Below are 60,948 nucleotides of genomic sequence, written 5' to 3'. Positions count from 1 at the left end.
GTGCTACAAATCCAGCGAGCAATAGTCTGCTTTGAAGCAGGAGCACCCATCTTGTTTGGTGCATACAGGATAAATAGCGAGTCAGTCTTCCTGACTCCAGCCGTCCTGGAAACATAAATTTTCAAGGCCCTGACTACGTCCAGTAACTTGGAGTCCTCCAAGTCCCTAGTAGCCGCAGGCACCACGATAGGTTGGTTCAAGTGAAAAGCTGATACCACCTTAGGAAGAAACTGGGGACGAGTCCTCAATTCTGCCCTATCCATATGGAAAATCAAATAGGGGCTTTTACATGACAAAGCCGCCAATTCTGACACACGCCTTGCCGAAGCCAAGGCCAAAAGCATGACCACTTTCCACGTGAGATATTTTAAATCCACGGTTTTGAGTGGCTCAAACCAATGTGACTTTAGGAAACCCAACACCACGTTGAGGTCCCACGGTGCCACTGGAGGCACAAAAGGAGGCTGAATATGTAGCACTCCCTTGACAAATGTCTGAACTTCAGGCAGTGAAGCCAGTTCTTTTTGGAAGAAAATCGACAGAGCCGAAATCTGGACCTTAATGGAACCCAGTTTTAGGCCCATAGTCACCCCTGACTGTAGGAAGTGCAGAAATCGACCTAGCTGGAATTCCTCCGTTGGGGCCTTCCTGGCCTCACACCACGCAACATATTTTCGCCATATGCGGTGATAATGTTGTACGGTTACATGTTTTCTAGCTTTAATAAGCGTAGGAATGACTTCCTCCGGAATACCCTTTTCTTTTAGGATCCGGTGTTCAACCGCCATGCCGTTAAACGCAGCTGCGGTAAGTCTTGGAACAGACAGGGCCCCTGCAGCAGCAGGTCCTGTCTGAGCGGCAGAGGCCATGGGTCCTCTGAGATTAATTCTTGAAGTTCCGGGTACCAAGACCTTCTTGGCCAATCTGGAACAATGAGAATAGTTCTTACTCCTCTTTTCTTTATTATCCTCAGTACCTTGGGTATGAGAGGAAGAGGAGGGAACACATAAACCGACCGGTACACCCACGGTGTCACTAGAGCGTCCACAGCTATCGCCTGAGGGTCTCTTGACCTGGCGCAATATTTTTCTAGCTTTTTGTTTAAGCGGGACGCCATCATGTCCACCTGTGGCTTTTCCCAACGGTTTACAATCAGTTGGAAGACTTCTGGATGAAGTCCCCACTCTCCCGGGTGGAGGTCGTGCCTGCTGAGGAAGTCTGCTTCCCAGTTGTCCACTCCCGGAATGAACACTGCTGACAGTGCTAACACGTGATTTTCCGCCCATCGGAGAATCCTTGTGGCTTCTGCCATCGCCGTCCTGCTTCTTGTGCCGCCCTGTCGATTTACAAGGGCGACTGCCATGATGTTGTCTGACTGGATCAGAACCGGCTGGTTTTGAAGCAGGGGCTTTGCTTGACTTAGGGCATTGTAAATGGCCCTCAGTTCCAGAACATTTATGTGTAGGGAAGTCTCCTGACTTGACCAAAGTCCTTGGAAGTTTCTTCCCCGTGTGACTGCACCCCAGCCCCGAAGGCTGGCATCCGTGGTCACCAGGACCCAGTCCTGTATGCCGAATCTGCTGCCCTCTCTGAGATGAGCACTCAGCAGCCACCACAGCAGAGACACCCTGGTCCTTGGAGACAGGGATATCAACCGATGCATTTGAAGATGCGATCCGGACCATTGGTCCAACAGGTCCCACTGAAAGGTTCTGGCATGGAACCTGCCAAATGGAATCGCTTCGTAGGAAGCTACCATCTTTCCCAGGACTCGCGTGCAATGATGCACCGACACCTGTTTTGGTTTCAGGAGGCCTCTCACTAGAGATGACAGCTCCTTGGCTTTCTCCTCTGGGAGAAACACTTTTTTCTGGACTGTGTCCAGAATCATCCCCAGGAACAGTAGACGTGTCGCCGGAACCAGCTGAGACTTTGGAATATTCAGAATCCAACCGTGCTGGTATAGCACCTCCTGAGATAATGATACACCGACCAACAACTGCTCTCTGGACCTCGCCCTTATCAGGAGATTGTCCAAGTATGGGATAATTAAAACTCCCTTTTTCCAAAGGAGTATCATCATTTCGGCCATTACCTTGGTAAATACCCTCGGTGCCGTGGACAGGCCGAACGGCAACGTCTGGTTTGAGGAAACGGCGGGGGGGGGGATGTCTCGAATTCCAGCCTGTACCCCTGAGATACCACTTGAAGGATCCAGGGATCTACCTGTGAGCGAGCCCACTGATTGCTGAAGTTTTTGAGACGGCCCCCCACCGTACCTGGCTCCGCCTGCTGAGCCCCAGCGTCATGCGGCGGACTTAGCAGAAAAAGCGGGGGAGGACTTTTGTTCCTGGGAAGTGGCTGTATGCTGCAGCTTTTTTCCCCTACCTCTGCCTCTGGGCAGAAAGGATGCGCCTCTACCCCGTCTGCTCTTTTGGGGGCGAAAGGACTGCACCTGATAATACGGTGCTCTCTTTGGTTGTGAGGGGACATGTGGCAAAAATGCTGACTTCCCAGCTGTTGCTGTGGACACTAAGTCTGAAAGACCATCCCCGAACAACTCCTCACCCTTATAAGGCAAAACTTCCATGTGCCTTTTAGAATCTGCATCACCTGACCACTGCCGGGTCCATAACCCTCTCCTGGCACAAATGGACAGTGCACTTATTTTTGATGCCAGCCGGCAAATATCCCTCTGTGCATCTCTTATGTAAAAGACAGCGTCTTTAATATGCTCTACGTTTAGCAATATAGTGTCCCTGTCTAGGGTGTCAATGTTTTCTGACAGGGAGTCTGACCATGCAGCTGCAGCACTGCACATCCATGCTGAGGCAATAGCTGGTCTCAGTATAATACCAGTGTGTGTATATATATATATATAGCTTTCTGGAGAGCCTCCTGCTTTCTGTCAGCAGGTTCCTTTAGGGCGGCCGTATCCTGGGATGGCAGTGCCACCTTTTTTGATAAGCGCGTAAGTGCTTTATCCACCCTAGGGGGTGTTTCCCAACGTGACCTATCCTCTGGCGGGAAAGGGTACGCCATTAGTAATTTTTTTGAAATTACCAATTTTTTATCGGGGGAAGCCCACGCTAGTTCACACACTTCATTCAATTCTTCAGAAGGGGGAAAAACTACTGGTAGTTTATTCTCCCCAAACATAATACCCTTTTTTGTGGTACCTGGGGTCACCTCAGAAATGTGTAAAACATTTTTCATTGCCTCAATCATATAACGAGTGGCCCTATTGGACATTACATTAGTCTCTTCGTCGTCGACACTGGTATCCGTGTCGACATCTGTGTCTGCCATCTGAGGTAGCGGGCGTTTTAGAGACCTGATGACTTTTGAGACGTCTGGGCATGCACGGGCTGAGAAGCCGGCTGCCCCGCATTTGGCATGTCGTCAAATTTTTTATGTAAGGAGTCGACACTTTCGCGTAATTCCTTCCACAAGTCCATCCACTCCGGTGTCTGCCCCGCAGGGGGTGACAACACATTTATAGGCACCTGCTCCTCCTCCACATAAGTCTCCTCATCAAACATGTCGACACAGCCATACCGACACACCGCACACACACAGGGAATGCTCTGACAGAAGACAGGACCCCACCAAGCCCTTTGGGGAGACAGAGAGAGAGTATGCCAGCACACACCAGAGCGCTATATAAATCAGGGATTAACTAAATTATATCCCCTTATAGCTGCTATATGTATATTGCGCCTAAATTTAGTGCCCCCCCCCCTCTCTTTTTTACCCTTTTCTGTAGTGTAGACTGCAGGGGAGAGCCAGGGAGCTTCCTTCCAGCGGAGCTGTGAGGGAGAAATGGCGCCAGTGTGCTGAAGGAGATAGCTCCGCCCCTTTTTCGGCTGACTTTTCGCCCGCTTTTTTATGGATTCTGGCAGGGGTATTTATCACATATATAGCCTCTGGGGATATATATTGTGATATATTTGCCAGCCAAGGTGTATTTATTGCTTCTCAGGGCGCCCCCCCCAGCGCCCTGCACCCTCAGTGACCGGAGTGTGAAGTGTGTATGAGGAGCAATGGCGCACAGCTGCAGTGCTGTGCGCTACCTTGGTGAAGACTGATGTCTTCTGCCGCCGATTTTCCGGATTCTTCTTGCTTCTGGCTCTGTAAGGGGGCCGGCGGCGCTGCTCCGGGACCGAACACCAATGGCCGGTTCCATGCGGTCGATCCCTCTGGAGCTAATGTTGTCCAATAGCCTAAGAAGCCCAAGCTACCACCAGTTAGGTAGGTTCGCTTCTTCTCCCCTTAGTCCCTCGCTGCAGTGAGTCTGTTGCCAGCAGATCTCACTGTAAAATAAAAAACCTAAAATATACTTTCTCTCTAGGAGCTCAGGAGAGCCCCTAGTGTGCATCCAGCTCAGCCGGGCACAGGATTCTAACTGAAGTCTGGAGGAGGGTCATAGTGGGAGGAGCCAGTGCACACGAGGTAGTCCTAAATCTTTCTTAGCTGTGCCCAGTCTCCTGCAGAGCCGCTATTCCCCATGGTCCTTACGGAGTCCCCAGCATCCACTAGGACGTCAGAGAAATTCTGTATTTACATTCACAATGTGCATGCTTCAATTCGTGGACAGCTGAATAGCGCTGGGAATTAGCTCCCGGGCTATTCAATATAGGACCCTGTGACACTCAATGATAGGATTTCTTCTCACACTCCAGGAGGGGTACGAGCATAAATCTGACAAAAGTGCAGGCGCCATGCTGATTTCTGCCCTTAGCGCAGCGGAAACAGTGGTGCGTCGGCACTTAAGTCAGAGAATGCCGGTTCTCCCAACAAAACACCTTGTTTAGTCTGGGAGAACGGGCATTCTGACTTACAACTGCGCTGTACTCAATAGTGCCGGGAGCCAATTCCCAGCACTATTCAACAGTCATGTTGTCTATGTCTAGGTTTTTCAGGAGAATGTCACCATTTACCATCTGTAACCAAGCATGAAAGGAAGACAAATTGAGCAGTAGACACATAAATGTATTGCATTTTTTATTTAATAACTAGTACCCATCTTTTTTAAACTCCATAATCCATAGCAGCAAAATGAAGGGACATAAAGGTTTCCATTCACATTTTATTACTCAATGTCGATCAAATGTGACAGTTCTGTCCCCAGTGTTAGAAACAAATTATCAGCCATTTTGCTGTCCTCTGAAGGATCTGACCCAGGACTATCGACCAAAATTGTTCTGGACAAATGAAGTCATCGTCTTACTCTTCTTGCTCATACTGATGCTTGATGTGTTTCCACATTTTCTAGAAGAAAAGCAAATAGAAAATTAAGGTGTGCAAAGTTTCAGTTTAGCATAACCCAGTTTTCTAATGATTATTCTATATTACAACATTAATCTCTATGTTCTGACACCACTAACTACAATCCTTCAACTAATACATGTGTTTGTTACTAGCATTTAGGACTCTGACAACAGGTGACACGTACCCCTGCTTTATGGTTAGATGTGTATGTTACAACTTGAAACACCTGTTTAATATGCCTGACATGTTACTGCAGATAGGAGTCTCTTTCTTTGATTAAATGTATCCCTTATTTAAATTATTACTGAACTTAAGGTTAATGCGGAGCACTTGTGAAGGTTAAAGGGCCACCCCTGCAGACCCTGATGTATATTAGGCAACCCCTCACTGACGCTGCGCAATACAGATAAATGCAGTAGTTTAGGCATCCTGGAGAAAAGCAAGACAGCAGCAGCGCACATATGCAGATACACAGTACACACAAGAATACACCGGGGCAGTGGGCAGAGGAGATGTGCACATCACGGCTGGGAAGGAAATGCATGACAAGTAGATGATACCGGGTCTGACACCTCGAAACTAGACGCTACCCTGACACCTTCGTAGCCGGCCCCGCAACACACACCGCCCCGTGCCCTTGACATTCCCCGGTCACCCCGCTGTCCTCACCCCTCGGTTCAGGTGCTCAAATAACGCGTCCGCTCCTTGGTCAAATGCCCGCTCGAACAGCACCACGCCGAGCACGATGGTGAGGGTGAAGGTAGAGGTGCGGCGGAACAGCGAGCGGTATACGGTATTCAGCATGGTGACCCTGCCTGTACCCAGCAGCAGCTGTAGCTAATATTCTCGACCGGAAGTGACGTTAATCAGGGGCCTTCCCGTCATGTGACTGCTGGTCTCCGTGGAACGAAGATGCTGTTTGTAAATACGTTGCATAGGGTCACGCACAGCGCCGCGTATCTTACCTGCATATGCATGGCCGCCCGGTAACGTGTAACTGTGTGCTACTGCTGCACGTAACTCTGTGTCACTGCTGGTGCCCGGTAAGGGGCGGTGTGCGTGTGTAGTACAGGTGCGGAATCTGCGGAGGACCAGGGTAGAGCGGCCGGTGTTGCGGGCAGAGGGAGACAATGGGCCGCCGGTATATGTGCGACTACTGTGACCGCTCGTTCCACGACAACCTGCACAACCGAAAGAAGCACCTGAACGGGGTGCAGCACCAGAGGAGCAAGAAAGCCTGGTATGATCTGTTCAGAGGTGAGACCCCGCCGCCCCCTGCCCTGGCCCCGAATGGGTCCCGGTGATGTGCCCGTAGTGCCGGAGGCTGCAGCAGCTGTTGGTGTGTGCTCCTTGACAGATCTGTGCTTAAATTCTAATGGTGCCCATACACTTGTGAGATATCCGGTACAATCCTTCGATTTTAACCCCATCTGTGAAAGAAATCGAAGGATTGTATTCACATTTAGGGTACCATGAGACGCGATGCACGGGCATGCCGCTCGAATGATGCGTCTCATGATAGTATGTGCTGCACATAATATTTCTTGCAGTGCGATCGCATGTTTTTGTTTTTTTTAATACATGCTATATATCGCACTGCGATGTGTGATGGGCATCCACTCTGGCCGCTCCCAGTCGGTGGTGACGCGCCCATCATGTGATTACCATGCGATCTATCGCATGGTAATCACTTTGGCAGTTCAGGTGCGATTTCATCGCACCTGAACTGACATCGCGGGGCATCGCACAAGTGCATGGGGGCCTTAACAATCTGGCTAGATTACTTAGAAGTTAAGCACAGATCTCTCCATGTGTATACCCCCCCCCCCCAGCCGGCGCTTGATTGGCCTAATTGCGGACTCAATCTAGCACATCGCTCATTTCAGCCGCTGGGTGAAATGAGCGCCCTCGTCCGCCCCATTGCTCAGCACACATCGCGCTGTTCTGAGCGGGGGGAGAGATGTGTGCTCTGTGCTATGCGTCTGTGACAGATCGCTCAGCACACATCTCTGCCAGTATGTACTGGCCTTTGCCGCATGTGCACTAGAGATGGCTGCTGACTCTAACTCAACACAGTGACTCGAATCATCACTCACAGTTTAATGAGTCAAGACAGCTGCAGCAGTAGCCTCTCTCAGCCAGAGAGAAGAGACTCTGTGTGTCGTCCAGTCAGTGTGTAACTTGTCTTCCGCTCTGAGTGTCATTTCTCTCACACTGAGTGCGGGATGTACTATCACTAATCACATATGTACTAACATATGCGATTAGTATCGCAAAGCGATGCCAGGTGTGTCCTGCGATCAGTGATGGTCCGAAGGACAGGGTTTGTGGCGGCTTCCGTCACCTCCCAGCCCCGGGAGGTGACGTGTGCAGGGAGTCCCCGTGCTCCTCCTCCCCCCTGCAGCCGGAAGGAGACAAGGCTGTACTGCGGGAGAGAAGGAATAGGGGGGCCGGGGGGGAGAGACTCATTCATCGTTGGTGCCGGGTCACTTATACATGCAGGCCAATGTGGACAATTTTGTCCATATTAGCATGCACTGCTATGGAGCCGGGTGACAGGGGGACCAGTTCTAATAAACCATTCTAATAAACTCTACAATTTAATGTGGAGCAAAATAGCTGATGGGGGAGTTTGTGTCTGGTGCAGTAAAGGTATAGATAGAAGCTAGTGAAATGCAGAGTGGAAATTGAGACTACGGGGTATATTCAATTACAGTCTGATCCTTTCCGACGGAGAGGATCCGACACTTCAGTATTCAATAGCGGGCCGTTTCCGCCTGTTTCCCCTCTCATCCCGACCATTAATTTCCACCCTCTCTTATGGGCGAAAAGGAATGGTCGAAAACGGACTGTTTTCGACCGCGGCGGGGTCGAAAATACATGCATGAGCAGAGATTCCGCTCATCCATCTGTTTTTCGACTTGTCGGAATTTCCGACGGTGGAGAAACGGCAATCCAATTGAATTTTGAAGTGTCGGGAAGTTCCGACTATTGGTGGAAAGTGACGTATTTCCGCCCCGTCGGAACTTCCGACTGTAATTGAACATCCCCCTACATCTGATGGTACACACTGAGGAAGTATTATGTGAGGTTAGGCTTAGTAAAGAGATGGGTTTATTGAAAGCACTTGTCAGATTTGAAGCTTAGTGAGAGTCTGGTCAGGCTGAGTGGGAGCAGCATGGGAGAAGTCTTAGAGATGGCATGATAGATGTATATTTCATGGTGTGTTAAAGGCAGGAGCGAGGCAGATTTAAGAAGGCAAGAAAAGGAGAGAGTCTTGTTGAGAGATCAGGAGATGAAGGGAAGGTGTGGGTGTGACTGGGTAGACTGACTGGCATGTCTTTCATGGCTGATTTCTAGAGTATAGGAGGATAAGCTTCACATTACAAAATAATTGAAGCAAAACTCATTTAATTTTAAAAATTAAATGACATTGATATGCAATGACATTGATTAAATATTTGTTTAATCAATGTCATTGCATATCTGAAATGCCTGAACATTTTATGGGGTCGATTCTATTCGGCAACTTAAGAATAGTGCCGGGAATTAGCTCCCGACGCTATTCAATTCGGCTGCTAGTGACCCGCAATTGTCGGGAATTCTTCTCTCATCCCCGGGGGATGAGAGAAGTAACCCGACAAAAGTGCTGCCTCGCGGCCGGCGCAAGGCTGATTCTGTCGGGAATCAGCATCGCCGCGGGTAGTTAAGTCGGAGAATGCCCGTTCTCCCGACAAAACTACCTGTTAAGTCGGCGAGAACGGGACATCGCCGACTTAACTGGAGCTGAATTGAATAGCGTCGGGAGCTAATTCCCGGCGCTATTCTTAAGTTGCCGAATAGAATCGACCCCTATGATATCAACTTTTATTCATATGGTGTGACAAAATGCATGCTATACGGTACAGAAAAAACATAAACATTTCACAGTACCAGGAATTAGAGCTTAAGTTCAGTACACAATAGAAGTCATGCGTAAGTAACTGGGGCATGGGTAGGGAAACGCACTGCAGGTAGCAGAAGTCACGGGTGGGAATCATTTCAGTACTGTGATCCTGTATCCAACGCAAGCAGAGTCAGTGTGTTAGAGGGTGGAGGGCTTACTGTTTCTACGTTGTACATTGTCCTTTCCAGGATATTACAGTTATGGAATTGATGTAGGTTCTGTATAATATACATTTTGCTTCTCCACTTATTCTTGGTTAGATTCATCGGAGATCCTTGCTGAAGAAGAATGTAAGAAACTATGCAGACGCTTCCTACAGACGGGTGGGTATCTGCTTTATAAAGCTTGTCTTCAAACATAATTTTGCTTCTTGCATCCACCACGTGGGCTTAGCTGGAATTCCTGACATTTATATATACATACAGTACATGTTTCATGCTCAATGAAATGTTGCACTAAGGGGGGATTTAATTGGGCGTTTGGCATCGCTCCCGATACCTCCGGTAACTAACTTAAACCCCAAAATGTGGGATATATATTTCTCTAACGTCCTAAGTGGATGCTTGGGACTCCGTAAGGACCATGGGGAATAGCGACTCCGCAGGAGTCTGGGCACATCCAAAGAAAGCTTTAGGATCACCTGGTGTGCACTGGCTCCTCCCCCCATGACCCCCCTCCAAGCCTCAGTTAGATCTCTGTGCCCGAACGAGAAGGGTGCACACTAGGGGCTCTCCTGAGCTTCTTGGTGAAAGTTTTAGATTAGGTTTGTTATTTTCAGTGAGACCTGCTGGCAACAGGCTCACTGCATCGAGGGACTAAGGGGAGAAGAAGCGAACTCACCTGCGTGCAGAGTGGATTGGGCTTCTTGGCTACTGGACATTAGCTCCAGAGAGACGATCACAGATTCAGCCTGGATGGGTCCCGGAGCCGCGCCGCCGGCCCCCTTACAGAGCCAGAAGAGCGAAGAGGTCCGGAAAAATTGGCGGCAGAAGACGTTCCTGTCTTCAATAAGGTAGCGCACAGCACCGCAGCTGTGCGCCATTGCTCTCAGCACACTTCATACTCCGGTCACTGAGGGTGCAGGGCGCTGGGGGGGGCGCCCTGAGACGCAATAAAACACAATAAAAATACCTTACATGGCAAAAAATACATCACATATAGCTCCTGGGCTATATGGATGCATTTAACCCCTGCCAGAATATACAGAAAAACGGGAGATAAGGCCGCCGGAAAAGGGGCGGAGCCTATCTCCTCAGCACACTGGCGCCATTTTCCCTCACAGCTCAGTTGGAGGGAAGCTCCCTGGCTCTCCCCTGCAGTCACTACACTACAGAAAGGGTTAAAAAAAGAGAGGGGGGCACTAATTAGGCGCAGTATTAAAACATACAGCAGCTATAAAGGGAAAAACACTTATATAAGGTTATCCCTGTGTGTATATGTATGTATATATATATATACAAATCCACAAAAGCAGCCGCTTCTCACTTATATATAGACAGAATGCTGGTGCACGGTTAGTGTGATCATATAGAAAAAATTCCAAGGATAACCACCAAAGCGATTAAACCCAGAAGAACCAGCACACGGCTTGAATGCAAAAAGGTGTTTTACTTGTTCAGAAATTTCTTTAAAAAAGGCAGCAAGCATATAGCACACATAATGGTAGCAGCATGAAAAAATCAATGAATACTTAACATTCCGACAGCTGTTTCGACTATCTTCTTCATAGGAATGGATAAAGTGACATAGTGCTGCACACTGCCAACCGCAGTGTCAGTTTCCAAAGTGACATGTGCCTGTGTGCAGCCCAAAGGGCTAGTGGGGTCCTGTCCTCTATCAGAGCATTCCCTGTGTGTGTGCTGTGTGTCGGTACGTTTGTGTCGACATGTATGAGGAGAAAAATGATGTGGAGACGGAGCAGATTGTCTGTAATAGTGATGTCACCCCCTAGGGGGTCGACACCTGAGTGAATGTACTGTTGAAAAATTACGTGACAGTGTCAGCTCTGTATAAAAGACAGTGGTTGACATGAGACAGCCGGCTACTCAGCTTGTGCATGTCCAGACGTCTCATAGGCCGTCAGGGGCTCTAAAGCGCCCGTTACCTCAGATGGCAGATACAGACGCCGATACGGATACTGACTCCTGTGTCGACGGTGAAGAGACAACCGTGATTTCCAATAGGGCCACACGTTACATGATTGAGGCAATGGAAAATGTTTACACATTTCTGATGAGTACCACCAAAAAGGGGTATTATGTTTGGTGAGGAAAAACTACCTGTAGTTTTCCTGAATCTGAGAAATAAAATGAGGTGTGTGATGATGCGTGGGTTTCCCCCGATAATAATTTCTAAAAAGTTATTGGCAGTATACCTTTTCCCGCCAGAGGTTAGGGTGCGTTGGGAAACACCCCCTAGGGGGGTTAAGGCGCTCACACGCTTGTAAGAACAAGGGCTCTACCCTCTCCTGAGATGGCCGCCCTTAAGGATCCTGCTGATAAAAGCAGGAGGGTATCCTAAAATGTATTTACACACATAATGGTGTTATACTGCGACCAGCAATCGCCTCAGCCTGGATGTGCAGTGCTGGGTTGGCGTGGTCGGATTCCCTGACTGGAAATATTGATATCCTAGATAAGGACAGTATATTATTGCCTATAGAGCATTTAAAAGATGCATTTCTATATATGCATGATGCACAGCGGAATATTTGCCGACTGGCATCAAGTATAAGTGCGTTGTCCAATTCCACCAGTAAAGTGGTCAGGTGATGCGGATTCCAAACGGCATTTGGAAGTATTGCCTTAAAAAGGGGACATTTGGGGTCGGTCTTTCAGACCTGGTGGCCACGGCAACAGCTGGGATATCCACGTTTGTACCCCAGGTCGCCTCTCAAAATAAGATGCCGTATTATCAGGCGCAGTCCTTTGTTGGCAAGCGGACAAAAGGTGCCTCTTTTCTGCTCGTGACAGAGGGAGAGGAAAAAGGCTGCTGAGATCAGCCAGTTCACAGGAACAGAAACCCTTTCCCGCCTCTGCCAAGCCCTCAGTATGACGCTAGGGCTTTACAAGCTCAGGCACGGTGGAGGCCCGTTCTCAATACATTTCAGTGCGCAGTGGGCTCACTCGCAAGTAGACCCCTGGATCCTTCAGGTAATATCTCAGGGGTACAAATTGGAATTCGAGACGTCTCCCCCTCGCCGTTTCCAAAAGTCGGTTTTACCGACGTCTCCCTCTGACAGGGAGGCAGTTTTGGAAGCCATTCACAAGCTGTATTCCCAGCAGGTGATAATCAAGGTACCCCTCCTGCAACAGGGAACGGGGTATTATCCCACACTATTGTGGTACCGAAGCCAGACGGCTCGGTGAGACCGTTTCTAAATCTAAAATCTAAAATCTTTGAACACTTACATACAGAGGTTCAAGTTCAAGATTGAGTCACTCAGAGCAGTGATTGCGAACCTGGAAGAAGGGGACTACATGATGTCTCGGGACACCAAGGATGCTTACCTTCATGTCAAAATTTACCCTTCTCACCAAGGGTACCTCAGGTTATGGTACAGAACTGTCACTATCAGTTAAGACGCTGCCGTAGGGATGGTCCACGGCACCCCGGGTCTTTACCAAGGTATTGGCCGAAATGATGATATTCCTTCGAAGGAAGGGAATTTTAGTTATCCCTTACTTGGACGATTCCCTGATAAGGGTAAGATCCAGGGAACAGTTGGAGGTCGGTGTAGCACTATCTCAGGTAGTGTTGCGGCAGCACGATTGGATTCTCAATATTCCAAAATCGCACCTGGTTCCGACGACGTGTCTTCTGTTCCTAGGGATGATCCTGGACACAGTCCAGAAAAAGGTGTTTCTCCCGGAGGAGAAAGCCAGGGAGTTATCCGAGCTAGTCAGGAACCTCCTAAAACCGAGCCAAGTCTCAGTGCATCAATGCACAAGGGTTCTGGGTAAAATGGTGGCTTCCTACGAAGCAATCCCATTCGGCAGATTCCACGCAAGAAGTTTCCAGTGGGACCTGCTGGACAAATGGTCCGGATCGCATCTTCAGATGCATCAGCGGATAACCCTGTCACCAAGGACAAGGGTGTCCCTCCTGTGGTGGTTGCAGAGTGCTCATCTTCTAGAGGGCCGCAGATTAGGCATTCAGGACTGGGTCCTGGTGACCACGGATGCCAGCCTGCGAGGCTGGGGAGCAGTCACACAGGGAAGGAATATCCAGGGCTTATGGTCAAGCCTGGAGACATCACTTCACATAAATATCCTGAAGCTAAGGGACATTTACAATGCTCTAAGCTTAGCAAGACCTCTGCTTCAAGGTCAGCCGGTGTTGATCCAGTCGGACAACATCACGGCAGTCACCCACGTAAACAGACAGGGTGGCAGAAGCTGCAAGGATTCTTCGCTGGGCGGAAAATCATGTGATAGCACTGTCAGCAGTATTCATTCCGGGAGTGGACAACTGGGAAGCAGACTTCCTCAGCACGACCTCCACCCGGGAGAGTGGGGACTTCACCCAGAAGTCTTCCACATGATTAAAAACTCGACAGGTATTGCGCCAGGTCCAGGGACCCTCAGGCAATAAGCTGTAGACGCTCTGGTAACACCGTGGGTGTACCAGTCAGGGTATGTGTTCCCTCCTCTGCCTCTCATACCCAAGGTACTGAGATTGATAAGATGGAGAGGAGTAAGCACTATATTCGTGGTTCCGGATTGGCCAAGAAGGACTTGGTAACCGGAATTTCAAGAGATGCTCACGGAGGATCCGTGGCCTCTATCTCTAAGAAGGGACCTGCTCCAGCAAGGACCCTGTCTGTTCCAAGACTTACCGCGGCTGCGTTTGACGGCATGGCGGTTGAACGCCGGATCCTGAAGGAAAAAAGGCATTCCGGATGAAGTCATCCCTATCCTGATCAAAGCCAGGAAGGATGTAACCGCAAAAACATTATCACCGCAATTGGCGAAAATATGTTGCGTGGTGCGAGGCCAGTAAGGCCCGACGGAGGAAATTCAACTGGGTCGATTCCTACATTTCCTGCAAACAGGACTGTCTATGGGCCTGAAATTGGGGTCCATTAAGGTTCAAATTTCGGCCCTGTCAATTTTCTTCCAAAAAGAACTAGCTTCAGTCCCTGAAGTTCAGACGTTTGTAAAAGGGGTACTGCATATACAGCCTCCTTTTGTGCCTCCAGTGGCACTTTGGGATCTCAATGTAGTTTTGGGTTCCAAAAGTCACATTGGTTTGAACCACTTAAATCTGTGGAGTTAAAATATCTCACATGGAAAGTGGTCATGCTGTTGGCCCTGGCCTGGGCCAGGCGCGTGTCAGAATTGGCGGCTTTATCCTGAAAAAGCCCTTATCTGATTTTCCATTCGGACAGGGCGGAATTGAGGACTCGTCCTCAGTTTCTCCCCAAGGTGGTTTCAGCGTCTCACCTGAACCAACCTATTGGTGGTGCCTGCGGCTACTAGGGACTTGGAGGCCTCCAAGTTGCTAGACGTTGTCAGTGCCCTGAAAATATATGTTTCCAGGACGGCTGGAGTCAGGAAATCTGACTCGCTGTTTATCCTGTGTGCACCCAACAAGCTGGGTGCTCCTGCTTCTAAGCAGACTATTGCTCGTTGGATTTGTAGTACAATTCAGCTTGCACATTCTGTGGCAGGCCTGCCACAGCCAAAAATCTGTAAATGCCCACTCCACAAGGAAGGTGGGCTCATCTTGGGCGGCTGCCCGAGGGGTCTCGGCTTTACAACTTTGCCGAGCAGCTACTTGGTCAGGAGCAAATACGTTTGTAAAATTCTACAAAATTGATATCCTGGCTGAGGAGGACCTGGAGTTCTCTCATTTGGTGCTGCAGAGTCATCCGCACTCTCCCGCCCGTTTGGGAGCTTTGGTATAATCCCCATGGTCCTTACGGAGTCCCCAGCATCCACTTAGGACGTTAGAGAAAATAAGAATTTACTTACCGATAATTCTATTTCTCATAGTCCGTAGTGGATGCTGGGCGCCCATCCCAAGTGCGGATTGTCTGCAATACTTGTACATAGTTATTGTTACAAAAATCGGGTTATTATTGTTGTGAGCCATCTTTCAGAGGCTCCTCTGTTATCATGCTGTTAACTGGGTTCAGATCACAGGTTATACGGTGTGATTGGTGTGGCTGGTATGAGTCTTACCCGGGATTCAAAATCCTTCCTTATTGTGTACGCTCGTCCGGGCACAGTATCCTAACTGAGGCTTGGAGGGGGGTCATGGGGGGAGGAGCCAGTGCACACCAGGTGATCCTAAAGCTTTCTTTGGATGTGCCCAGACTCCTGCGGAGCCGCTATTCCCCATGGTCCTTACGGAGTCCCCAGCATCCACTACGGACTATGAGAAATAGAATTATCGGTAAGTAAATTCTTATTTTATATATATATATATATATATATATATATATATATAGATATAGATATAGATATAGATATAGATATAGATATAGATATAGATATATATATATATAGATATATATATATATATATATATATATATATAGATATAGATATATATATATATATATATATATATATATATATAGATATATAGAGAGAGAGAAAATGTCCACAAAGTGGGGATGCACTCTCGCTGTGTAGAAACCAATCAATCAGAACAGTCACATGTCACCGTAGTTTTTAATGTCGACGTTTCGTCCTGTTGACAGGCCTTTCTCAAGACCGGTGAAACAGCAGATCAAATATTCAATAGTAGTAGCAGAGAAAAGATAAATATCTGTAAGGACAATAATAACAATCAAAATCACAAGCCTCACCGGTCCCTGGGAAACCACACACCACAATATTAAAACAATTTAAAAATTGTCACCAATTAAAATAGGTGTACACTATATTAGATTGTCACCCATGTGAATATCCTCCACCTAATAAATTGCTGATTTTTACATATCATCCGACCTCATAAAACATCAATGTGTGACCCCCCCCCCCCCCCGCCCCCCATCCCCCAATGCAGCAGCTGGGAACACTACATCTCCCAGCAGCCCTTGCGCCTCCCAGCAGCACCCTCCCTGGTGTAAAGATTGAGGGCAGACCACCAGACAGGTATCTTTTTTTATATATATATATATATATATATATATATATATAAGAAATAAGGATGCACTCACCAGACTTCTTCAAAAGTACAATACGAGCCTTCAAGGTCATGGTCAGTTGGTTTACGATACAAAGTAAACTCCAGATGGGGGGGCTTAATAAAAACAGTGACATCCAAAAAATTAATCATGCTGTTACTAATGCTAGCAGTGAATCTAATGGGGGTGTTCAAACCATTGAGTGCGTCAACCATAGCATAGAACGAAGTTGTTGTACCCTTCCAAATCATGAAAAGATCATCTATAAATCTTTTGTAATATACCAGCTGATCAGCGTAAACTGGAACAATAAATTCATTCTCATACTTTGCCATATATAAATTAGCGAACCCCGGGGCCAAATTTGACCCCATTGCTGTCCCAGTACGCTGCATGAAATATCTGCCCTGATATTGAAAATGGTTAAGAGATATTTATATTTTGAGTATGCTGTCAATACATAAAGTGACATCTTTAATGCCTATTGCCGGCCGGACCGTTACCTAGCAACGCTGACTAGATAGTGTATTACACAAAGGAAGTGACGCAGGCTGGACAGGAAGCGCGATGCGCTTCACAGCCCGCATGTGCGTCCCACCGGGTCCACACGATTAGATACAGGAAGAGACGCGCACTAAACCGGAAGTCAAGTGCGTTCGAGGATTCCGGCGTGCGTTCCACCGGCAGACTTTGGGTGTTTTAACTTGTAACAAGTTGATCTTTTGAGCCCGCTTTGGTTTTTTAGACATATGCAGAGATCTGTGCTGGCTTGCTCCTAATGTGCTGTTTGTATCTTTAATCCAATATGTTGACAATTTTTGGAGTTAATTGGTGAGTGAGGGGGTGTGAACACAGTGATGGTATATATGGCTCATGCATTTAGATCAGTGCAAGGGAGATGGCATTTGGTAATCTGGTCTTGAAAAAGGCTCTGTGGTGAGCCGAAACGTTGACCATGACCTTGTGAGTATGTGCTGGTGACATTAAAGGCTCGTTTTGTACTTTTGAAGTAGTCTGGTGAGTGCATCCTTATGTCTTGAATATATATTTGGGACTTTGTCTGGATTGGAATTTGCTCTGGAATTGGCACCCCAGCCGATGTATGAAAAGGATTTGTGAGTGCGGCTTCTAATACATATATATATATATATATATATTCCTGCACTCACATCTTAGAGATGAGACATAGACACAGGTGCTTCCAATAGACCATAAGGTCCACTATTTAGAGAAAATGTCCACAAAGTGGGGATGCACTCTCGCTGTGTAGAAACCAATCAATCAGAACAGTCACATGTCACCGTAGTTTTTAATGTCGACGTTTCGGCCTGTTGACAGGCCTTTCTCAAGACCGGTGAAACAGCAGATCAAATATTCAATAGTAGTAGCAGACAAAAGATAAATATCTGTAAGGACAATAATAACAATCAAAATCACAAGCCTCACCGGTCCCTGGGAAACCACACACCACAATATTAAAACAATTTAAAAATTGTCACCAATTAAAATAGGTGTACACTATATTAGATTGTCACCCATGTGAATATCCTCCACCTAATAAATTGCTGATTTTTACATATCATCCAACCTCATAAAATATCAATTTCATATGATATCATATAGGGACGTCTCAGACAAGCGACACAGAACTCACTGTCCATACCGCTGGGATACAAAAGGGGCATAGAACCTAATTAGAATTACCACTCTAACAGCACCAGCTGATGTGTTGTCAACCTTATATGTAAACAATGGAAGAAGGAGATTACCTAATAAACAGTCATCCTCGCATTTGGATGCAGCCAAAGCTGTAAATATTCACAATGCTGCAAAAAAATCAAAGTCAATCTCAGACAAACATGTATAATCAGAGTTAACCATAAAGACAAGCTAAGGGATAATCACCAACTTACTCAGGACTGGAGACGTCATGTATGTGACTGCATGACTCTCCTAACTCCAGAGTGTGCTTAAATACCGCGCCGACCGGAAGTGACGCGGTACCAGGAACTTATTAACAAAACTCCAAACAAATCCTCCAGGGCACATAAGACTATTATCTATAGTCACAGTGCCCATCAGCGGGATCAAATCCACAGCCAGCATGGGTCTCACGATCCCCATAAATCATCTACAGCCGTGGGTAACAAACCCGCGGGTCAGGGACAGGAAGTCGCGTCATCGTGCGTTCCACCAAGGCGGAAGTGATACTCCGGTGCGTTCCACAGCGGCGGAAGCGCCGTCAAACGTTCATTTCTCCAACTAGGGGCAGATCAACAAAGTACCAGCATAACATAAATCAAAGACCATATTGGAGGGTTATCATAGGTGGGCAACATTTCAATCTAGCCATTGTATATCCTACATGAAGATTCTATCCGTATGATTTAATCTTCATGTACTATCTATAGAGGTACCACATTATCCTCTAATAAGTAACCATAAGACCCAATATCTGCCATCACACAAAAAAAACAATAATACCTAACATTCACCACAAAGGGCCGGCCATATAGCTGACCCTATATTGGCGAATAATTGCTCAAGGAACTCCTAAGGGTCATCAAGTAGACCTGACCCCTACTAGTATAGATTTGAAAGTTTCATGGAAGATAATAAATTAGACTTAGTGTGTGGTAAGTGTGTAGTAAACCAAGGACCGGTAAGTTCACCGAAAGAGCGGACCACATATTCACAACATCCCATAATATACTGAATACAAACAATTAAATATACAAATAAAATAAATAATAATGGTCCATAAATAATAAATAAAAAAATAAATAATAATAGTAAATGAACAGATAAATGGAGAGATGTCCAAAACTAACATGTACTCTAAGTGTTATACATAAATACACATGAGAAATCAAGTGGACATACACCCAGAGATATATGTCATATACATATAATAATACACCAACGTAACTGTAACATAGATGTACAGGTCACCTAGTAGTTGTAATCACTAGTAATTGGAACATAACACCTACGAACCACCCTCAACCGAGCGGAACCCCGTACCAGAGCCTATAGGAATATGTTGAGGGGATTACCCTCATTAAGACCTCTCGGGGTCACAGTATCCAATACATGAATCCAATAGCTTTCTCGACGTTTGAGGGCCAATGTTCTATCGCCCCCAGTGGATCTCGGTGGAATCCAATCTATAAGCCTACATTTCAGGCTTGCCACCTGATGCCGTGCCTGCAAAAAATGTCGAGCCACCGGTTTATCGGTCTGCCCGGTCTGCAATGCTGTATGAATGGAGGACCTGTGGTTCGCCATACGGTCTCGAAAGCTCCGTGTGGTTAGCCCAACATAGCATAATCCACACGGACATTTGAGTAAATAAATCACATGATCCAATCTGCAGTGCAAGTGGTACCTGATTTTAATTACCCTTCCCGTATGGGGATGATTGAAAAAAGACCCAGTCTGCATAGATCGACATGTGGTACAACTACCACAGGAGAAACAGCCTGGTTTGGCCTGCATCACTGTATTGGAAGTCAGCTTCCCTGTGGGTTCCCTAGGGAACAGAGTGGGCCGCATCAATAACTGCTTCAAATTCGCCCCCTTTCGATACGCCATCATTGGTGCCTTCGTGTTCTTAAATGGTAAGTCATCATCAGATGACACAGTCGGCCAATGACGATGTACAATTTTGCTAATCATAGAGGAGTTACCATCATACTGAATAGGAAAAATCATCCTATCAGTCGTCTTCTTCTTTTGGATAGTACCGGCATATATGCCTGTAGCTCTTTCCAGACATTTACGTAATGTGTCTACCGAATATCCTCTCTCTAAAAAGCGTGAGGTGATCTCAGCACACTGTTCGTGTCTGAGACCTGCTTCTGAATTAATCCTCATGGCCCTTAAGTACTGGGAATTTGGTAAGCTATCCTTTAATGCTGGCGGGTGAAAGCTGGTAGCCTGTAACATCGAGTTCCGGTCTGTTGTTTTGCGGAACAGTGTGGTTATTAATTTAGAGCCTGATACCATTAGTGTAACATCAAGGAAATTGATTTCAGATACGGAACATGTTGCTGTAAAGCGAATAGGGCTGGATAATACATTAAGTTCCTCAACCATATTCTCAAATTCCCCTTGTGTACCCTGCCATATCATGAAGATATCATCGATAAATCTACGAAAGAACAAGATCTTGTGCCCATATCGCGGTTGTATGTAGGTCTTCTCATACCATGCCATGTATAAGTTAGCATACGATGGGGCCAAATTTGACCCCATCGCAGTGCCCGACAATTGCATAAAATAATCATCCTTGTACAGAAAATTATTATTAGAAAGTACCAGCTCAATAAGTTCGAGTAAGAAATCAGTCGGAAATTCCACACATGGATTTAATTCAAATGCCTGTCCTAATACCCGAAGACCTTCCCCATGGGGTATCATCGTATACAGTGAACACACATCCATCGTTGCTAGGAGCATGTCACTGGTCATACTAATCCCAGTCAGACTCTGTAGAAAATGCCCAGTATCCCGTAGATAACTAGGTATTAGTTGAACCAATGGTTGCAACAAATTATCCAAGAATTTTGCTAGTGGTTGAAGTAAAGAGCCTTCAGCCGATATAATCGGTCGTCCAGGTGGTCGTACTAGTGATTTATGTATTTTAGGCAACAAATAAATCACTGGACATCTCGGGTGATCAACCGTGAGAAATGCCCTAAGGTCATCCGTAATCCAACGATGATCATGGCCATAATTGATGATATTATCAATCTTTTTCTTAATCCTGGGCATGGGATTATGGTCTAATCTCTCATATGTAGATGTATCGGATAATTGTCTGTTAACTTCATAATCATAGTCACTCCAATCTAGAACCACGACCGCACCGCCTTTATCTGCTGGTCTAAAAACTAAATGTTGGGCGTCACGTAACTGACGTAACGCCTTACGTTCAGGGGCTGATAAATTATCAAATACACGTTTAGTGGGCATAGCCTTCGTCTCTTGTTGTACACGACGAAGAAAAGTGCGTATGCTCGAATTAGATGAAGGAGGATCAAAACTGGACCTGGTTCTAAATGGAGTCCTGACTGTGTTAGAGGGTTGATCAGAAAAAAACTCTCGTAAACGGAGGGTTCTCCCAAATTTGTATTGATCAATAGCGTGGCGAAAGGAGTCGGGTTGACATGTCGGGACGAATGATAAGCCCCTAGAAAGCAACTTAAATTGTACTTAGTCTAAGGTGGTACTGGAGAGGTTGAACACCAAATCTAATTGCGCCTGCGTCGTCCCCTTCTTCGGTTTGTACTCTCCTCGCATTTGGTCTGTGCCGCTTCTTAGCAAACGGCTGTGTATCGTATGACGGCCAGCTCCCTGCTCTAAAAAATTATGAGTATCAGATGTACCTTCATAATAATCTGTATCTGATGTAGATGCTGAGGAGCCATAATCCCTAGGTTGTGGGTTGGCTCTCTGTCTTCTCCCTGGGCGCCCTTGCCTGTCATGTGTGGTATTCCCTAGCAACCACCTGTACACTGCATGGTTCTGATAGTCGTTACTGACCGTGGCAGGTTTCTTACGCTTAAAGGATATCCGTTCTTTCCGATATGTGTCAATTTGGGTACTCAGTCGTTCATTCCAATTCTGAGACTTGTCATCCCTCAAAGATGCCGTCAGAACCGTTATAGTAGTTTCGGACTCTACCTCAATTTTTTTAAGTTCCTGTCCTACTTCCTCCACTACCAATGCTATAAGATCTAATGAACATTTGTTGAGGACCCCGCACCACCGACTACAAAACACCGGGTTGTTACGACCCGGTGTTGGTATGTTAGTAATGCGGAATCCCCGAGGAATTTGTTTTTCTTAAATATTCGGATAAAAACTGTCCGTGCAAGGTCAAATCGACTTCCCTCTGCCTATGTTTTAATATTTTATAATAGACATCCGCCGGGGTCTCAGCCGGCAATGACTCAAACTCGAGTTTATCAAATAACAATTTTTCTACCTCGTCGTCCGTGAAGGAGACTATACCTGCCTCAGCCCGGGCCAGTAATCCATCATCCATTAGATATACCCCTCCTTGTGCCATAATGCCTATGTATCACACAATGTGCACTCTAACCAGTACTTTACAGGAAAAAAAAAAACCACACAGATAACACACAAAAAATAAACCAGGAAAACAAAAAAAATATACATATGAGAAAGGATCAGTGCCATACAGTAATATGAAGAGTACTGCATAGGCCGATCCCAATGAAAAATATTACATGAACATTGTTCGCAATAGACCTTTCTGGGACATAAGTAAAAATGACTGCTAATCAAAGTTCGAAAGTTTGATGGGTGTCAGGAAATACTCGCTAAATAAATTAACGTGTACTATATATCCAAGGGTGCTCCTGCACTCACATCTAATACCCCTTTTCCACTAGCTTAAAAAACATGGGTAAATGCACGGGGGCGCGCATTTACCCGTGTTTTTTGCAAGTGGAAAAGGGTAAACCCGGATCAAGTGACCCGTGAATCCTACCCGGCTATTTACCTGGGTAGGACACGGGACTGATCCGGGTAGGGTTGTAGTGTAAACGGGAGCCGTGTCGATGCGACACGGCTCCCATTTACACTGTATGGAAGGGCGGCGCTGGGAGATCATGTGATCTCCCTGCGCCGCCCCTGCCGCGCCACTAGAAGCGTCACCAACCCGGCATATGCCGGGTTGTGACTGCTGATGGGAAAGGGGCCGAGCACGGGTCGCAGCAGGGGGCAGCTCCCGTGTCAGGCTCCCGGCTGCGACCCGTGCTCGTAAGTGGAAAAGGGGTATTAGAGATGAGACATAGACACGGGTGCTTCCAATAGACCATAAGGTCCACTATTTAGAGAAAATGTCCACAAAGTGGGGATGCACTCTCGCTGTGTAGAAACCAATCAATCAGAACAGTCACATGTCACCGTAGTATTTAATGTCGACGTTTCGGCCTGTTGACGGGCCTTTCTCAAGACCGGTGAAACAGCAGATCAAATATTCAATAGTAGTAGCAGAAAAAAGATAAATATCTGTAAGGACAATAATAACAATCAAAATCACAAGCCTCACCGGTCCCTGGGAAACCACACACCACAATATTAAAACAATTTTAAAATTGTCACCATTTAAAATAGGTGTACACTATATTAGATTGTCACCCATGTGATTGTTATTATTGTCCTTACAGATATTTATCTTTTTTCTGCTACTACTATTGAATATTTGATCTGCTGTTCCTGGTACCGCGTCACTTCCGGTCGGCGCGGTATTTAAGCACACTGGAGTTAGGAGAGTCATGCAGTCACATACATGACGTCTCCAGTCCTGAGTAAGTTGGTGATTATCCCTTAGCTTGTCTTTATGGTTAACTCTGATTATACATGTTTGTCTGAGATTGACTTTGATTTTTTTGCAGCATTGTGAATATTTACAGCTTTGGCTGCATCCAAATGCGAGGATGACTGTTTATTAGGTAATCTCCTTCTTCCATTGTTTACATATAAGGTTGACAACACATCAGCTGGTGCTGTTAGAGTGGTAATTCTAATTAGGTTCTATGCCCCTTTTGTATCCCAGCGGTATGGACAGTGAGTTCTGTGTCGCTTGTCTGAGACGTCCCTATATGATATCATATGAAATTGATATTTTATGAGGTTGGATGATATGTAAAAATCAGCAATTTATTAGGTGGAGGATATTCACATGGGTGACAATCTAATATAGTGTACACCTATTTTAATTGGTGACAATTTTTAAATTGTTTTAATATTGTGGTGTGTGGTTTCCCAGGGACCGGTGAGGCTTGTGATTTTGATTGTTATTATTGTCCTTACAGATATTTATCTTTTCTCTGCTACTACTATTGAATATTTGATCTGCTGTTTCACCGGTCTTGAGAAAGGCCTGTCAACAGGCCGAAACGTCGACATTAAAAACTACGGTGACATGTGACTGTTCTGATTGATTGGTTTCTACACAGCGAGAGTGCATCCCCACTTTGTGGACATTTTCTCTAAATAGTGGACCTTATGGTCTATTGGAAGCACCTGTGTCTATGTCTCATCTCTAAGATGTGAGTGCAGGAATATCTATATATATGTATTAGAAGCCGCACTCACAAATCCTTTTCATACATCGGCTGGGGTGCCAATTCCAGAGCAAATTCCAATCCAGACAAAGTCCCAAATATATATTCAAGACCTAAGGATGCACTCACCAGACTTCTTCAAAAGTACAAAACGAGCCTTTAATGTCACCAGCACATACTCACAAGGTCATGGTCAACGTTTCGGCTCACCACAGAGCCTTTTTCAAGACCAGATTACCAAATGCCATCTCCCTTGCACTGATCTAAATGCATGAGCCATATATACCATCACTGTGTTCACACCCCCTCACTCACCAATTAACTCCAAAAATTGTCAACATATTGGATTAAAGATACAAACAGCACATTAGGAGCAAGCCAGCACAGATCTCTGCATATGTCTAAAAAACCAAAGCGGGCTCAAAAGATCAACTTGTTACAAGTTAAAACACCCAAAGTCTGCCGGTGGAACGCACGCCGGAATCCTCGAACGCACTTGACTTCCGGTCTAGTGCGCGTCTCTTCCTGTATCTAATCGTGTGGACCCGGTGGGACGCACGCGCGGGCTGTGAAGCGCATCGCGCTTCCTGTCCAACCTGCGTCACTTCCTCTGTGTAATACACTATCTAGTCAGCGTTGCTAGGTAACGGTCCGGCCGGCAATAGGCATTAAAGATGTCACTTTATGTATTGACAGCATACTCAAAATATAAATATCTCTTAACCATTTTCAATATCAGGGCAGATATTTCATGCAGCGTACTGGGACAGCAATGGGGTCAAATTTGGCCCCGGGGTTCGCTAATTTATATATGGCAAAGTATGAGAATGAATTTATTGTTCCAGTTTACGCTGATCAGCTGGTATATTACAAAAGATTTATAGATGATCTTTTCATGATTTGGAAGGGTACAACAACTTCGTTCTATGCTATGGTTGACGCACTCAATGGTTTGAACACCCCCATTAGATTCACTGCTAGCATTAGTAACAGCATGATTAATTTTTTGGATGTCACTGTTTTTATTAAGCCCCCCCATCTGGAGTTTACTTTGTATCGTAAACCAACTGACCATGACCTTGAAGGCTCGTATTGTACTTTTGAAGAAGTCTGGTGAGTGCATCCTTATTTCTTGAAAATAAATATATATATATATATATATATATATATATATATATATATATATATATATATATATATAAAAAGATACCTGTCTGGTGGTCTGCCCTCAATCTTTACACCAGGGAGGGTGCTGCTGGGAGGCGCAAGGGCTGCTGGGAGATGTAGTGTTCCCAGCTGCTGCATTGGGTGATGGGGGGCGGGGGGGGTCACACATTCATGCACCCACACTCTCAAATACACACATACTTCACATACATGCCCTGCTGCAGAAGACCCAGATCCCAACACTGGAGAAGAAGACGCCACTTCGGAAGGTGAGTAATTACTGACTAAGCTTATTGGAAACTTTGAAGACTGTGCTGATTGATTTGTTATCTGACACTTGTATATCTGTGTGTGACTGAGGGGGATATGCAATTGGCCGTGGTAATTTACTGCTGCCAATAGGTTAGCCGGGGGTTATACAATTAGCTCTTATCCGGCACACTCCTCCCTCCGATATATATCTGTGTGTGTATATGTATAGCGGTGGCCGCTGACCGCGGGTAACCCCACCGCTGACGGCAAAGTTCCCACCGTTGAAGATAATGGAGGGAGCTGTGCGATGCGCTGTCTGCCAGCTCAGACGCGCAAAGCCAATCAGGAGAGTGCCACGAAGTGGGGCTTCCTGATTGGCAGAAGGGACCTTCTGTGACAGGAGTCACGGGGGGTCTCTGCATTCGGGGAAAGGGGTCCCATGTGTAAACATGGGACCCCTTTCAGTCCGTCTGGTTCGGGTAAATGCGTTTTTTTGTTTTGCCAAGTACGTGGATTACAATAAAAGAAACTGGACACTGGATCAGGTGAGTATAATTTTATTTTCAGGTACCCCGGACGTCGACATTGGACATTGACGTGGCCAGAGTCGGCGTGTCAACATATGTAAGTATGTGTGTCGGCATGTATGTAATAAAGTTATACTTTCACTGTGTCTGTGTCCTGTTTTTATTTGGGTATTTTTTTTGCAGTAGAACTACAGGTACCAGCGGGCCCGTTTCTCCCCCCCCCCCCGCATGCTGGTACTTGTGGTTCTCCAAGTACCGGCTTGCGGGGGAGGCTTGCTGGGACTTGTAGTTCTTTTGCAAAAAACAGTATTCTTAAATTTTCAACAAGGCGATCAGCCCCCCATCCGCAGCCCTTGGAAGAGGGAGGGACAGCCTCGGGCTTCACCCCTGGCCCTTGGGTGGCTGGGGGGGGGACCCCTTGATTGAAGGGGTCCCCACTCCTCCAGGGTACCCCGGCCAGGGGTGACTAGTTGGGTATTTAATGCAACGGCCGCAGGGCGCTGTATAAAAGTGACCCCCGGCTGTGGCATTATCTGTCCAGCTAGTGGAGCCCGGTGCTGGTACAAAAAATACGGGGGACCCCTACTCTTTTTGTCCCCCGTATTTTTTGCACCAGGACCAGGCGCAGAGCCCGGTGCTGGTTGTTAAAATACGGGGGATCCCCTGTCATTTTTCCCCCTGTATTTTGGCAACCAGGACTGGCTAAAAGAGCCCGAGGCTGGTTATGCTTAGGAGGGGGGACCCCACGCAAATTTTTCTCGGGTTTTTACCCCATTCCATTAAAAAAAAAAAAAAAAAAAAAAAAATATATATATAAATAATACTTGTGACTTCTAAATAGACAAACCAAGTACCTAATCCCTTCTAATATAAATAGATATGCTTTTACCAATAAAAAAAAACAAAAAAAAACTTGTTTTTACATTTTTTTATTAGATTCCGCCAGAAAAGTGTGGCGGATTGAAAATGACGAATTTACTGTCTAAAAGCACTGTTGTCGAATTTACAATCATCAATTGAATATACTTTTGTCAAAATGCCGCATTTGTACCATTGCAGAAATGTCGAATTTGACAAATGTCGAATTTCAAAAAGTCGAATTTGGAATGGCCGTTTTTTTGACGAAAAGTACTGTATTGCATTGTCGAAATTTTTTTTGGGGCGAAAATGTCCCGTTTTTCGTCATTTTCGGGAATTCGACCGCAATTGCATATACCCCTATATTCCTTAACGCTTCTACTCACACTATATAAAATTTAGTCAGAAGATAATTAACCTTGGGTTCTCTGTCTTGCAGTTTAAAACCAAAGCTTGTAGGAGTCTAGCTTTTCCTCAAAGAAATGCAAATACACCAAACAAGCTGCAGATTGGTGGGTCAATTATTTCACAACAGAATGACTGACTTGCTTAGCTGTTTTAAGTTTTTGTGTACAGTATCAGACACCATGGGGTATATTTACTAAGGTCCCGATTTTGACCGAGATGCCGTTTTTTTCATCAAAGTGTCATCTCGGTAATTTACTAAGCAATAATCACGGCAGTGATGAGGGCATTTGTAATATTTTGGAAGTCCTAGGAAAAAAATCACGAATCAATACACCATCGGTCAAAACGCGGCTGTTTAAGTATGAATCTCGGTAATTTACTAAGAAGTGCAAAGCAAAAAAAAAAAAAAAACACTGCCGTGAAAAATGACAACTCGTAAAAAAGTGCTAAAAAAAAACAGACCTGCTTTTTTTCCCCGTGATTGGATAGGCATGCACGGATCCATGAGATCCGTGCATGTATATCAGTGGGAAGGGGTAGGAAAGTGGTTATTTTCGGGGAAAAAAATGCGTGGGGTCTCCCCTCCTAAGCATAACCAGCCTCGGGCTCTTTGAGCCGACCCTGGTTGCAGAAATATGGGGGAAAAAATGACAGGGGTTCCCCCATATTTAAGCAACCAGCATCGGGCTCTGCGCCTGGTTCCAAAAATACGGGGGACAAAAAGAGTAGGGGTCCCCCGTATTTCTAAAACCAGCACCGGGCTCCACTAGCTGGACAGATAATGCCACAGCCGGGGGTCACTTTTATATAGTGCCCTGCGGCCGTGGCATCAAAAATCCAACTAGTCACCCCTGGCCGGGGTACCCTGGGGGAGTGGGGACCCCTTCAATCAAGGGGTCCCCCCCCCCCCAGCCACCCAAGGGCCAGGGGTGAAGCCCGAGGCTGTCCCCCCCCATCCAATTGGCTGCGGATGGGGGGCTGATAGCCTTTTGTGAAAATGAAAATATATTGTTTTTAGTAGCAGTACTACAAGGCCCAGCAAGCCTCACCCGCATGCTGGTACTTGGAGAACCACAAGTACCAGCATGCGGCGGAAAAACGGGCCCGCTGGTACCTGTAGTACTACTACTAAAAAAATACCCCAAAAAAGACAAGACACACACACCTTGAAAGTAAAGTTTTATTACATACATCCACACAAACATACATACATACTTACCTTATGTTCACACGCAGGTCGGTCCTCTTCTCCAGTAGAATCCAAGGGGTACCTGTTGAATAAATTATACTCACCAGATCCAGGGTCCCAGGCTCCTCGGATAATCCATTTGTAATCCACGTACTTGATTAAAATAAAAAAACGGAGAGCCGAGCCACGCACTGAAAGGGGACCCATGTTTGCACATGGGTCCCCTTTCCCCGAATGCCAGAAACCCACTCTGACTTCTGTCTAAGTGGGTTTCTTCAGCCAATCAGGGAGCGCCACGTTGTGTCACCCTCCTGATCGGCTGTGTGCTCCTGTACTGACTGACAGGCAGCACGCGGCAGTGTTACAATGTAGCGCCTATGCGCTCCATTGTAACCAATGGTGGGAACTTCCTGCCCTGCGGTTGACCGAAAGTGACCTCACCGCTGAGCTGAAAGTTCCCACCATTGGTTACAATGGAGCGCATAGGCGCTACATTGTAACACTGCCGTGTGCCGCCTGTCAGTCAGTACAGGAGCACACAGCCGATCAGGAGGGTGCCACAACGTGGCACTCCCTGATTGGCTGAAGAAACCCACTTAGACAGAAGTCAGAGTGGGTTTCTGGCATTCGGGGAAAGGGGACCCATGTGCAAACATGGGTCCCCTTTCAGTGCGTGGCTCGGCTCTCCGTTTTTTTATTTTAATCAAGTACGTGGATTACAAATGGATTCTACGAGGAGCCTGGGACCCTGGATCTGGTGAGTATAATTTATTCAACAGGTACCCCTTGGATTCTACTGGAGAAGAGGACCGACCTGCGTGTGAACATAAGGTAAGTATGTATGTATGTTTGTGTGGATGTATGTAATAAAACTTTACTTTCAAGGTGTGTGTGTATCTTGTCTTTTTTTGGGTATTTTTTTAGTAGTAGTACTACAGGTACCAGCGGGCCCGTTTTTCCGCCGCATGCTGGTACTTGTGGTTCTCCAAGTACCAGCATGCGGGGGAGGCTTGCTGGGCCTTGTAGTACTGCTACTAAAAACAATATCTTTTCATTATCACAAAAGGCTATCAGCCCCCCCATCCGCAGCCCATTGGATGGGGGGGGACAGCCTAGGGCTTCACCCCTGGCCCTTGGATGGCTGGGGGGGGGGGACCCCTTGATTGAAGGGGTCCCCACTCCCCCAGGGTACCCCGGCCAGGGGTGACTAGTTGGATATTTGATGCCACGGCCGCAGGGCACTATATAAAAGTGACCCCCGGCTGTGGCATTATCTGTCCAGCTAGTGGAGCCCGGTGCTGGTTTTAAAAATACGGGGGACCCCTACTCTTTTTGTCCCCCGTATTTTTGGAACCAGGACCAGGCGCAGAGCCCGATGCTGGTTGCTTAAATATGGGGGAACCCCTGTCATTTTTTTACCCATATTTCTGCAACCAGGATCGGCTCAAAGAGCCCGAGGCTGGTTATGCTTAGGAGGGGGGACCCCACGCAATTTTTTTTTGAGATTTTACAGTGTTTAGTTTAAAAAAAAAAAAAAAAAAATGAACCCCAGCACGGATCAAACAGATCCGGCCGAGATTCATTTTTAAAAAGTCGGCAGTGTTTTGCTAAACACTGCCGTAAAAAAAACACGAATGACATCGACATCGGAGCAAATGCAGAATACGACAGCTTAGTAAATTAGTCGTAATCAATTCAAAAAGTTGCAAGTTTACACTTTCGATCTCATTCGTGATTGAACTTTGACCTTTTTCCGAAAATTACGAATGTTAGTAAATATACCCCCATAAGACAGCCTGGGATTATCGATTGCCTTTAAGGGATAGTGGGGATAGCGCAATCACAATTTCTAACAAAGCAGCAATGGCAAGTCTGACCAGTGTATTTCATATTCACCCAACATAGATTCAACTTCTAATTTAGCGTTTAGATGTTGCTAATGTTCATTCTTCAATATTTATGTAAAGTAAGAACATGTCATTTTACTGTTCTGTTTGTTATTTTGCTGACAGCAAAAATGTGTTCCCCAATTAACTTCACTGTTTTATTTCATGTTTCAGGCCAGTGTGACTTTGGTCCAGCTTGCCGCTTTTCACACATGACTGCCCAGGACTTAGATGCTCTGAAGGCTCGCGTTGAAGGTGAGGAAATTTGAGTGTTAACTAGTAAGTCTAGTTCTTCGCTATGGTTCACTTTTTGATCATTTATTTTAAATGTATTCTTCTTTAACCATTCTTTGGTCAAATGACTTGTGTGCTTTGGGTCGTTGTCTTGCTGCATGACCCACATTCTCTTGAGATGCAGCTCATGGACAGATGTCCTGACATTTTCTTTTAAAATATTCTGGTATAATTCAGAGTTCATTGTCACATTAATGATGAGAAGTCATTCTGGGCCCGATGCAGCAAAACAGGCCCAAACCATGGTATGAGGTTTTTATGCTTGGATGCAGTGTTCTCCTCTCTCCAAACAGATCACTTCTCATTGAAACCAAAAAGTTCTATTTTGGACTCATCTGGACAAAACATTGTTCCAGTAACCTTTTAGCTTGTCCAGGTGATCTATAGCAAACTGCAGACGGACGGCAAGGTTCTTTTTGGAGAGCAGCGGATTTCTTTTTGCAATCCTGCCATGAACACCATTGTCGATCAGTGCCCTCCTGATGGTGGACTCGTAACCATTAACATTAGCTAATGTCAGAAAGGCCTTCCTTTGCTCAGAGGTTACCCTGGGTTCCTTTGTGACCTTGTGAACTATTAGACGCCTTGCTCTTGGCGTGATCTTTGTTGGTCAACCTCTCCTGGGGAGGGTAATAATGGTCTAGAATTTTCTCTGTTTGTACACAATTTGTCTGACTGTTGTTTGGTGGAGTCCAAACTCTTTAGAGATGGTTTTGTAACCTCTTCCAGCCTGATGAGTATCAACATCTCTTCTTCAGAGGTCCTCAGAAATCTCCTTTGTGGCATGATATACTTCCACAAACGTGTTGTGAACATCAGACTTTGATAGATACCTGTTCTTTTAAAAAGACAGGTTGTTCACTCGCACCTGATTGTCATCACGTAGATCGAAAATATCTGACATTCATTTTACCTTCAAAATATCTGCTAAGCCTAAAGGTTCACATACTTTTGATACTCACAGATATGTGATATTGGATCATTTTCCTCCCAAAAAAATGAGCATATCTACATTTTTTTTTCTCATTTGTTTGATTTGGTTCTTTATCTACTTTTAGGATTTGTGTGAAAATCTGAGAGCAGAAATATATACAATTCTCAAGGGTTCACAAACTTTCAAGCACCACTGTATTATAGGTGAACAGTTCTTGACACTATTTATGCAACAGTTGTAAAGGAAGCATATGATCAATCAGGAAGGGGGTTTGGGGTGCTACTGCCTCATCAACTATATGATACCCCAAAATCACTTGGGAAGGGTTATGAAATTGGGGCAAAGGGAAAAGGTAGCTTTGTCCATAGAAGCCATTCTGAGCTTTCCTTGCATGCTCTGAAGTGCAGTATAAATATGAGATGATTGCAGGTGTTTTTCTCATTGGCATGATGTTAACATAAGCATAATGGGGGTCATTCCGAGTTGTTCGCTCGCAAGCTGCTTTTAGCAGCTTTGCACACGCTAAGCCGCCGCCTACTGGGAGTGAATCTTAGCTTATCAAAATTGCGAACGAAAGATTCGCAATATTGCGAAAAGACTTCTCTGTGCAGTTTCTGAGTAGCTCGAGACTTACTCTGCCAGTGCGATCAGTTCAGTGCTTGTCGTTCCTGGTTTGATGTCACAAACACACCCAGCGTTCGCCCAGACACTCCTCCGTTTCTCCAGCCACTCCCGCGTTTTTCCCAGAAACGGTAGCGTTTTTTCACACACTCCCATAAAACGGCCAGTTTCCGCCCAGAAACACCCACTTCCTGTCAATCACATTACGATCACCAGAACGAAGAAAAAACCTCGTAATGCCGTGCGTAAATTTCCTAACTGCATAGCAAATTTACTTGTCGCAGTGCGAACATTGCGCATGCGCAATAAGCGGAAAATCGCTGCGATGCGAAGAAATTTACCGAGCGAACAACTCGGAATGACCCCCAATGTTCCTGACTAAACTGCCAAAGATTCCACTTTTATACAGTGGCAATAGCACGTCCTGATGATTACATAATGGCACAGACTTGATCAACAGCAAAAACAGATATAAGCCATGCACATAAAACATCAACAATAATAAACTAGTAGATGGATTCCACAAATAAACATCATAAGGCAAAAAACCTCCCAGATTTTAAAGGTTAACAAAAAAGGCATTGTAAATGCGACTCAAAAATGTTAGTACATATTATAAAAGTGCATGGAATACAGTTAATTTTCAATTGGTTTGAATGTGATATCATGCAGATGGTTGCCTGCATTTGTGATCCGCATGTGCAGTCGATTTTCTAGTTTTGCAGCGGCTGATCATTTCTGGCGTTTTCGCTCCAATTTCTTTACCAAGCTCGCTTTCGTTTGGCTGGATACATTAACAAGCAAACGTTTTGTTACTGGTCTGAAAACAATTCTCATCAGCTTCATAAAAGGCCTTTACACAGCCAGCGGGGCCATCTGACAGCTAAGGTCTGCAAACATCCACCCAGAGCCATTACTGAACTGAAGGCAATTATACGCCAAGAAATGACAATATCATATTCAAAACCAAATGAAAATAAACTGTATAACATTTTATAATATGTACTAACATTTTGAATAGCATTTAACATGCCTTTTTTTGTTAACCCTTAAAATCCGAGAGGTTTTTTTTTTTGCCTCACCCTGTAGTTCAGCTCATAATGGGCCTTGCTCGGAGTAACATGCAATGCCGATGTTTTTGTTGTTGACTGATCTATGTCCTGCAATTCTGTTACTTGTTACATGAGCTCTTGTAAGAACTGGATCAGTGTTTATGTCCTAATAGATGATAACACAGTTGAAAGACTGTACTTTCTATTTCAAGTCTCTCTCTCTCTCTCTCTCTCTCTCTCTCTCTCTCTCTCTCTCTCTCTCTCTCTCTCTCTCTCTCTCTCTCGATAGATAGAAATGTTTTTCTCTTGCATCCATAGGGATACTGGAGTGCAGTGTACTGGTACTGTGGGGTAAAGACGGGGTCCGTGAGCCGGTGCACAATAAATTCTTTAGTCTGTGTGTGTGTGCTGGCTCCTCCACTCTATGCCCCTCACCATCAGAAATTTGCACCCTCAGAGCCGGTCACACTCTGGAGGGCTCCAGAGAATTCATAATTTACTTTCACTTTTAGAAAATTTCTACAACAGACACGCAGTTGGCTCCTGCCTGCCTGCTACGAGGAAGCTGCTGGGTAAGACCCGGTCCCACCTTAAGTGGTCGGCGCCCAGATCCCTGGCTGCTGGGACACTGGTCCCAGGATATACTCCCAGCCAGTTGTTTGAGGGCCACCCAGCAGCAGCTGAAGAGGCAGCGGTGAGTATAGGTCTGGGTCCCCGGTCAGCGTAAAGACCAGACAGGCGGCAGCGGCAGATCAAAGTAACAGCCTAGGGCTATTTACAAAAAGCCGGGTTCGGCCCCGCTAATAATGCGCCTTCATGGCGCCAGAAATAGGGCGCACTGACTAACAGCTATCTGAGTCTAGCTAAGGCGACAGATTGCGCCATTACAAGTGCTGCCCTAACGGAGCTGGCTGTCGTCCTGTAGCTGAGGCGCTATTTTACAACGCAGGTTACAGAGTGGAAGCCAGCACAGGCCTCAGATCCCATACTGCAGGGGGACAAGTGAGAGTAATAGCAGCATGTCATATAGAACTGTTATAGCTCATACATTCTGTACTAACAGTATCTAGGAAGTTCACACTGCCTTGCTATTCATAGTATTGGCTATAAGGGCAGGTGTTGTGACGTCTCTCTACAGAGCCCGTAACTATCAAAACTCTGGGGTATATTCATGAAGCAGTGAAAAGTGTGGAGAAGTGAGCCAGTGGAAAAGTTGCCCATGGCAACCAATCAGCATTGAAGTAACATTTATAATTTGCATACTATACAATTGTACGGAGCAGCTGATTGGTTGCCATGGGCAACTTCTCCTAAGGCTCACTTCTCCACTCTTTTTTCACTGCTTCATGAATAGACCCCTCTGTCTGCTATTAGGACTGTGTTTGGCTAATATTCTACCATTCATACAGTGTTGTTATAAGAAATGTGTCTGATATATATCTACATACCTTCTCCTGTTAACTATCTGGGTAAACTAGTGTTTGAGACTTGTGTTATTCCAGTGTGGGTGTGTGTAATTTTGCTGTGAGAAAATGGCAGTAAAATACTGCATTAGCAGGATCACTATTTTGTGAGCAGTGTATAAGTCTGCATCACAGTTTGTCTGTCTAGACCACAGGTTCTCAAACTCGGTCCTCAGTACCCCACACGGTGCATGTTTTGCACGTCTCCTCACAGAATCACAAGTGACATAATTAGCTCCACCTGTGGACCTTTTAAAATATGTCAGTGAGTAATTAATACGGGTGTAGTATGGTATGCCGGCGGCCGGGCTCCCGGCGACCAGCATACCGACAGTGTGACGAGCGCAAATGAGCCCCGTGCGCGCTCTCCACGCTGCGTGCACGGTGGCGCGCTACGCGCGCCACGCTATTTTATTCTCCCTCCAGGGGGGTCGTGGACCCCCACGAGGGAGAATATATGTCGGTATGCCGGGTGTCGGGATTCCGGCGCCGGTATACTGTGCGCCGGGATCCCGACATTCGGCATACTGAAGACCACCCATTAATACACCTGTGCACCTGCTGGGTTGCATGCAAAGCATGCACCGTGTGGGGTCCTGAGGACCGAGTTTGAGAACCACTGGACTAGACTGACAGAGCATACACCGTTGATAACCGTGTCTGAATTATATATTCCTTGTCATCATATACTGTTATTATAAGGACTGTGTCTGATATACATATATGTGCTCTAATAGCATACACTGTTATTGACCTGTGTCTGGCTAACCCTATCACTCATAGGGGGTAATTCTGAGTTGATCGCAGCAGCAAGTTTGTTAGCGATTGGGCAAAACCATGTGCACTGCCGGGGGAACAGATATAACATTTGCAGAGAGAGTTAGATTTGGGTGGGTTATTTTTGTTTCTGTGCAGGGTAAATACTGTCTGCTTTATTTTTACACTGCAAGTTAGATTTCAGTTTGAACACACCCCACCCAAATCTAACTCTCTCTGCACATGTTATATCTGTTTCCCCTGCAGTGCACATGGTTTAGCCCAACTGCTAACATATTTGCTGCTGCAATCAACTCAGAATTAGGCCCATATACTGTTGTTTTATGAACTGTGTCCGATATGTATGCACTAAACACATACACTGTTGTGGAACTGTGTCTGTGCTAGCACTCTCTGTTCTCATTCACTGTTGTGGTAACTGTGTCTGCTCAATAATCTAATACATTCTCTGTGACTGTTTTTTATGTGACATTACTGATGATATACTGTATCATTATACTGTGAGCAGTGTAAGCAACAGTTTGCTTCACAGCAGCTGTCATACCTCAGAAGACCGCACTGATTTGGAGTGTTAGGGCTGATCTTTTCTCACAATGGGAAGCTGCCAGGAGAGATAGTGGTGTCTGTCAGTCACAATCATTACATACTGAACCTATATGGGTTTTTTTTTAACTGCAGTCATAGATACCATGCCTCGCAACCCCCTCAGCTAGTAACAATATAAGGGTCACTCCCTGCACAACTTGTCTCTAGAGGTAAAGAAGTCAAGGAGAAAACATTAAATACACTGATTTTTTTTTTCCCCCTCATAAGTGCTTAAAACTCTAATCGAGACTGTAAGGGACCTTACACATACCCGATAAGGAAACAGGGCTGCAGCAGTCTTCCTTTATCGGTAGACAACAGAGTCCCTCAATAACCTTTCCATTATTGCAGAAAATAGTTTGCCAAATTCAAAGAGCTTGGTCCCAATTGGATACGAAGTTCCAAATTTCCTAGGTGTATTCTACTTTTCTCTGGCAGGGTCCACAGGTTATCCACAGGATAACCATAAGATATGATGGAGCGTCAGCGGATTGGCACCAATCGATCAAAGCTTTCTGGCCTCCCAGGATGCAACGGGCCCGTCCATATATCTCCGCCTACTGGCTCAGGCAAATCAGTTTTTTGTTTGGTGCAGCAGGAGCCGGACCATGGTCCTAGGCCTGCTGGTTTTTATATCAGCCCTAAGCTTTCTTATTTTATTTTTATAGTCTTACTAGTTTTTTTGAGTGATCTTTCTAAACAGCGTCTTATACGTACATTAGAAAGAGTCGCTCCAACAACTCTACGCCGGGTCGCGACAACGCTTACCCACGCGTACAGTGCTGTTTCGACAGGCGTCTGTTTCAGATATACTAGAAGGTACATCAGACGTTACCAGGCTGTGAACGGAGCACGAAGAGAAGGTAAGGCGTCCGTTCCGCTTAGCTAGATGGAATACGGACACAGCCGCACTGTGTTGGGAGGAGACTACCAAACAGTAGCTGACGCGGCTGCCAGTAACTGGGGATCATTCGGTTTCCCGAATATCAGGAATAGTATACCTTAATGTAATCTGTATATACAACAGCAGAGGTAGATCTGCGTCCACCAACAGAAATCAGCAGTCTATATCTAGGAGGCTTCCAGAGAGGTACGACTGCTCACACCATGATTTCATCACAGCCAGGCATTTTTGGCTCATAGGCTTTGTGACTATTCGCAACCAGCGGACGCATACGGGAACGGGATTTCCACAGGAGATGCCCTGTTCATATCAAAATTGGGTAAGTGGCTATCACAAGCCACGGCAGGTAAGTCCACTTATTTCATCTCTGCAGCACCACCTCAATTGCTGGTCTTTTCAGTTTTTTTTCAGCTTACAAGGTTTAGAGGTAGAGCCAGGGAATCCTCAACAAGAGTTGCCAGAAGTCGTAAACGTTGGACAGCTAGTACTGCCCAGAAAAACAAATGGCTCTCTTGGCATAATGGTATCACTGCTGGTTACCATACCTGTGAGCTAGAGTTCGCTCCCCACAAAGGACACACTTGTATTGCATATTTGTGTTAAACATGGCAACCAAGGTGGGAGTGCATCTCAGAATTTTCAGTCACATCTGGGAACATACCTACCGAGACAACACTCCTCATCCTCTCAGAGTTTTCAACTCTGGTTGCCAACTTCTTTAGAGAAGAAACCTCTGTAAGCGGACAGGCTCTGGAAAGTGGGAGTCATTGTCCCTGTTCCAACACAACATTGGAACAAAGGTTCTTTTCATATTTTTTGTGGTCCCAAAAGGAGGACGGCTCGGGTAGTCAGATCTTGAATCTGACTCCATACTACTTGCCTTATGATTCAAGAGAAATCACTAGGGACTGTTTCCATGGACTTTGAGAAGACTGTTCTTTGTATCTTTTTTATATCAAGGACTCCTATCTCCACTTCCCCAGCAGACCTACGCATCAGGCATTCCTATTCTTGCCTTATAGAACTGTACATATCTGTTCTAAGCACTGACTTTTGGCCTCTCACCAACCCGAGTGTCTTCACGGGGGTAATGGAGGAGATGATTTTCAACTCAAAATGCCACGAGGATCACATTGTTCCATACCTGGGCAAGCTGCTCATAAAGCCTCCTTCCAGGGAACACCTCACAAGATTACCCTCACTCGCGTCTCAGAGACTGTAATTTTTACGAATAATCAGTAATCGCAAAATACGTGCTATAGTGCTACAAGCAGAGAGGGACTTTTTTAATCTTTTCTCTAGTTTCTTTTTTTTTTTTTTTTTTTTTTTTTTAAATGAGCGGGTCCCGCTGTCTCTACCCGACCAGTGCGTCTCTGCCAATACCGTTCTTCAGTGCCTCTCTCACCATCAAATCGCCGCCGGTAGCTTCTCCCGTCCAATCGCACTGCCGACAATGTCTCCCCATTCAAGCGCGGCTGAGACATCCCTCCTCCCTGCCCGCCAGCGTACTCGCTGTGCTGCTCCAAACTACAATAAGAAGCAGCGGCAGCAGACGCCGGGCTGTGTTGTGTGACAGTGGCTGCACACTAGCCAGCGCAGCGCGATCATTGAAGAAGCCTGTCTCTCTGGCTGCATACGGCTGCACTCCCTGGTGGATTAAGTAAGTTATACTTGTAATCAATTAACGGAGCGTGTGTGTGGGAGGGTGGAGAGTGTTGGCGGCAGCTAATGATGCAAATATGGGGGATGAGGCAGTGCCCATCATGCTCTGCCCATTCCTCCACAGTGTCCATTATACACACACCAAATACTCCCACAGTGGGCAACATACACCCCCCACACATACCCACACAGTGACCATCACATACATACCCACAGTGCCCATTATATGCTGCTCTGCCTGGCGCAGTGTGTATAACGTGCTCTGCCTGGCGCAGTGTGTATAACGTGCTCTGCCTGGCGCAGTGTGTATAACGTGCTCTGCCTGGCGCAGTGTGTATAACGTGCTCTGCCTGGCGCAGTGTGTATAACGTGCTCTGCCTGGCGCAGTGTGTATAACGTGCTCTGCCTGGCGCAGTGTGTATAACGTGCTCTGCCTGGCGCAGTGTGTAGAACGCGCTCTGCCTGGCGCAGTGTGTAGAACGCGCTCTGCCTGGCGCAGTGTGTAGAACGCGCTCTGCCTGGCGCAGTGTGTAGAACGCGCTCTGCCTGGCGCAGTGTGTAGAACGCGCTCTGCCTGGCGCAGTGTGTAGAACGCGCTCTGCCTGGCGCAGTGTGTAGAACGCGCTCTGCCTGGCGCAGTGTGTAGAACGCGCTCTGCCTGGCGCAGTGTGTATATCGCGCTCTGCCTGACGCAGTGTGTATATCGCGCTCTGCCTGGCGCAGTGTGTATATCGCGCTCTGCCTGGCGCAGTGTGTATATCGCGCTCTGCCTGGCGCAGTGTGTATATCGCGCTCTGCCTGGCGCAGTGTGTATATCGCGCTCTGCCTGGCGCAGTGTGTAGAACGCGCTCTGCCTGGCGCAGTGTGTAGAACGCGCTCTGCCTGGCGCAATCTGAATAACGTGCTCTGCCTGGCGCAAAGTGTATAACGTGCACTACCTGGCGCAAAGTGTATAACGTGCACTACCTGGCGCAGTGTGTATAGGAGGTTCTACCTGGTGCAATTTGTATAAGCGGCACTACTGTGTGGTGTAATGTGAATTGACACCATTATGTGGCCAAGCCCCTTCCCCACAAAGCCAGACCCCTACATTTTTTTATGGGCGTCTTAGGCGCGCGCTGTCCTTACTTTGGAATATGGGAGGGGGAGCATCAATTCACTTTCTGCCACAAGGGCACCAAAATGTCTAGTTACAGCTCTGGTGCAGTGTCCTGTATGCTACATAGCCCAGCAACATTGTCACCCCCGTCCTCCCCCTTGCAACACTTTTTTAGTGTCCAAATCAAGTCTGTGTTTTCATATTTGAATAATTAATAAGATTAATAAGAACCTTCATTCCATGGGACCCAGAAAAGGACAGGTAGGACCACAATTTTCAAAAGTGAGGGGTCCCTGGGACCCACTTTTATTTTTTTATTTTTTTCGGCTCAACGCGATCACTTAATACTAGGAAAGGCTACCCTTTCCCTCAATATGGCCCAGACTGTTCTAGCCCTGGTACGGCTAGTACTCCAGATACGTCGGGTCTCCATTCATCTTCGCATCCGTCTCCTACCCAAGATGATCGCATCCTTTGTGGCAATTCAGTATGGCAGATTTAACTTGCAGCCATCTTTGTAGCATCTCCGCTCTGACTAGTTGGGTTCACATCTGCACATGCATCACATAATGCGTCTAGTTCCTCAAACACCACTGTCTCTGCAGTGGTGGTTACGGTCACCATTTCAGTTAGAGGATCGCTCATTCAACATTCACTGGGTGCTTCTGCCCACGGATACAAGTCTCCAGAACTTGGCAGCGGTAACACAGAGCTCTCCGTTCCAAGGTCACTGGGCTATGTCAAACACCACACTCCTACAATAGCCATGTCGAAGTTGAGAGGCTCTTCACCACACTATACCAGACGTTTCCCCGGCTATAGGGTCGGCCTGTTCAGGTTCAGTCCGGCAATGCCACGACCGTGGCATATGTCACCCGCCGTCCAGTTACCAGAAGTCAAGTGGCTATGACAGTGGAGGCCAGGATCCTCTACTGGCCAGGGAGGTACGCCACTCCTGTTTCGGTTACCTTCATTCCATGAGTTGACAACTAGAAGGCTACTTTCTTTAAAAAAAAAAAATGGTTACAGCCAGGGGAGTAGTGTCTCCACCCTCGGGGGTTCCAACAGGTGGTTTCCAGGTGGGGATGGCCAAAAGCTTGGCTTGATGGTGTCTCCGATCATCAAGAAACTTTAGATACTGCTCCAGGACAAGCATCCCAGAGACAATGGCGGTGGATACTTTACCGCCTCCCTGGACCTTTCAGGGAGTTTTCAACGTCTTATTCCACGAGTGTTCAAGCGGCTAAATAAAAGGAGAGTTCTGGCAATCCTCAGGGCTCCGGATTTGCCTGGGGGGTTGTGGTACACAGCCTTCACTCCTTTTGTTCTGCATCCCCTTTACCGCCTTGAGAGGACCTGCTTCAATGGGTCCCTTTCGTTATCCGGTCTTCTAGGGCTGCGTTTACCTACCTAGCTGTTCACAGGGTAGTACCAGCTACTGGCAACAGAGAATGCCATACGTGTGGTTCCTATTCAGGCAAAATAGGTCTGGGGTTCTACCCCTGGGTAGGCAATCAGTGACAGGATTGAGGTCACTTCCAGGCACTACTATAGGATTGGATGCGGTTTGTCTTCTGATGGAACAGTGCCTGTATCCTCCGCCTGTTTTGGTTTGGTGGGGTGGTCTTTCCAATTCTTGCAGGCAGGGTTGGATAGACGGGCAGACGTTTCTGCAGGGGGTTCTACACCTCCAGCCTCCATACATTTCTCCAGCCGCACTTTGGGTTTGAATGTTTTTCTACAGTTCTCCAATCTTCTGACTTGGGAACTGTCGGAAACTACATTTTGTTTTGTTTTTTCACATATGCCTCCTTGTAGACAGTTATTCTTCTGGTTTTGGCATCTGCGGTGAGCTTATTATTTTCATGCCGACGTGGCTGAACTTCGACCTTGCCATTTATATTTTTTTTTCAAAAGGTTGCCCCGGCAATTCGTACTTGTGGTGCCTGTTCTTCCAGATGTCTCGTAGACACTAAATATGGTGTGGGTTCTTCGCATCTCCGTAGAGGGTACGGCCGTTATTACAAAGTCAACTCCCTCTCCATTCTGGATGCTGCACCCTTGATAGGATGCCCAGTTTCCAAGCCAGTTCCTTGACATCAGCTGCGCTCCGTTGAGCATTTTGGTTTGCAGGGATCACAGCACACTACCGCCCGTAATGGGAGCTTTGGGACGTCCTCACAGTACACTGCACTCCAGTATCCCCTATGGATGTAAGAGAAAATGGGATTTTGGTACTTACCGATAAATCCTTTTCTCAGAGTTCATAGGGGATACTGGACGCCCACCCTGTGCTATTCTTCCTGCACACATGTTCCAGTTGTGTGTTGGTTCACTGTTGGCTATTGCCATTTGATTACAGTATTGTTCTGGTTCTATTCCAGTTTCTCTGTTATGAGGTTTTCATTTGCTTCTCTCCGGTTATGTTCAGTCTCTCTTCGTGCACAGTTTTTCTTAACTGGTTTGATGGGGAGGGACATAGAGGGGAAGAGCCAACACACACACACACACACTAAAGAATTTATTGTGCCACGGCTTACGGACCCCATCTATACCCCACAGTACACTGCACTCCAGTATCCCTATGGACTCCGAGAAAAGGGTTTATCGGTAAGTACCTAAATCCCATTTTCCCACTATGAGCGCCTGTTGCTCATATTGTGTCTATACCCTAGAGACTTGGAGAGGGGGGGGGGGGATATTCAAACCCAGTGACCGATTGCCACACTGGAACAATTCAATTAATGGGAATTACCCTGCGCATGAATGCAGATGGTGGACTTTGCTGCAAGGTAAAGTCCGTAAGAAAATGGCAAAATCGGGGGTTTGCGCATGGAGAAAACCCATTAATTTTGCAGTTTACAGTGTCTGAAACCGCGATATTAGGCGCAGGAATAAGGCTATTTAATTAAATAGCCTTTCCCCACACCGCATGAATTTTAGCTGGCAATTAGCTGGAAAGGGTAAAACCAGTGGTTAAACTGAAAACCCCCTCTTGTTGGTATATTTCCAGCTTTTGGGCTCATGCACAAAGGATATATTTTTCTTGCTTGGCTCATACAATTTACTGTCAAGCAAGGTACTATCATACTATGCCATTATATGCTGAAATGTTTTGTTTATTATTTTTATTAGGAGAGAGAAGGTTAAAAGAGGAACAGAGTAAACAGATTCCTCCCTGCGATGTGGAGTTGTGGCTGGAAGAGCGAGCTAAGAAAGAGAGCACTCGCAGTGAGAGGTGAGTACAGCAGGGGGAGCTGATGTAGTACAGAGTCTATACTTTTCTAACATTGCAAACTAACATTTAGAAAGACAGTAGCTTATTGTGCTACATTGTTAATACTACTGTTCTTCTAGTCTTCTAATGATGCAAATTGTAAATTTTCTCAGACAGGCACAAACCAGCCCACAACTCAGTTGCCCAGGTGCACAACAATATCACAACACATAGATATTTGTATGTGTGATTGCCCCTCCTGTTTGTAATAGTCATTGCCCTTCCTTGTAAACTTGTTTTTGTTTACATGAATACTAAGTTCACGCAATTTGTGGGGGGCACACAGATCAATAGATCACTGCTGCTGCAGCAAAAAGCTATTGTGTGGTGATTAGAGAGCATGGCAGTCTCCCAAAAAAATGTTGCTTGGGTTATTAGCACTGAAGTCCTGCAGTCGCAGGAGACATGCCCTTGAGTACAATTCTGTATAGGTATGCGGACAGGGGACTAATACTCTGCGGCCAAGCTCTGTGTACAGTGGATGTTAGTTTGATCTGCAGTTACAGATGGTTTTTTCGGCAGAAAACAAATAAGCCGTTTTTAACAATATACAGTAGAAATGGAGATGGTCTATTGTGTGATAAGTCACATTCTGGTGACATTGAAATACAGTTTTATATAGTGGGATGTGTCTGACACGGTAAAGCAACATAGGGGGTCATTCTGACCCGTTCGCTCTTTGCTTTTTATCGCAGCCGAGCGAACGGGTACCCACTGCAGCGGCGCATGCCAGGCGGCCGAAGCCCGTAGCTGGGCTGCGATCGCCTCTGCCTGATTGAGAGGCGGTTGCTGGGCGGGAGGGGGCGCAACGGAGGCATTTGGCCGTCATTTCGTGTGCGCGGTCCGGCCAACACAGGCATGGCCGAACCGTGCGGGGGGGCGGGCCTCAGCGGCTGCGTGACGTCACACGCAGCCGCTGCAGGCCGGGGAACGCCGAGTAGCTCCCGACCAGCATGCTAAAGCTGCGCTGGTCGGGAGCTACTCTTGAAGTGCAAAGGCATCGCCGCTGTGCAGTGCCTTTGCACTTTTGCGAGGGGGGCGGCACTGCCCCCCTCGCATGTCAGTGTGAATGATCGTAGCTGTGCTATATTTAGCACAGCTACGATCATCTCGGAATGAGGGCCATAGGGGGTCATTCCAAGTTGATCGCTAGCTGAATTTGTTCGCAGCGCAGCTATCAGGCAAAAAAACGGCAGGTATGCGACGCAATGCGCACGGGCACAACGAACGATGTTGTTTTGCACAGGGTCTAGCGATGCATTTCAGTCGCACTGCTTGCCGCGGAGTGATTGACATGAAGTGGGCGTTTCTGGGTGGCAACTGACCGTTTTCAGGGAGTGTGCGGAAAAATGCAGGCGTGCCAGGAAAAACGCAGGCGTGGCTGGGCGGGTTTGTGACGTCAAATCCGGAACTGAATAGTCTGAAGTGATCGCAAACGCTGATAAGGTTTTGAGCTACTCTGAAACTACACAAAAATTTTGCAGGCGCTTTGCGATACAACCGTTCGCACTTCTGCTAAGCTAAAATACACTGCTAAAACTAGCTAGCGAGCGATCAACTCTGAATGACCCCCGTAGTTCTTAACCAGAGGTGTTCAGTTGCTCTCAAAATCCTTTTATTGGAGTATGGTGAAATCTGGCAACCCTCATTATGTTGCTTCTTGTGTTTTAAGTGTTATACATATGGGTATTAGAATGTTTATTTAGAAACCGTTGATATTGTAACATCCCATTTATTGGCTTGTCATAATAAAAATTTGTGTTAGGTCTTTTTTAGCATGGGATGTTTCCAAAGGAATATTCAATAACCATTATTTTATGTCTATTGGGTACGGTTTTCTTTCAGCCTAGATGGACACTGGTACTGTGTAGGGTATGGTGGCTTACGAGACCAAGGCACCAAAGATTTAAAACTTCTTGAGCTTATAGGTGAGGCTCCTCACCACCCCCTTACCAAGCCTGCTCACAGTGGATCAGTTTTTTTCTTGGTGCTTTAGCAAAGAAGGGCATGTGTTTTGAAGTGGGTTGCTTGCAGCCTGATTCTTTTACTTATCTTACTTTCTACTTTCAGTTTCATTTTTTTACATTGAGCAGTCAGCAGCACCTGTTCTGGCACCTTCGCTGACCGCTCCACCACCATCTCTTGTTGGCTGGTGCGCGGACCTCATGGACGGTCACACCGGCCACCTACTGGCACTTGCAGGAGCCGCAACCAGAAGGGAGCAGGTAAACGGCTTCCTGCCTGTGGGAAGTCTGCACAGCAGCGATCACAGCCGTTGGTGGGGGGGGGTGGGGGGAGAGCAGTCCCCAGCGGTCCTGCCAGCTCAGTGCTCAGTCCTCTATGAGCCACCTCTAGACCACCAGGGATTTCCCTACTAGTGGCTGCATACAAGGATCTTTTAATGCAAGTCCCTGAGGTTCCATATGGGGCCAGCTTTCCCTGTAGCTACCTGCCCCACCCCAACCATGATCTGGGTTCAACGCCAGAGGGGCTTCTCCCCCTTTACTGGGTTTGGTGGCCATTTTAACTTCTTTAGTTGTATGCTGGCCAGCTAAGTGGAGAGAGTGTCTGCTGCACCCTTATACCTCACTGTCTCTAGTGCTAGGTTGTACTGTCTCCCTCCTCACTTATCGGTGTTGGAGGCTGGGACCCCAAGTTCCTGTCTTCTCGCTTATGTCTGTGTGATTCTAAGCAAGATTTGAGCATTGTGCACTAGATGCTGTTAGATTACTGTAAGCTAGCCACAGTTTATTTTTCTTGTTTATTGTTACAGACTTTGTTAGCTTTACTTAACATAGTATTCTACATTTGCATGTGTTACTTGCTTATAGTATTGCATAGTTTGCATGCCTGCTGTTTCTTTTAAAAAGCAGTTGCTTCTGTTTTGGGATCTCTGCTACAGTACCTGGACCACTTATTCTTAAATTTGTGGTCTTTACCCTTACATCCCACATAGTTCTGGTACTACGTGTGTATGTATTTATCCTGTCCTTATATGTTTTCGCAAGGTTGCACAAAGATAAAGGTCTGCTCCTGGGCTGCATGCCTACACGTGTACAGGTGCAAAGAAAAATGTTCCTGTTTAGGGCAGGATCAGACTGGCCTTTCTGATCATTGCTCCACGGATTACCCTGGTGGTTATGCTCTGTTTGTGTCTGCTCCTCTGGAACCAGACTGAGAGGCATCCTTATCAATGGAAATGTGGGAGTTGGCTTCTCAGCTGGTGACTTCTTAACTACCTGTCGCTGCCTCTGAAGGTCAGCAACAGCTCCCTGTTCAGGTCACCCCACAGCAACCTAACCCACAGCAATCTCTTGCAGAAACTGCTTGGGTGCGCCAGTCAGTACAGGGTTTGGTCCAAGTTTCCAGTTCCCTGCAACAGGCCTTAGGTTCTGCAGTCACGTGAGAGACTGAAGGCTTGGTCCCAGACGTCTGCTGTCCCCGTTCTTGGGACAGGACAACCACATGACCCAAGTCAGAGTGTACCGATCAGCAGTCTGCCTCTGAGGCACCTCTGTTTAATGGAAAGAAGGATCCATACGTTTTTCCACCTTCTTTTCAACTAGATGACCTCTTTAGGGAAGCGTGGACGCACCCTAACAAGAAATTCTTGGTGTCCAGTTGCGTCACTTCTTTATACCCGCTATCTGACAGGGTAAACAGTGGAAATCCTCCTTCGGCTAAAATTTATCATCGGGTGTGGCGGACGTACTTCCAGTGGTGTGCTGCTTGCGATTTCAACCCACTAATGTATCTTATCTCCAGTGTCCTCACTTTCCTTCAAACAGGATTGGACTTAAGGCTTCGCCTAGCTTCCCTGAAAGTGCAGGTCTTGGCACTTTTAGTGTTTTTCCAGCGCCGAGTGGCTCGCTACTCAGAGGTTCAGACCTTCCAGCAGGGAGTGCTCCACATTCAGCCTTCCTTTGTGCCTCCGGTGCATCCCTGGGGCTTGCCCTTGGTCCTTCAGATGCTCCAACAGGCTCCCTTTGAGCTTTTGGAGTCCGTTGATCTCCACTGGCACATGTGGAAAACTGTGTCTTTTTGTTGGCTATTGCTTTTGCACACCGGGTATCAGACTTTGGCATGCTGTCTTACAAAGCCCTGTTCCTGGCTTTCCACTCAGATTGGGCCGTGCTTAATACACTGCTGGACTATCTTCTCATGGTAGCCTCAAAATTTCATATCAATCAGGAGATTGTGGTTCATCTGTCTTCTGCTGATTCCACTGACGGGGATACCTCCCTGGCCACTTTGGATGTGGTGCAGGCCCTACGTATTTATATCCTCAAAACTCTTGCCTTCTGCAAATCTGACTTTCTCTTTCTCCTCTCTGACTTTAACAACCAAGGCTGGCCAGCCTCTAAGCACACTCTGGCCTGCGTGTAAAGATTTGCCAAACTTATCTGCTGGCTGTGAGGCCAGTTCCGGCATCAAACAGGGCCCATTCCACTTGGTCAATTGGCCCTTATTGGGTGGCCTGTCATGGGACCTCTGCAGAAACTGCTTTGCAAGGCGGCTACTTGGTCTTCAGCCCAGACCTTCATTACATTCTATCGCTCTGACACCTTCGCCTCAGCTGATGTGGCCTTTGGGAGTCTGGTCCTCTGTGATCTCAGGAGTGTTCCCGCCCGTACAGGGACAGCTTTGGGATGTCCCACAGTCCTAGTGTCCACCTCGCCCTCGTGCTCTTTCACTGCTTGAGGGTCCTAGGTCCGGCACTCGGTACCACAGTTCTGTGTTTCTGGCTGGATGTGTTTGTGCCAGTTTTTCTTCTCTCCTTTTCCTGTTCCTTGGGCTTGTTGAGACTAACTGGTCCACTGTGAGCAGGCTGGGTATATGGGGGAGGAGCCTTTGCAGCACTCTCAAGAAGTTTAAACTTCTTGGGGCCTGGGTCTCCTTAGCCACCATACCCCACAGTACCAGTGACCACCATGGCTTTAAAAAAAAAGCGATTTTACAGGTAAAACAAAAAATCTGGTTTTCCCACTGTCCAGCGCTGTGGTATTGTGTTACTCTAGAAATAAGCATTAATAATAATAATTGTTATTATGGTATGGCCAAATACACAATTTAGGGAACCACAGAAGTAGGTGGTGGGATAGATACTTCTCCTTTTAAGCTTTTATTGTTTGGACCCATATTAAATACCAAATATTTGCACCCTAGAATCAGGCAGCAGCTGTTGGTCTCTATACAATGTTGCCAGGTTTAAGTGATTAATTGAAAATAAACTGAATTAGTTGTTTTTCTGTTTTTGTTTTCCTGCGAGCAGTGAAGGCTTACTGTGAAGATATTGGGGGTTATTCAGGTTTGTTAGCAAACCAAAAAAGTTAGCAATTGGGCAAAACCATGTTGCACTGCAGGTGGGGCAGATGTAACATGTGCAGAGACATTTAGGTTGGTTATATTGTTTCTGTGCAGGGTAAATACTGGCTGCTTAATTTCTACACTGTATTTTAGATTTCATTTTGATCACAACTCACTCAAAACTTAATCTCTCTGCACATGGTGCATCTGCCCCACCTGCGGTGTAACCTTGTTTTGCCCAATTACTAATTTCTTTGGTGTGCTAACAAACCTGAATAAGGCTCTTTATCCCCTAATTCATAATATAATTCCCTACTTTGCTCCATATTTGATAACTGGTATAAATCTAGATTATGTATTTGAAATTTGTCTGCATTAATCACATGACTGATGAGTTTATCGGACTGTTTAGATACAGCTCTAATAGGTTGGCACAGTAAAATAGGTAGTGAGTCGAGGTATGTGTATAGCAGTAATTTGAGCATTGAAATGTAAAATGTCATCCCAGGACCCAGATATAAGTGTGCAATCCCACCAAATATGGAGGAAAGTACCTTTGTGCCTGTAGTTGCACCAACTGGGATAAATGGAATGCAATCTCATGGGAACCATGTAGCAGCAGATATCTATTTAAAGGAGTTTTCCTGTATAGCTGTGGTGATTTGAGGAATTTGCAGTCTGGCTGCGAATGGTCGACCATCCTTCCTCATCCAGCGTAATTGCAAGATCTCGCTCCCAAATCAGCTGAAATTATTCCATGGGCGGGGAGGAAGAAGACAGGAGAGAGCATGCAGCAATGACACGTAGCCTCAATGTGTCTGATTATAGATACAGTGGCACTCAAATGGTGTCGGGAAACTTAGTTTGGATGTGGGGGGTCTGTGCCTGAATGAAACATTTTTAGGTGGACATATTGAAACTGAGCGAAGCTAGGGAGATTATAATTCTCCTGGAAGTCTGTACAGGATTGTGGGGCATGCATTCCCCTAAGAACGAGGATTCTGTAACAACCAAGGCTTGGGTGAAAGCCGTGGGGCAACCCATGGGAAATAGAGGGTGAGTCCAATAAATGTAAATTATCTGTAAAATGGCCTACTAATGGTTACGTGCAGAGCCTAGGTGTTACACCCTCAAAACAGGTAGCCCATGTTTTAATAGCTAAGATGATGGCAGTGGTGTACCATTAACCCTGATATTGAGATTTGAAATAGTCTGCTTTGTAATAAAGGAATTTCCATATGACTCCCAAGTTTCAAAGAGTTCTCCAGGTAGAGTAGAGAACTTGCCCACCTCTTCCTTGAAGCTGCCATGATGTCTTGTTTCGCAATGAATCCGTGTCATGGTCCCCTAGCGCGAAATCACCTTACCCCAATTCCCCCACCCACAAAACTCCCACCTGGACATCTCACCTCTGGATCTTTCGGAGGCCAATATGAAACCCTTTGGAAGGTATGATCAATATGTATATGAACACACGTGCCTGGAATCAGTGACTACTGAGTTTACTCCATTCAAGGCCTAAATGTGTGAGATGTGAATAGCAGTGATATAGCTTCTAAATTTAAAGGAGCAACTTGTAAGGAGAAACCAGCCCGGTGCTGCCTAAAAAATAAAATTGTGGTTTTAAGTAGCGGCTAAATCGTCATGTATCAACTTTTTTTATTTAGTACAAATAAAAAGCATCTGTACCCAACTGCACATTAGACTGATATAAATGCATATCATTTAAACATGGTTACATACTCATAATGTTGTCAAAAAGAGCAATAAAATGTGCACTAGAGCCTAATAACATGGATAAAATACTGGCAGTATGTTCAATAGGGTAGCGGACACACAAAGAATAAGAGGGAATGGAAATTACATGCAAGTGTAACAGAACACAATGTGAAATCAAGCCAATTAAATGAAGAAAGTAAGCGGAGCCATTTCAGTGGTACCACACCCAGTCATGCTGAAGGGGACAACTCCGTCCCATGTAAACAAACCACTCATACTCTACCTTGTCATTAACCAACGCTATACTCCCTTAATAGTTTGGGTAGCAGGGACCATTCAGCTCAGAGACCAAACTTTCACCAGCATGAGTACAGTATAAACCTAGAACAGAGTAATAAGAGGCAGCTGAAACCCAGAGACTGGCAAAAGGCATATTTTAAGGGACGACGACGCCAACCCTGGCAATACATTCGTGTCCTAAAATGTTTGGACCGCAGGGCAGTACTACAAATCTGCAATCAGAAGCTTGGGACAACTAGAATCACAGGCCCTCCTGTATTGAAATACAGCCGAGGTACAATGAAAAGCTGGAACATAGCACTGCGAAGAGTGGCCAACATCTACTCCATTCTCAGAAAGGGCCCCCAGGGTCCTGCTTTCGATGGAGCAGCAGTTTTGGCAAATCTTATTGTACAGGCTTTCAAGGATTTGAGAATACCTTAGGGAAATAAATTTGGATGAACTTTGGGGCATTGAGAGCATCCTATTACGGACCATCACCAGAGAGACCAGCTCATACACCAGACACTGTGCAGTAGTCTCCTTTTTACGTGTCTCCATGAAGCCATCTTCTGGGCAGCTATATATAGGAGTTTTAATTAAAGTTGTAATATTGGCCTATAGCAACATCTTATTTACATCACAAAACATATATGACTGGGACGGGTATCATTTATGTTGTATTAAGTACCGTACATTGCTATTGTATACAGGCTGTTTGTATTAATGTCCATTATTTGCATGACAGGTAAACTTTAAGAATAGGGGGAGGAACTATATCCAGATATTTAAACCTTTTAGTAACATGCAAGGGGTAGTTTACAGGTAAAAATAGGATTTGTGTATTGTCCAACACATAGACATCACTGTCTATGATACTAAATCCAGATAATAACAATTTGCATCTTTCTCCTCACAGTGCACCTGTGTCTGAGCATCCTGTATACCATTTACCGGCCGGATGGCCTCCACTTTGTGAGCTGCCCCCATCCCTCCATCCCCCGACAGCTGCCGATAGGTGCGACGAAGAGGACCTGGAATGGGGCTGATCCTTAGCCATAGGAAAATGTAAAATCCTTGATAAAAGGATGAGATATAATTACAGACAATGTTTTAGTGATAGATGTGGCACACAAAGTATATACTCTTGTGAGTTCATGTATCCAGAATAAAGATGATGAGATCTTTGTCTGCAATAAGCTGAGACCCACACTGTTACATATCAAAGAGAATGCAAAATGGTGGTGGTCAATAAATGCAGTGTGTGGCCTTTTGCAATGTTTGGACTGAAGACCTGAAAACCGTCAGTGAGATAGAGGAAGAAAGTAATGGGGGCATCACACTTCCTGAAGCACAAGCTGCATCACTGAAGTCCGGGCTATGCTTCCTCAAAAGAAAAACAATTGTCAAATGCAACTTTTCTCTAACGTCCTAAGTGGATGCTGGGGACTCCGTCAGGACCATGGGGATTAGCGGCTCCGCAGGAGACAGGGCACAAAAAATAGGATTTTGGTACTTACCAGGTAAATCCTTTTCTTTGAATCCATAGGGGTCACTGGAGTACTCTTGGGATATGGACGGGCTTCCGTAGGAACACAGCACTGAATATTTAAATTTAGTAACACTCCACCCCTCCATATCCCCGAGCACTTACTCAGTGTTTTTTACTGAGCCGAACAGGAATTAAGAGAGGTTAATAATGGAGTATTACATATAACATAACTGACAATAACGAAGTTAACCCATAACGTTACTGACAACTAACAGTTGACACCCTAACCAGCACTTGTAACTTGAACCAGTCGGTGAAAATGTGTTACCATAAGATCCTCAGAACTAACCCCAAGTAAGTAAACTGCTCTGGGTGGGCGTCCAGTGACCCCTATGGATTCAAAGAAAAGGATTTACCTGGTAAGTACCAAAATCCTATTTTCTTTTTCATCCACTAGGGGTCACTGGAGTACTCTTGGGACGTACCAAAGCTTCCCCCGTGGGCGGGAGAGCAGTTTGGCACTTGTAACACTAGGCGGCCAAAGCTAGATGCTGATGCCGCAAAAGTATCAAACTTGTAAAAGCGCACAAACGTGTGCACTGAAGACCATGTAGCCGCCCGGCAAAGCTGCGTCGCAGAAGCCCCACGACCAGCTGCCCATGAAGTTCCCACAGAACGTGTGGAATGAGCGGTTACTGACGTAGGCGGTTGTAACCTAGCATGAAGGTAAGCCTGGCGTATGGTCAGTTTTATCCATCTGGATAAAGTTTGTTTAGATGCTGGCCAACCCATCTTGGCAGCATCATAGAGAACAAATAACGTATCCGTCTTACGAACTGAAGACGTTCGGGATACATAAACGCGTAATGCGCGAACCACATCCAGAGTTCCGGAATGTGCTGTCAACACAGGAACTACTATTGGTTGATTGATGTGAAAAGATGACACTACCTTTGGTAAGAAGGCGGGATTCGTCCGAAGTTCCGCTCTGTCATCATGAAACACCAAATACGGTGGCTTGCATGACAAGGCACCCAAATCCGAAACACGCCTTGCCGAAGCTAAGGCTAAGAGAAAAATTGTTTTCCAAGTGAGAAACTTTATATCCACTTGTTGTAAGGGTTCAAAATATGAAGACTGTAAGAACTCCAAAACCAGATTCAAGTCCCATGGCGCTGTAGGTGGAATGAAAGGAGGCTGTACCCTGATTACACCTTGGAGAAAGGTGCGTATAGACGGCAATAGAGCCAATCGTCTTTGAAAGTAAATTGACAAAGCAGATACCTGCACCTTTAGTGTAGATAAACGCAATCCTCCATCTAAGCCTGATTGTAGAAACAACAAAAGGCGGCATAACTTGAAAGCTGATGTCGGAAATTTCCGAGCTTCACACCAACCTATATAGGCTCGCCATATTCTGTAATAATGAGCTGCCGTAACCGGCTTTCTAGCTCGTAACATGGTTGGTATAACTGAATCTGGAATGCCCTCTCTTTTTAAGAGGGCGGTCTCAACAGCCACCCCGTCAAACGCAGCCGCGCTAAATCGGGGTAAAGAAAAGGACCCTGTTGTAACAGGTCTGGACGTATCGGGAGCGGCCACGGATCGTCTGCGAGTAATCCTCGAAGATCCGAGAACCAAGCTCTCCGAGGCCAATGAGGCGCCACTAGTATGACTGTGAGCGACTCTCTTTTGATCCGTTTTAGCACCAGAGGGAGCAGCGGAAACGGTGGAAACAGATACACCAGACTGTACGGCCACGCGACAGTGAGAGCATCCACCGCGACTGCCTTTGGATCTCTTGTTCTGGACACATACTGGGGCGTTTGATGATTGTGTCGAGATGCCATCAGGTCCACCTGAGGATAACCCCATCGCTGAACCAACATGTGAAACACTTCTGGATTTAATGACCATTCGCCTGGGTGAAGATCCCGACGACTGAGATAATCCGCTTCCCAGTTGTCCACTCCCGGAATGAACACGGCCGACAATATCACCTGGTGGTATTCTGCCCAATTGAGGATTCGAGCTACTTCCCGCATTGCCATGCGGCTTCTCGTTCCTCCTTGTTTGTTGATGTATGCGACCGCTGTCGCATTGTCCGACTGCACTTGGACAGGCTGAGAGCGAACCATGTGCACCGCTTGTCGTAGCGCATTGAAAATCGCGCGGAGTTCTAGAACATTTATTGACAGCAATTTTTCGTGATCCGCCCAGAGACCCTGGAGCTGACAATTTTGAATTACCGCTCCCCAACCTCTGAGACTGGCGTCCGTAGTTAGAATTATCCAATTGCAAACTCCGAACCGTCTTCCTGCGGTTAAATTGTGTTCCTTGAGCCACCATAGCAGAGAAACTCTTGCTATTGGTGACAACCTCACTCTGTGGTGAATCTGCAGATGCGAGCCCGACCACTGGGCAAGCACGTTCAGCTGAAATGGACGAGAGTGAAATCTCCCGAACTGAAGCGCCTCGAAAGCTGCCACCATTGTGCCTAACAGGCGAATGCACAAGTGTACCGACACTGTGCGTGGTTTGAGTACTAATTGTACTAGATGGCGTAGCATTTGTACTTTCTGTTGTGGTAGGTAAATCCTTTGATTGACCGTATCGAGAATCATACCTAGGAACTGAAGGCGTTGAGACGGAATCAGATGTGATTTCTTGAAATTGACAATCCAACCGTGGTGAACCAATACATTGTAAGTTAGCAGCGCATGTTGGGTAAGTATCTGTTGAGACGGAGCTTTGATGAGCAGATCGTCTAAATACGGAACTATCGTCACTCCCAGGGATCTGAGGTGAGCTATCATCACAGACATTACTTTGGTGAATACCCGAGGCGCTGATGACAGGCCAAACGGCAGAGCCTGAAACTGGTAATGGTTCTGGCGTATTGCAAATCGTAAGAATTTCTGATGAGGCTGCCAAATTGGAATGTGTAAGTACGCATCCTTGAGGTCTAGCGCAATCATAAATTCCTTGGTCTCTAACCCCGCAATCACCGACCGTAGAGACTCCATTTTGAATCTGTAGTAAGTTACGTACTGATTGAGGCCCTTTAAGTTCAATATTGGTCTGACTGAGCCATCCGGCTTCGGGACCACAAATAGACTTGAATAATAACCCTGACCCTGTTGGTGTACAGGGACCGGAATCAACACTGCCGAATCCAGTAAGGACTGAATGGCAATTTGCAAAACTGTCCTCTTGTCGTCCGACAGAGGCAAACCTGTCTTGAAAAACCGCAGAGGCGGAAGACAGTCGAACTCTATTTTGTAACCTTTTAACACTAAATTGCGAATCCAGCCCTCCGCGGACGTGTGGAACCACGCCCCATGGAACGTGTGAAGGCGTGCTCCCACAATTGGAGATCCGAGATGGGCTGGTAACCCGTCATGCCACTGGCTTGTCGGTAACCTTAGCGTCTTGGCGAGTTGTGTTGGTTTGACGGAAACCACGTCCTCGACCACGTCTAGCTGGCGTGGCGGATCCTCTGCCACGTCCTCGAAAGGGCTGAGGTCTAAAGGATTTGAACGAAGGTCCAGCGTACCTTCTTCTTGGCGCAGGTGGAGGCAATGGTAAGAACACAGACTTACCTCCCGTAGCCTCCTTAATCCATGCGTCCAATTCTGGACCAAACAACTTCTTGCCATCGTAAGGCAACGCCTCTATACTTCGTTTGACCTCTGCCTCCGCTTGATAAGTACGCAGGTAGAGTGCTCTTCGTGCCGTAACTAGCGAAGATGAAATACGAGAAGTGAGCTGACAGACGTCAGTAGACGCTGTACAGAGATACTCTACAGCCTCAATCATTTGATTCACCTGAATTATCAGGTTTTCGTCATGTAAAGCCGATTTGAGTTCTGTAAGCCATATTATGAGCGCCTTAGTGACCCAAATGCCAACCAATCCAGGTCTTAGCATCACACCTGCTGCTACATACATGGATTTAAGCATAGTTTCTATCTTACGATCTGACGGATCTTTAAGCGTAGTAGCTGATGGCACTGGTATGGTTAATTTCTTGGTAAGCTTTGACACTGAAGAATCAACTATTGGTGGATTCTCCCATGTACCCGTTACCGATTCTGGAAACGGATAACTAGACTTAAATCTGCGAGGTATAGAAAACCGTTTATCTGGATTCTGTCTGGATTCTACTAACATCTGATTTAGAGAATCCGACACAGGAAAACTTACTGGCGTCTTCCGTCGTTTAGTAAATATGACCTGATCATTGGTGAGAGGCTGCTCAGCTTCAGGAAACCTTAGCGACTGCCGTACCGCTCTGATGAGATCATCAATGCCGGAACTGTTAACATCCTCGCCGTCTGACTCCACTTCGCCCTCCTCCCCCTCATCGTGTTCCGTGAGGTCTGGGATGGAATCGTCAGACTGCAACATAGCAGACACTGGAAAATCATAAGACATATGAAAATTATCCCGTTTGCCCAAAATGGATTTGGACCCTACGCAAGGCTGAGACGCCTCCGGTAGTTCTGGCGGTCTCACCCTAGACTCAGCTCTTAGCGTTTCTCGCTCCAGACGAGCAGCGGTCATTTCTGTCTGAAATTTCTCCAGTACATTTACTAACATACCCCACGGAGGGTCCGGTGATGAAATTGGTTGCAAAACCGGAGCAGAAATGGTATTCTGAACGGAATCCACAAAACATACGTTACATGTGGTAGATCCATCCGGTAACACACTGCCACATACTTTGCAAATATGCTTTTTAGTTTTTGCTGGTGTCTTACTCATTATGGCGACAGACAATACAATACACAAAACACAGACACCTGCACGGCTCAGTAAAATAGCAATAAGGTGGCTCTGTATATATATATCTGGCCCAGTGCAATACACGTGGCCAGTACTATGAAATTTGATCCCAAATTCCCACGAACACCCCTGCGCCTCCGGTGGAGAAGAGATGTAGGACAGGAACGTTCTGGAATCACAGAGGAAGACACAGGAAGCTGTTAAAAATGGCTGCCCTGCTCTACTTATACATATAATCACAGTGCTGCATTCACTGATTATACTGTAATAATCCCTCTGCTGCTGCAGTATTTCACTGATATGTCCCCCCTGTAATGGCTGTTTATCTTATTACAGCGGCAGCGCAGCGTGTGGGCCCCCAGCGGGTATCGTAGAGCGCTATGTGCCTCGTGTGTCCCAGCGGTGGGCTCCTATATATAGCGTGTCAGCTACCCAGGTAGCGCTGCTGTTCCGAGGTGCCTGGCCGGAGGCTGTGGCCTAACGGGCGGGTACCTGAGCGGGGAGAGCCGCGGCGCCTGCACGGAGGTCTGTGCCGACCGTGCGGGCGCCTGAGTGGGGAGAGCCGCTGCGCCTGCACGGAGGTCTGTGCCGAACGTGCGGGCGTCTGAGTGGGGAGAGCCGCGGCGCCTGCACGGAGGTCCGTGCCGAACGTGCGGGCGTCTGAGTGGAGAGAGCCGCGTGCCTGCACGGAGGTTCTGAGCGGGCCGGAATGGGCGGGCGCCTGAGCGGGAAGATGCCGGAGGCTGAGAGGGGAGAGCCGCTCTGCCACTTGCCGTCACCCAGCACTATGTCCCCATACGTCGGGGCGGCAGCGGGAGCTGACCGCCCCGTTTCACATACCTCACTCCTGCAGACGTGCGGAGGCTCCGACGGGGCTTTTCAGTAAGCGCCGGCCAGCCAGTGCAGGAGGATGTGAGGGCTGTGAGGGAGCTCTTTCAGAGAGGCCCGACACGCCCGTGCTGCAATCAGCAGCTGCACTATCCCTGACCCTGCCTTTTGGAAGGGGGACAGGGATGTGTCAAACAGTAGAAAAAATAAAAATAAAAATGAAAAATAAAACTTTCTTCTGACTTCAGCTAAGCATGTGTTGCCACGTGCAGCACAGAAAAAACACTGAGTAAGTGCTCGGGGATATGGAGGGGTGGAGTGTTACTAAATTTAAATATTCAGTGCTGTGTTCCTACGGAAGCCCGTCCATATCCCAAGAGTACTCCAGTGACCCCTAGTGGATGAAAAAGAAATAAAGCTTTAGGATCAGGGGGTGTGCACTGGCTCCTCCCCCTATGACCCTCCTCCAAGCCTCAGTTAGGTTTTTGTGCCCGTCCGAGCAGGGTGCAATCTAGGTGGCTCTCCTAAAGAGCTGCTTAGAAAAAGTTTTTTAGGTTTTTTATTTTCAGTGAGTCCTGCTGGCAACAGGCTCACTGCATCGAGGGACTTAGGGGAGAGAATTTCAACTCACCTGCGTGCAGGATGGATTGGATTCTTAGGCTACTGGACACCATTAGCTCCAGAGGGAGTCGGAACACAGGTCTCACCCTGGGGTTCGTCCCGGAGCCGCGCCGCCGACCCCCCTTGCAGATGCCGAAGTTGAAGAGGTCCAGAGGTCCAGAAACAGGCGGCAGAAGACTTTCAGTCTTCATAAGGTAGCGCACAGCACTGCAGCTGTGCGCCATTGTTGTCAGCACACTTCATACCAGCGGTCACTGAGGGTGCAGGGCGCTGGGGGGGGCGCTCTGGGCAGCAATGTATTATACCTTTTTTATGGCTAAAATACATCACATATAGCCCTTGAGGCTATATGGATGTATTTAACCACTGCCAGATCTCACAAACTCCGGGAGAAGAGCCCGCCGTTTTAGGGGGCGGGGCCTATTCTCCTCAGCACACGGCGCCATTTTCCTGCTCAGCTCTGCTGAGAGGAAGGCTCCCAGGCTCTCCCCTGCACTGCACTACAGAAACAGGGTTAAAACAGAGAGGGGGGGCACTTATTTGGCGATATGATTACATATGTGAAAATGCTATAAGGGAAAACACTTGTATAAGGGGTTGTCCCTGTATAATTATAGCGTTTTTGGTGTGTGCTGGCAAACTCTCCCTCTGTCTCCCCAAAGGGCTAGTGGGGTCCTGTCCTCTATCAGAGCATTCCCTGTGTGTGTGCTGTGTGTCGGTACGTGTGTGTCGACATGTAGGAGGACGATGTTGGTGAGGAGGCGGAGCAAATTGCCTGTATGGGTGATGTCACTCTCTAGGGAGTCGACACCGGAATGGATGGCTTATTTAGGAATTACGTGATAATGTCAACACGATGCAAGGTTGGTTGACGACATGAGACGGCCGGCAAACAAATTAGTACCTGTCCAGGCGTCTCAGACACCGTCAGGGGCTTGTAAAAATGCCCATTTACCTCAGTTGGTCGACACAGACACGGACACTGACTTCAGTGTCGACGGTGAAGAAACAAACGTATTTTCCTTTAGGGCCACACGTTACATGTTAAGGGCAATGAAGGAGGTGTTACATATTTCTGATACTACAAGTACCACAAATAAGGGTATTATGTAGGGTGGGAATAATCTACTTGTAGTTTTTCCTGAATCAGATAAATTAAAGTGTGTGATGATACGTGGGTTTCCTCCGATGGAAAATTATTGGAGGTATACCTTTTCCCGCCAGAAGTGAGGGCGAGTTGGGAAACACACCTTAGGGTGGATAAGGCGCTCACACGCTTATAAAAACAAGTGGCGTTACCGTCTCCAGATACGGCCGCCCTCAAGGAGCCAGCTGATAGGAAGCTGAAAAATATCCTAAGAAGTATATACACACATACTGGTGTTATACTACGACCAGCAATCGCCTCAGCCTGGATGTGCAGCGCTGGGGGGGCTTGGTCGGATTTCCTGACTGAAAATATTGATACCCTTGACAGGAACAATATTTTATTGACTATAGAGCATTTTAAGGATGCATTTCTATATATGCGAGATGCGCAGAGGGATATTTGCATTCTGGCATCAAGAGTAGATGTGATGTCCATATCTGCCAGACGATGTTTATAGACACGACAGTGGTCAGGTGATGCAGATTCCAGACGGCACATGGAAGTATTGCCGTATAAAGGGGCGGTCCATCGGACCTGGTGGCCATGGCAACAGCTGGAAAATCCACTTTTGTTACCCCAAGTCACATCTCAGCAGAAAAGGACACAGTCTTTTCAGTCTCAGTCCTTTCGTACCCATAAAGGCAGGCGGGCAAAAGGCCAGTCATATCTGCCCAGGGTTAGAGGAAAGGGAAGAAGACTGCAGCAGGCAGCTCATTCCCAGGAACAGAAGTCCTCCACAGCTTCTGCCAAGTCCGCAGCATGACGCTGGGGCCATACAAGCGGACTCAGGTGCGGTGGGGGGTCATCTCAAGAGTTTCAGCACGCAGTGGGCTCACTCGCAAGTGGACTCCTGGATCCTACACGTAGTATCCCAGGTGTACATTGGAAATTCGAGACGTCTTCCCCTCACAAGTTCCTGAAGTCTGCTTTACCAACGTCTCCCTCCGACAGGGAGGCAGTATTGGAAAAAAATTCACAGGCTGTATTCCCAGCACGTGATAATCAAAGTACCCCTCCTACAACAAGGGAAGGGGTATTATTCCACACTATATTGTGGTACTGAAGCCAAACGGCTCGGTGAGATCTAAAAGATTTGAACAATTACATACAAGGGTTCAAATCAAGATGGAGTCACTCAGAGCAGTGATAGCGAACCAGGACGATATGGTGTCACTGGATATCAGGGACGCTTACCTACAAGTCCAAATTTTGCCTTTCTCACCAAGGGTATCTCAGGTTCGTGGTACAGAACTGTCACTATCCGTTCAGACGCTGCCGTTTGGATTGTCCACGGCACCCCGGGTCTTTACCAAGGTAATGGCCGAAATGATGATTCTTCCTAAAAGAAATAT

At 46.6% G+C, this 60,948-nt stretch overlaps 2 protein-coding genes across 2 annotated transcripts; one reads left to right on the top strand and one right to left on the bottom strand.

The window, feature by feature from the left end:
• Positions 1 to 4,991: 4,991 nt before the first annotated feature.
• LOC134889244 (cytochrome b-c1 complex subunit 9) lies at positions 4,992 to 6,144 on the bottom strand. The gene is made up of 2 exons (XM_063913361.1): positions 5,941 to 6,144; positions 4,992 to 5,271 (listed from the first exon to the last, which is right to left on the bottom strand). The coding sequence occupies exons 1-2, from the start codon at positions 6,073 to 6,075 to the stop codon at positions 5,227 to 5,229; spliced, it is 180 nt and encodes a 59-aa protein (XP_063769431.1). The 5' UTR covers positions 6,076 to 6,144; the 3' UTR covers positions 4,992 to 5,226.
• Positions 6,145 to 6,181: 37 nt separating this feature from the next.
• ZMAT5 (zinc finger matrin-type 5) lies at positions 6,182 to 51,991 on the top strand. Its single transcript, XM_063913360.1, has 5 exons — positions 6,182 to 6,528; positions 9,478 to 9,540; positions 30,919 to 30,999; positions 43,271 to 43,373; positions 51,637 to 51,991. The coding sequence occupies exons 1-5, from the start codon at positions 6,402 to 6,404 to the stop codon at positions 51,764 to 51,766; spliced, it is 504 nt and encodes a 167-aa protein (XP_063769430.1). The 5' UTR covers positions 6,182 to 6,401; the 3' UTR covers positions 51,767 to 51,991.
• Positions 51,992 to 60,948: the final 8,957 nt, after the last annotated feature.

The sequence above is a fragment of the Pseudophryne corroboree genome, chromosome 1 (assembly GCF_028390025.1).
Source record: "Pseudophryne corroboree isolate aPseCor3 chromosome 1, aPseCor3.hap2, whole genome shotgun sequence".
NCBI classification, from domain to species: Eukaryota; Metazoa; Chordata; class Amphibia; order Anura; family Myobatrachidae; genus Pseudophryne; species Pseudophryne corroboree.
This window is presented reverse-complemented; position numbering and strand designations above follow the sequence as displayed.

Coding starts and splice junctions, on each gene's coding strand:
- LOC134889244 (XM_063913361.1), bottom strand. CDS start 6,075: ATGCTGAATACCGTATACCGCTCGCTGTTCCGCCGCACCTCTACCTTC. Junction 5,272..5,940: donor TTGAGCACCTGAACCGAGGG/GTGAGGACAGCG, acceptor CTTTTCTTCTAG/AAAATGTGGAAACACATCAA.
- ZMAT5 (XM_063913360.1), top strand. CDS start 6,402: ATGGGCCGCCGGTATATGTGCGACTACTGTGACCGCTCGTTCCACGAC. Junction 9,541..30,918: donor CAGACGCTTCCTACAGACGG/GTGGGTATCTGC, acceptor TTCATGTTTCAG/GCCAGTGTGACTTTGGTCCA. Junction 43,374..51,636: donor GAGAGCACTCGCAGTGAGAG/GTGAGTACAGCA, acceptor TTCTCCTCACAG/TGCACCTGTGTCTGAGCATC.